The 72,089-nt window shown below is 36.8% G+C and overlaps 4 protein-coding genes across 4 annotated transcripts; 2 read left to right on the forward strand and 2 right to left on the reverse strand.

Annotated features, from left to right (window-relative positions):
* Nucleotides 1–5,669: 5,669 nt before the first annotated feature.
* Nucleotides 5,670–33,587, reverse strand: cdh16 (cadherin 16, KSP-cadherin; the record flags this gene model as incomplete). Its single annotated transcript, XM_079264359.1, has 17 exons — nt 5,670–5,770; nt 5,957–6,073; nt 6,798–6,914; nt 9,251–9,490; nt 9,647–9,777; nt 9,856–10,097; nt 14,750–14,941; nt 16,973–17,049; nt 17,877–18,089; nt 18,970–19,120; nt 20,648–20,773; nt 27,493–27,689; nt 28,932–29,090; nt 29,272–29,428; nt 29,683–29,817; nt 33,312–33,410; nt 33,543–33,587. 17 exons carry the CDS (start codon nt 33,585–33,587, stop codon nt 5,670–5,672), a joined length of 2,499 nt encoding a protein of 832 aa, XP_079120485.1.
* A 1,282-nt stretch (nt 33,588–34,869) lies between these two features.
* Nucleotides 34,870–37,226, reverse strand: rrad (Ras-related associated with diabetes). The gene is made up of 5 exons (XM_079240268.1): nt 37,150–37,226; nt 36,544–36,934; nt 35,912–35,985; nt 35,585–35,789; nt 34,870–35,325 (listed from the first exon to the last, which is right to left on the reverse strand). The coding sequence occupies exons 2-5, from the start codon at nt 36,914–36,916 to the stop codon at nt 35,048–35,050; spliced, it is 930 nt and encodes a 309-aa protein (XP_079096394.1). The 5' UTR covers nt 36,917–36,934; nt 37,150–37,226; the 3' UTR covers nt 34,870–35,047.
* Nucleotides 37,227–39,511: 2,285 nt separating this feature from the next.
* On the forward strand, nt 39,512–42,328 carry LOC306758383 (ATP synthase F(0) complex subunit C2, mitochondrial-like). The gene is made up of 5 exons (XM_079243705.1): nt 39,512–39,612; nt 39,879–39,971; nt 40,684–40,752; nt 41,393–41,592; nt 41,952–42,328. Exons 2-5 carry the CDS (start codon nt 39,933–39,935, stop codon nt 42,064–42,066), a joined length of 423 nt encoding a protein of 140 aa, XP_079099831.1. The 5' UTR covers nt 39,512–39,612; nt 39,879–39,932; the 3' UTR covers nt 42,067–42,328.
* Nucleotides 42,329–43,895: 1,567 nt separating this feature from the next.
* On the forward strand, nt 43,896–51,324 carry nsun3 (NOP2/Sun RNA methyltransferase 3). Its single transcript, XM_079265142.1, has 6 exons — nt 43,896–44,114; nt 44,777–44,880; nt 44,963–45,483; nt 47,586–47,740; nt 48,409–48,530; nt 50,942–51,324. The coding sequence occupies exons 1-6, from the start codon at nt 44,004–44,006 to the stop codon at nt 51,270–51,272; spliced, it is 1,344 nt and encodes a 447-aa protein (XP_079121268.1). The 5' UTR covers nt 43,896–44,003; the 3' UTR covers nt 51,273–51,324.
* Nucleotides 51,325–72,089: the final 20,765 nt, after the last annotated feature.

Here is a 72,089-nt window from a genome sequence, read left to right on the forward strand (position 1 = left end):
AGGTAAAACTCCTGAGTCCCACAGAGCTCCCACGTACTCAGCTGACACTTTTGGGACAGACTACAGCTGATTTTAATCTTAAACTGTTCAAGCTTTGTTGCCAAACTTTCAGCCAAATGAATGGACACAACTGTCCAATACCAATCTGATTAACCTCCTCAATACAATCTGATTAACCTCCTCAATTTCCTTCTAAACTTAAATTAAATGAAACTGAAATCCCTAAAATTCAACTTTCCATTTGTAAATTGAGGAATGATTGATGGAAAGCTATTAATTAATTAATTTATTTATTAATTTAATTTTTCACTTTAGCTTAACTGTTTAATTTACAGATCCAGTATCCTCTAATCCTGTATGAGGATTCAATGTGAAAAACATTAAAAACAAAGAAGTGGTTTGATATGGCTGCAAAAGATGAAGAAATACAACACTAATGTCAGTACATAAAATAAATATATTAAAACTAAACTAATTGCCAAATTGCTACCTGTCAGGTGGGATAGAATGCAGTACAGTACATAAACCTAATACTTTGCATCAGTAATCTAATGCATATAATATAATATAATATAATATAATATAATATAATATAATATAATATAATATAATATAATATAATATAATATAATATAATATAATATAATATAATATAATATGAAATGACATGACATGACATGACATATTATAATATTATGATATTTTTGTTGGTGTTGAAATTACATTCTCATAAATGACCTTTTTACTTAATTACTTGTAAAGTGACTGACATAATATCATTATTATTATGATTGATAATAATAATAATAATAATAATAATAATAATAAGAAGAAGAAGAAGAAGAAGAAGAAGAAGAAAAAAAAAAGTTTGGCAAAAAAATTGCATACTAAGGATAATCTTGTGAGAAGAGTATGCTAATTAAAAAACAGCCAGTATGACAACTTAATAAAAAACATTACAACGTATCATAAATTGTGTATTTCTTTCAGTCTGAAAATGGTTTTAAAAAAGATGTAAATATACTACACACAAGTCAACTAAATGGCGTTGTTGTCACTTCATATTTGTGTCAGATTTATTAATTATAATTACATTCATTTACAACTGTATCTCATTTGAGATCCTAATATTTAGGATGTCGACTCTCATTTTGAAAATGAACTATAACTACAGCCTCGAATAATGGAAACAAATAGTGTCTGATTTAATTGATTACTTCAAATCTTATTTAATTCATGTGTTTAATCACATTCTGCCACTGGGGGATCACTGCCACAGCATGCTGAATTAAAGGTTTTTACATTTTTACAGTTGAAAGCATGCTGGAAAAAACACCCCCTGAAAACACGAGCCCCTCTTGTTTACCCTCACAGCTAATCTAGGAGTTTGTGTCAAATCAACTGTGAAAGTGCAGTTCTCGTAACTTTGGACAGCTGGAGTATATCAGTCCCAATTATGCAACACAACTCACCAGTACGTTGTGTTACTTTTATACAGCACTATTCCTGTCAGTGAATCTGTTTGTTGTGCAAAGGGAAAACTCTATCAGGCCCCATGACCTTATTAAAATGTCCCTTAACTGCAGGCACTTTATATTAGTCAAACACAGTTTGCTTGGAGAGCATGCTGAAAGAACTAACAAGTTTATTGATGTATCTCTTGAGGTCATTTCAGTGGGAAAATCCTGAAGTCATTGAATTTCCATGGAAACAACATTAATGGGATGTAGAAGTCCTTTGTAATGTCCTAGCTGCCGTTTTATTAAAAAGGTGTTTAAATGAAAGCTAAAACACTTTGGTTCAATCAGTGGTATTGAACTTGATGATACAAAATTAAATACAATCAGACATTATTCAATGAAAATACAAATAAACTCAACATGTCCACAACTAAGTTGTGATGTAGGTATTAAAAATCAGAGGATTCTTCCTCGGCCTCTCATTAGATGTGTGTCACAATGCAAGCAAATTGCATTACATGCCTGAACTCTTTAAAACCCAAACAGATTGGGGACAATGTTCCCAAACAAATTGGATCTGCATGAGTTTAGGACATTTAAATTTTTTTTACATAATGAAATCATAGGGCTGCATGATGGCATAGTGGTTAGCACTGTCGCCTCACAGGTTCGATCCTTGGCTGGGACGGTTTATGTGGAGATTGTGTGGAATTTGCATGTTCTCCCCGTGAATACGTGGGTTCTCCTCGGCTACTCTCTGGCTTCCTCCCAAAGAGATGCTAGTTAGGTAGACTGGTTACTATAAATTGCCCATAGGTGTGAGTGTGACTGGTTATTTGTCTCTGTGTGGCCCCTGTGATTCACTAGTGAGCTGTCCACAGTGTACCCTGCCTTTCGCTGAAAAGCCCCCCCCCCCATCTCCTCTGATTAGGTGGGGTTCATATTATGCTTAAGTCCTTGAAGATCCTGCACAGTAACTTAGGTCCTAGGCACTCTTCTGGACTACATGTCATGTATAAATACAGATTTATTTGTGTTGGTTGATGTGTCTGTTGCTTAGCAACATGACTCAAAAAGTTGTGGACACATTGTAATTTAATATTCAGGAGATCTCAGAAATTGGATAAGGGACAAGTGACTACATTTTAGAAGTGACCCAGATCACTGGCTGTTTCCAGAAAATTTAAAAAAAAAAGTTTTCTATAGGGAGATAGTGTTACTTTTGCGATGAGATCTTCCAACTCAAAAATAATGTCCACAATTATGAACAAAATGAAATTACAATGACTTGATGGAGGTTTGGCCTCTCTCAGTGCTTCTAGTTTCTTGGATTTCTTAACCATGTTTTATGTTTAAAGGGGAAGGAGTTAACAGTTGCATAGATTGGAAAATGTACATTTTTTATTGTCTTTTTTTCCCCCTAATTTTGTTAAAAAATATTAATTTGCGATTTCTAGATTATTTTACATAATTAAGGGAGGAATGCTGCTCCTTTCAGGCAGAGAATAATAATAATAATTTATTTTATATTATAATATTACATTAATATTTATAAATATTATAAATATATATTATAAATATAATATATATTGTAAATTATAATATATAATATAAATATTATAAATATTATAATTAATATTTTATATTTATATTATAATATATAATAATAATTCTCTTCTTTATAAGAGACGAAGTCTCAGTGACTTGTAACAGTGCTGACATCCAGTAACTCCAGTATCTGATAGGGTAACTGTTGCGTTTGAGGCCTGAGTAAACTATGCAATCTTAAAACAAATTTAAAAATAGGCAAAGCTGAGGGGAAACTCAGTCCAGAGGGAGCAGGGATTAGGAAAAACACTGATCTTTGTCTGTAACTGAGCAATGGAAAACCAGCCACTGGGGGAAAACCAGCTAGAGTTCCACTGTTCCTGTCCCCTAGTGTCCATCCATATGTGGTGAGCTGTCTTTCATTTCCCAAGATGTTTGAAGTGATTGCAAATTTCACTCTCAATTGTCTCTATGGCCTTGCACCCCAAATGAGCCAGCTGAACCATAGCTGTCCTCTCAAGGTCTGTTGGAACACATCAAGGCTTATTGGAGGCTTATTACCTCCCAAATGTAACATTTGACCCCATGTCACAAGCTAATCTCTTCCCCACTGCTCTCTCATCTCCCTCAGGGTGCTTTTCAGTATTCTGTTTTTTGTACTCGGAACTTGCTTTGATTGGAACAGTTAGGCAGAGATATAAATAGCCTAATATAAATGGGTAGTGTGTGTGTGTGTGTAGGCCATTGGCTGCATTGTCTGTATAAGTGAGTCATTGAAAATGTCCAGTTGAGTAAGCATCCGTTCTTTTACATACATGTATTTTGAGATTAAAAACAGATGATATGTGTATATGGTTATTTTTGTATTATTATTATTATTTTTTTTATCTTGTACTGATTACAGTACTTTCCATAGAGTCACTTTTTCCTGCTCATGGAAAGCTGAAGATGCGTTTGTTCATTAGTTTTCTGCAAAAATATTCTGCTAAACTCTATCCTGGAAGATAGAAAATGAGAGCTGTTAATATTGACTTCTACATCCCATTATGAGTCTATTTTCAAAATAGAATCAGCACTGTTCTGTTAAGAAAAACAGGAAATAATGTAACTCAAAAAGCTTACAATGAGTTTGACCTCATGTAAATATCAATATGAACAGATTTAATTAATTAGTTTTAATTTTAGTTTTAGCCCTGCTATGGACTGGCGAGCTGTCCAAGGTGAATCCCGCCTTTCGCCCAAAGTTACTGCTGGGATAGGCTCCAGCTTCCCTGTAACCCTTCATCGGACTAAGCGGAATAATAAAAGAATGAATGAATAAATGAATGAATGAATGAATTATTTTAGTTTTAGGATCCTCTTATTGAGCATATGGCTCATCATCTGACTGAATAAGAATGCTGTGTGTCTGAAATAGGTTATTAGGTGATGTTTTTCATGTTAAGATCTTGTTTAAATGGTTAAATTTGCAAAGCAAACAGGCGATGACATCTGCATGGAAACTATCACCATTGCCTTCCTATTAAGTGAACCTTACACTCATTGCATCAGCAGTGATGTGGCCAGCCTCTTTTCTACTTAGACGAGCAGTTTTACTCTTTTTTTATATTTTAATTAAGTACACTTTTGCTTTATAATTTTTTTGTGTTAATTTATTCACTCCCCAAGGTTGTTTTTGCCTTTTATCATCGAGAAGTGATTACTTCATTGGGCGCTGTTGGGTAAGTGTCATTCAGTGGACCTTCAGTTTGCCAGCTATTCATAGCAACACTTTGGTCTGAATATAGCATTGCTAGGCGGTTAGGTCGTTTGGGTCAGTGTTTGAAAAGCCTTAATCTCAAGACTGCAGCAAACTGCTAATGAAATTACATATTTCAGGCTGAGTCATTAGATTAGGAGTCAAGAGTTTTAGTGTGTAATGCAGAAGAAAGCAGGTAGTGGCAGAGAATGAATGGTGATCCACTGATCCAGGTGAGACGCTTACATCTGCAGTCCAACAATACATCTGACAGAATGAATAAAAACTACAAACTTAACAAAACAATAACGAAGAAAAAATTCATCCGCATGGTGCTTCCTGCATATTTTAATTATACTGATGTGTGAAATTACATCAAATCACAAACTTTACAGGGACAATTATACTGATTTGTTGTAAAAAATAATGTTTTACAGCATCTAAACATAAGCAAGATCATGCTTGTTCACCTACCTTTGTGAACCACAAATGATTAAGAGGTACATGCAGTGTCAATTCCAGCAAAGTAGAAAGAAAAAATAAAAACTAATAAGAAAAGAGGTAACTATTGAAAGGTTATGATTTTTTTTCTCACTCTCTTAAAAAGTAAAACTTCACTCGTAACATACATTTTTCCTTTGCATTTTTCTGTACCAGTTGGTTTAGTAAATAAAATATTCTAAAGCAAATTAACAGCTCCAAGGCAATAAAAAAGGCAACCTGAAAACAAGCAAACATCATGTCTGAGCCACAGGCCGGAACACTCAGCAAACACTAGGCTGACCTAAAATAACTTTTTGTGCTTTCATTAAATGACTGAAAGAAACTCACAGTGCACTTTAAGTAACATTGCAGTGGTGCCGAAAGATGTGTTGACTAAAATAAAAATAAAAAATTTTAACTATTTTGATAATATATGGTAATCAAACTGACATCTTGAGAGGCACCCACTCCTGGTCAGTTTTGCTCGGCTCTTTGGGGTTCTTGTATGACAGCCTCACAAATATAACAATGAGGATGGTTCCTGGAATTAGAAATAAGTCTCATTGATGATTGGTTTGTGGCATAGAAACATAAACACCCAAAAGTCCTGCAATACTGAATACATTTGCTCATGTTGCAATGAAGCCCACAATGCACTCTGGATTGCATGTGTTTGCAGAATAGGTCATAATGAATTTAAAGTGCTATTCTTAACCTCACTGCTTACCTATGACTGCAAAGGTGCCCAGCAGGATTCCAACTGCAGACTGTATAGTTGGCATTCCCTGCAGTGGCTTAGCGGGCATTTTGCAGTTCCCTCTGACATTGCAGGGGCAAACTGTCACTAACAGAGGAGAGGAAACACTCAGTGTCTTACAATCTAGACATCTGTAACATCACAGAAAAGAATAGCTTTGACATTCATTGAAGAGGTTAATTTAATCAAATCAAATCAAACTTTATTGATAAACTGCTTATCATACAACCAGCAGCACAAAGTGCTTTGTGTATAAAAACATTTTCTGCAAATTGCTGTTAAATAAATAAACCCTTCACACATACCAATGTATGAAACTGTTTAATTTAATTTAATTTAATTTAATTTAATTTAATTTAATTTAATTTTATTTTATTTTATTTTATTTTATTTTATAAAAAAAAATGTTTTATATCTAAGACAAATTCTTGGTTTTTAAATTAAAAAATGAAGTATAACAATTTTACTTCCATTGAAAACACCACAAACTCATGTGTAATGTTATCTCTTAAGTATTTGTAGGGTCACAAGACTCAAGACACACCGCATCATATTCTCTCCGCCATATACTAATTAGGGCATAAAAAGGTGTCAGCAGGCTGCCTAGGGCAGAACACAACCTTAGGAAAGCTGTAATCACAAGCCTGGTAAAATCATTTGTAAAGCCCCACTGCATCATTAATAGACAAGAACACAGCTTGGACAAGCTGGCATGCAGAGGTTGATCTCAATTGATTATTTCTGTGCTCTTTCCCCATAACCTCCCTGCACTTGCCACAACTACTGAGAAGAGGAGAAGTGTCAGCATTACCTGGCAAGTTTATGAAGGTGCTCCTGGGTGGAGAGCTGCTGTCAGAGATGGTGAAAGGCACAGTGTAGACCTCAGGGGCCAGGTATGGGATGTTTAATGACAGGTTGGTATGAGTATCTGAATGTTGAAATGAAAAATGAAAATAATTCCTCAGAATCATTTATGTCCCTTTAACAGATTAATACAGCAGAAAAACAGATTTTCCTCTCCTGCTTAAGAGCTCAGCAAGTTGACTTGTGATGAATTTTGATTAATTACCATAAAAGCTTTATAAAATAATTAATCTTAACAAGCATACACTGCCTGATACTTGGATTTAATGGTAAAAGCAAGACATATGTGATAACAGTTTTGTTTTCCTCCTTGGATTTTTCCACTTCTGCTTAAAACACAGCCATATAACTTCATAGCTACACAGCAAGCAGAATAAGAAACTCTAATGGAGAAGTGGATGGTGTGGTCTGGAGCCTGTGGCTTTTTATCTTATCTCTTTAAATCAGTTTAAAATACAAGCCTGGTTGTATGACGTACAAAACCCTACCCTATGAGGAGAAGCATTTTATCAGGCTGTTTGAACCCTTATCTAAGGGTCTTTAACTCTGTACTCGCACCTTACCATCACTCCCCTTCATGTTCCATTTGCCAGTAAGGGAAATATAAATACTGCCTTTCTATAGAGGCTGTCAATGGTAATTCACTTTTCATTTTACAAGATAGATGTTTGACCGCCCACCTGTCAAAAGCTATCTTGTCTGGCTGTGATTTTTAAAAAAAATTTAAAAAAAAAAAAAAACCATTGAACTCTTCATGCAAACTAGGTACATTTTCCCTTTAATGCTATAAAGTGTCAGTAAGAGAGGAATAAAAGAATTTCACCTCATTATAATTTTGCATTAAAAAAGCACCCTAATAGTCATGTTCCTGAAAGATGGCTATTGATAATTCAGAAATACACACACAGACACACCACATTCTGTTCATAAGAGGTTGTGGTTGTGACACAAAAACTGTTCAACTCTACAGCAAATTATACTGACACAAGTACATCCATTACTGCCTGTGACCAGGTGCAAAGCATTCTGGGAGAGTCCTCTTTTAGCTCCCATTAGCTGTCAGGAAACCAGTGGTGACGCCAAAGAAATTACACAGAAGATATAATTACAGCTTGGCTCAATCAATACCAACAGGAACAGGGGAGTGAAAGAGAAACAGAAAAAAGAAAACCTGAGAGGGAAGCAGTTTTATCGTTTGACTGACTCAATGACAGACGTCATATCTGGAAATAGTTGTCATGAAATGAACCCAACACCAGCAGCCTACAACTCCAGAAAAAGCATGATTAGATTATACCTCCTGTTCAAGACTGGAGAAAAGATGCAGAAAGAAGCCAGATCACTCCCTTTCTTTGATTATGGGTGTTCATGAATGACTGTTTGCTTCAGTCAAGGTAATTCAAAACATTCAGTACAGCGTAGCAGACCTAGAACTACACGTCCACTGGCTCAGTTTGAAAGTCAATTCATCAGTAACATCACATTGCGTGACCCTGTGGCTGGATAGCAACAATCTGTTGTCATTACATCCTTCTTTAGATGAGCCTCCTCTTAGTTTACTCGGTCAAAAAAAAAAAAAATAATAAAAAGCAAAGAATTGACATATTAAACATCATCAAAGTATTGGATACTGTAGAAACTTAGTTCATCTTAAAGGGGGGGAAATAGAATCTATTACATAACATATCTTATACAGTATATTTGTCCGATGTACATATATTATTAACCTGACTCAGACAGATCTGAGGAGTATTAATACATAATATTGTTCAGGTCAGTAGATTTCATTTAGGACTCTTTAGAAACATTTAAACCTTGCCATTTTTGTTGCCCAGTGTGTTTAGCTGGCATGACATTTGAAAGGTAAGGTGATATTCAGTTTCACTCTTACAGGACCTTGATGCACATTGTGCAGGATGGATATCAGATTTTGGAAGAGTATTTAGGATGCTTGGGGTGATCGTAACCTCTTTACCTGGCTTAGAGACACGTTTTTACTTCCAACTTTCTTTCTACTCCATTTCCCCTGATACTGTCATACTGTTATATATGTAAAAATACTTGGTTGATGATATATAGAAGTTATAAATCACATTGGACAATATTTACTTGGTTCAAAGGAATGTGTTAAGGCTCAGAAAATATTGTTACCAGTATATCAAACGCTGCACATCCAAACAATCCCACGCAATAACTCTATTTGTTCAAAAATGACAAAGCATGCTCCTTTCCAAGGGTCAATATGTGACAAGGTGGGAGTGAGAACAAGTCATGATGTGTGACATTTGACCTCTGTCTTTATACTAATTAAACTCATGTAGAAAAGTAGCTTGTCCCCACATTGTCTGATCATCATGAATAAAAAGGCACATGTTTGCATGTTAACTGCATTCTCCTCACCATTAATAGGTGTTAGTTTCCAGTTACGCCGAACTGTGGTGTCACTGCGGAGGGAGAAATTGAGTCTGCCTCCATGCTGTGGTCCATCACTGTCTCGTGAAGCCAGAACCAGAGCTTGGTCCTCCCAACGAGGTGTGCACAAGTACTTCCAGGAATAATCTCCAACCAGCACGGGGCTGTTGTCATTCACATCCAGGATTTGGACAGTGACCAGGGTAGATGCAGATAGGGAGGAGTTTCCTAAGGTGAACATAAAAATTTAACAAAGATTGTAACAGTTGTTTGATTTAATTCACATCTCCTAATCACAAAATGCTCAACTATAAATGCAATCAGTACACAAAGATTTACACTTTTTTTAAATTTTGTATTAAAAATAGATTGTAATGATCTTACGTCCATCCACTGCAATGACCTCCATGGTGTATGTGCTGTTTTCCTCTCTGTCCAAAGCCTGAACAGTTTTTAGCTCACCCGAATATTTCCCAATTGAAAAATATTTCTTGGTGTCTCCTTGAAGAGAATATCTACGCAGAACATTATATGTAACACTGTAAAAATTTTTAAAAAAAAGCTTCATATCACAGTCAATATGACATTGTTACCTTATTGGATGAGAATCAGGGTCATAACCTCTGATAGTAGCAATGACTCGGCCTGGTTCTTCCCCTTCTCTGACGGTCACTTCATAATGGCTTTGAGACAGAATTGGACCTTCATTCACATCGTCAACATAAATGGAAACAGTTGCTGTGGATGCAGGGCCATACCGGCCATGGACTAGAGCAACTGGATTCTGGGCACTGAGAACCAGGATGTACTCACTCTCCCGCTCAAAGTCCAGGACCTGCAACAGCAAAACCCAAACAAAAGCAGCATCTGAAATACGTAAAGAGGACATGGTGGAATTTCTCGGGATTTAACAAACAGCATGTGGCCAGCAGCAGAAGGAGGACAAAGTACAGCCCCCTGTGCCCACTCTGCTTATCTCACGTCCAAGAAATATGGATTTACTGGCAGAGTATTGATGTATTTCTAATAAGCACCAGACACTGTAGTCATGGAGAAAGCTAAAGATTCACTGTGTCACTGATGAAACATTTTCCATGATGCTGCATGTGTGCAGCTGCTACATGACAATGCCTCTATACAAGCTGCAATGTTTTCTTTTCGGTACTTTACTGTAAAAAGACCAGAATGAAATCTATTCATTCAAATTACCACCTTTTCTACCACTCTAAAAATTTACAGAACATATGCAGTCCAGATGTAGCAAATTTGGGAGCAGAATAGACAGGATTACTATAATTTGAATTTTGATGGGCTTGGAGACTTTGTTTAAAGGATTGATACTATAGTTAAATTGTGAAGCTGCAAAAGTAAAGATGAACTCTGGTTTTAAAGTATTAAGTGTGTGATTTCCAATTCTTGTCACACACATAAGAAGAATGCAGAGGAAAGCACCTTAAATCAATTAAATTAGGCAAATATAATCTTCTGATTCATTCTCTGACATTTGCATTTGCTGTCAGTCGCAACAGTGTTCCTGTATTCTCATTAAAAAAAAAAAAACTTTAAAAAATGGCTTTGTCTGGCATCCTGCTGCTCAGGCTGGATGTGTTTTTGTTGCCAAGGAGACGTAACACAAACCTTGGAGGATAGATGAGAGCTGTTGCTGAATGGAAGTGACACATTCAACGTTTATCAGAACATGACTGATCACTATGGTCAGTCATTTGAAAGGTAAGACGTCACAGGATGGTAAATTTGATGTTTTGCTTTGAGTTAATTTAGATTCCAAAGTCTGATTTATTTTCCAGTAAACAATTACTGCCCTCCAGGCTCTGTTGAAATACCCAAGTGCAGCACTCATTCATATCCAAAATGCATAATTCTATGCATACTCACGAGTCACTTTACTTGGACTGCTAGTGCCATGTTTAAACCTGATTTTTTTTTTTTTTTTTTTATAAACTGCTTCAGTTCTTCATGGCAGAGATTCAACATGTGATGGAGACATTGCTCAGAGATTTTTGTTCATACTGACATGGCATCACACAGTTGCTAGATTTGTCAGCAGCACACATATATTGAGAATCTCTTGTTCCACCACATCAGAAAACGCTCTATTCTATTGAGATCTCCTGGTTCGGAGATCATTGGAGAACAGCTCACTTATTCTTGTGTTCAAGAAGCCAGTTTGAGATTATTCAACCTTTGTGACAGAAAGTACACCTCAGAAGATACACTGGCCACGAAAGGATGGATTTGGTTAGCAACAATAATCAGGTAGAGTGTGGCATTTAAATGATGCTCACTTGCACTTAAGGAGCCCGAAGTGTACCAAGAAAACATCCCCCACACTATTACACTACCAGCAGCCTGAATGGTAGATACAAAGCAGGATGGACCCATGTTTTCATGTTGTTGTTCATGACTAATTCTGAATCGTAAACAATGTGAAACGGAGACTCATCAAACCAGGCAACGTTTTCCGTTGTTTGGTTTTTGTGAGTTTGTGGGTATAGCCTCAGTTTTCTGTTCTTATCTGACAAGCGCAGACCCCAGTTAGGCCTTCTGCTGCTGCAGCCCATTTGCTTCAATGTTGGATGCGTTGTGCACCATGGTTATAACAATCAGGGATTTGAGTTGCTTTTCTGTAATTTCAACCAGAATGCCCATTCTACTCTGACATGAACAAACCATTTTCATCCAGACACTTGCTGCTCACAGGAAATTGTATTTCTTTAGAAACATCCTCTGTTAACCTTCAAAATGGTGTATCAGCAATTTCTAAAATATTGAAGTCACTCCATCTGGTACCAACAACCACATCATGTTCAATGTCACTTTCTTCCTCATTCTGATAGTCAGTTTGACCTTCAGCAAGTCTTCTTTACCATGTCTATACGTCTGACTGCATGTGAGTTGCCTCCATGTTATTGGCTGAATAACTATTAGTTAACAAACAACTGAACAGGGATACCATTGACTGCTACATGTAAATATCTCTTATATATATTTATTTGTAATACTCATAGTTCCATGTGGTATACACAATCTTTTTCAAAGTCATAATAATACATCTCAAAATGTCACTCTTTAAGTTTATCATCCAGTAGATTCAGATTCAGGCAAATTTTTTATTTTCTATTTGGTGTGAGTAAAAAGCAAAAGCAGATTTTTGACCCAATATTGAGGACAAAATGAGCGTATTAATTAGAGACATTAAAATAAAGCCACGTTTGTGCTTTTGAAGCTGACATAGTTCATGCACGCTGATATTACCACATCACTACATAGCAATGTGCTGCACCTGAGCCATGCTCTGGGACTGCACATTGCAAAATCAAAATGTTTTAATTTACCTCTGACATTAATAATTTTTATGATTAAATGAAATGAAATTAAGCCCTGTGATAGACTGGTGAGCTGTCCATGGTGTACCCTGCCTTTTGCCCAAAAGACAGCTGGGATAGGCTCCATCTTGCCACGATGCTTCATCGGATCAAGCGGTCAGGATAATGAATGAATGATTAAATTAAATTAAATTAAATTAAATTAAATTAAATTAAATTAAATTAAATTAAATTAAATTAAATTAAATTAAATTGAATTGAATTGAATTGAATTGAATTGAATTGAATTGAATTGAATTGAATTGAAGTGAATTACTGTTCTTGTCACTGAGGAAGTACTCCACTACACAACTGGAATGGTAGTAGAATGATTTTGTAGAAGTACAGGAGTGCAGCTGTTTCCCTTCACATTGTCCATCCCAGCTTGGAATCTAGTGTTTCTTCATCAACTGGTTGTAAAGTTGCTTGTAAATATGCTCCTGTCTACAGATTTACATCTCCTGCCTGGCCACTTTGCAGAGGCATTAAGCTCTAGCTGTGGTTGCCAGGTCACAACAAATGGAAAATACTGGATGGTTCAAAACAACACCAAACTGTGTGTGTGTGTGGATGTAAAGGAAGCTTTGTCAGGTTTTGGTTGTTTGGACTGATGCAGCTGCTGCACCTCAGTATGTGATGCTTTGAAGATGGGCCATTTCATCCTACATTCCATCTGTGACAGATGTGTTAGGAAAACCTCAAGAGTTCATAACTAAAGTGACTTCAAGATAATATTACATAGCCCATCCAACTTACTGCAGTTGAAACAAGTGGAAATCTGTTAAAAAATTCAAGTTTGCTTCTTTGCTTGATATTTTGTTTAATGAGAATAGCAGAAAATAGATTCATAGTAGGATAGACCCTCTGTATCAGGACCTCCCACAAATATGGTTTTGAGTTATTTTCCACTTTGGATTCCCAAAATTTAGGAGTTTCACAAGTCTAGGACCAGAGAGCTCAAATATGACAAAAAAGCTTCTTTAACTCTCACATGGCATGTCATAGTGGTGCATAAACCTTTAACATGACATCATAAAGACAAGGAAGGTCCAAGTAATTAGTGGTTGGGCATGAAGTTAAATATCCCCAATTTATATTGTTAATTATATATTTACTCTCTAGTCAGTGTGGTCAGATAATCTAATTGTTCTCTTGGTTTGTCTGTGTTGTGAGATTTAGCTGATTAAGTTTGTCTGCCTTCAGGCACTGACCTCACACTGTAATTCAATAAATTATTGGTCTAGTGGTCTAATTAATTTTAATCCATCAGGGCTTGATTTATAAAAGAGTTAAGCTTCATCTATCTTTTTTTTAAATGCAGAAAACAGTTTGTTATAATGATGTCTTACAAGGTCACTATAGGAGATTTAAACATGACAAAAGACAGTAAATCACACAATGACATCATTCCTAAAAAACAAGAAATTGTTTGTGTCTCAATCTCAAATAATACATCAAGTTCCACTTTTTTGGCTCTGGACATCTGCTTTATCATGAAGGTAATTGTGAAATTAAAAGTTTAGTCACTTTTATTCTCTTACAGAGAAGCTGAATATAATATGGTGTCTCTAGCCTGGTCTATCAACACACAAACACAGAAACACACACTAATTTCTACAAGTGTCCATTAAATGGCCCCGACAATGATGGGAGGTGGGCGAAGGCTGATGCGCCGTGGGGACAGCAGAGATTATTGAGTGAAAGCATGCCAGTGTCATCAGGACTCTTTTTTTAACTGAGGCATGTGAGACTGACGGACTGACATATTGGAATATTTTCTTTCCGTCTCTCAAGTGATCACACTGTAACATTAAAGTCAGTCATGCTCATAAAATGACGAGTTTACGTGACTGCTATTTTAGCATAGTCAGCCACTGACTGATATCTTGAGACTGCACACGCATCAAGGACAAATACATCCCAACATGTTGAAATATGTCCTTGACGTTAACACTTGCACTTTTGCAAAGAGATACCACCCTCTACTTCTCATTTCATGCTGACAGGAACAATGTGATTTTAACTGATCTTGGTATATGTGGCAGTTAATCAGAGGTCAAATATGTCGGAAGAGGTTTTGAAGATGATTTGTGGTTTTCACCTTCGAGAGCACGAGTGAGACTTCATTGGTCTGCTTGTCTGTCACCAATCTAAAAACCTCCTCTTCGTTCCCAGACTCTAAACGGTAGTCCACCTGCCAGCTGTCTCCACCTCGAACATCTGCATCCCTTGCCTCCACAGCTGTCACTGTGGTGCCCACTGGAGCATCCTCTGGAATGTGAAAGGGTCCGTACTGATCGGAAAGGAAACAGAAAATAGGTGATCACTGAGCTGAAAGCTCTCATTTGATTAACTCTCTTATGTAAAATTCAGTTTGTGTTGAAAATAACCGGCTGGCAAAGGATATCATGCAAAAAAAAAAAATTCTGGCATTTTTAAAAATAAGTTCACGGAACTGATTCTGCATGTTATCAAGAGATTTATAGTGTATTAGAAGGTGTTTCATCTAATACGTCTTTAACAGCTACATTAAGCATCAAATTATAATATCTAATTCAGTTTCCGGCTACTTCAGGTTTAGCCAGAGAGCTGTGTATGTGGCAATTTTGTGGTTGCCAATAAAAGTCACAGATGACTGAGTGTCCAATTTTCTGCTGAGATGGAATGTAGCTCCACATGTGAGAATATGCTTCCCCCCTATTGCCCTCTCAGTGCTAGCTGACCTTTACTCACCAACCTCTCTGTGTTTAGACAGCCATTTAATCTGCCACTCACAGATGTCCTCCAGTGAAGCAGCCATGCCTGTGATCTGGCTGCCCCATCCACAGCGTTGCTGAACCCAGTGTTGTCACCACTCACCTCCCACATCACCCCCCACAGCTTCACATTGCCATGGAAAATGCTGCTCTCCTCAGGCGTGACCTGCTCAAGAGCATTTTCCACCTCTGTGTTTATGTGGGTATGAACGCGTCTGTGGTAACCATTATCTGAGCAAGTGTTCATTTGTTTTTAACTGCATGAACATGGCCATTCAGGAACGTTTGAGGGACACACATTTAAAGGAGCGCAGGTGTGAAAAACAATGTCATGATTGTAGAGTTTTGATTCATTTTTATTCAGCTGTTTTACCCTAAACTGTATAGAAAAAGCGGCTGTTGCTATAGAGACATGACTTATTATCATCACTTTGAACCAACAAGATTTACGGATTTATAAAAAAAATGAAAAAACAAACAAACACACACACACACACACACACACACACACACACACAAAACTCACCAATAAGAATAATTTAATCAAGCTAACTGCATCTTAATAAGAAACTTTTTGGTCCAAGTCGTCCTAATGGCTTTATATTGACCTCACTTTTCAGACTAGGAGGCTGCATCAGCTTCTAAATAAAGTCTAAAGTCTAGACATCCATGCTTGTGTTCTCCAGCTATTATCCACTGTTAAACTTCAAATAAGTGCATCTTCTCCTTACTTAACATAAAACGTTCCATCACAGTCATAATGCCTATGCTATCTTTTAGTGCCACTTTGGGCTGACAGAAATCAGCAAGAAACTGCTTCCCATTTATCACAGCGTGATGGCTCTCCCACATAATTCTTAGCCGTCATTTTTTTTTTTTTCCCTCTCCTCTGTTATGCAGCACATGTAGGAAGAAGTGAAAGGGTTTTCTGTAACTGCTTCTTTTGTATTTTTTTTTTCACACTTGGAGATATGCTAAAAAGTAGAAACCACTGCCTCAGTTCATGCTGGGCCTGGAGCTGCAACAATAATAACACCTTACTGCATGACATCAGCACAGAAACTGAATGTAAAAAATCACCTACAGATTTTCATTGTTACAAATGAAAGAAAGAGAAAATGAAACCTTTCATACATGTTGTTTTTTAGACAATGCTACATGTCATGTATATATATATATATATATATATATATATATATATATATAGGGATTAAAAAAATGTAGACAGTTCTGAGTTTGCATTGCAAAAATCTCATTGAGTTTTGCATTGGTTATGATGTACATTTAACTGTAACAAAAATGAGTGGAAACTAGTCTTCCTAAGAAGCTTTATCAGATTAAACTCTAAAGTCACTGTTCACTTACAGTACAAAGAACTATAAGCCTGAGATTAGTAGTCATATCTTGTTCCCTGCCAGGAAAATTAGATCAGTGACACTCAGCGTACACTCACAGTCTGCAGTCCAATCGCCACTTATGATGTTTACTCTGCCTGACTTCCAAAGGTACTGTTTATGGAGCCTTAAGAAGATGAATCAGAACTGTGTCGGTTTCATGTGCTGGTGTACCTCATGTTGGGAGAAGACCGGGGGGTTGTTGTTCTCATCCTGCACAGTCACAACAACAGTGCAGGAACTGTTTAAACCTGCCAGGGACATCATCACAGCTTCTGTTAGTGACTCAGAGCAGCTCTTTACACAAATAATATAAGTTGAAGGAACAGCCAGTGCCTTAGCTTGCTTCCATCACACCCTTGAGATCATGAGTCATGCAGACGACATCAACTGTCACCCCAGAGGCAAACATGTATACATCCGTTTGACCCAACACATCATCGAAACTACTGACGCATCAGTTCAGAAAGCTAATAAAACTTGTGATAGTCTGCAATTTTGTGACAATTCTATTACTGAACAAGTAATGGCCTTAAGGGTGTTTTATCACCACTCTCTCGACCCAAAATTGATGCTTAGCTGCTTAACTCCAGAAGTTTTAATAAGATTAAATTACCCATTAACTGAAAACTGCAATGAGGAAAAAATAAAGTTTGTTATAAAATACACATAATGATGAATACTACTTGAAAGAAGTTAAAATTTCAAAATTTGTAAAAAAAAAAAAAGATTAAATAAGAACCTTTAGTAGTTTTTGAAAGAATTTGTTACATTTTTGCGCTCTTGACCAGGGCTTTGTCGACCAACTAAAAAGTCCTCAACAAAACCTTTTCAAGTAGACTTGCCGGACTCCTAAACATGCTCACTCTTATCAAATTTTACCAAGCTTTTGCAGAGCTGACTAAACATGATTAATACTTCTAATAGTGTTGTCATTTTTAGTTTTTTTTTCTAGAATAATGCTTCATTAAATAAGTTAATAAAATTAAAACCAAAGTAGGTTAAATGTTATTTATGTTTTTGTAATAATAAAAGACAGTATAGAGACGGCTACATTTTTTTTTAAACATGTGTTCACCTTTGGCATCTTCAGCAGTGATGGTCAAGGTATACTGTGGTGCTGTTCCCTCCATACTGTCTGCCTGGACAGAGATGACGCCTGAGTCCCGGTCCACTCTGAAAAGGGCACGGGGACTCTCTGGAATCTGCCCGACTAAACGATAGAAGATCCGTACATTGTCTGTTTTGGGATCGTCATTATCAGCTGCCTGCACTGTAAGGATTTCTGTCCCTGGGGAGACATAACACCAGTAAAGTTCAGGAAATGTAAGAAGTGTTGCAGGCAAAAACTGATTTATCAAAACAGATTTTTTTTTTTTTTTTAAGAAATAAGTGTATTCTTTATTTTACTACAGTTTTCAATTATCTCAAGAGATGAATTTGAAATATTACAAAGCTTTTTTATATCTTATATTTCTTCTGTTTCTGTAATAAAACTAAAGAACCTAAAGTGTTTTTTTCTCTCTGTAATAAGTTGCAGTCTCTTGCATATTGAATGAGAACAGGAGAAGGAGGGTATAACAATAGCTCCTCTCATTTAATCCCTACTCAGTGAATCCATTTAGATTAACAGATTGTCCTGTTTAGTTCATTTCCCAGAATCAAATCGTTCTAAAAGCATCAACAAAAAGGCTTTTATGCAGGGACCTCATGTATCGCAACACACCATGTGCTTTTTATGAGCATAGTGAGGAGTGAGGGTGCTTCCCCTGTCTCCTGGCAAAAATCCCACACTGCTTTTCCAAAAGGTATTTTGCACTCAGGGATTTTTTCATCAGCAGTTTTAAACTGTGGCTCCTTCACAATGCTGTACAACAATACTCTTGTATGGAATAAATCTAAAAAGGGTTTAGTCCGATTCAGTGTGTTTTTCAAATAATGCATAACTTCACCAATGATTCATATGTTAAAAAAAAAGATACTTCATTGTTAAATCATTTTCTGAAAGAATTAGGTAATTCCAATGATTTGTTAATCGCTTAAACTATTTATTTAATCAAACACAAACCAGCATTTCTGAAACTGAGATATTTAATTTGTTAAATTTGCAACAATGTAGCATTTGGAAATATCTTTTGAAACTTTGGAAATATTGGAAAGCTGTCAGTTACCCCGAGGCGCCAGTTCCTTGACTACGGTGTGGTACTGTGCCTGTGGAAAGGTGGGTCTGTTATCATTGGCATCGCCCACCATTACCCTCAACTCCACAGGCTTGGCAATCTCTCTGCCATCTGGACGTTCAACCACAATACTGATTTGGAACTGGAGAGAACAAGGGAAACAAATTGTAAACAGGTTAGATAGTAATAAACTCCCTCTGTGACTTTAGATCAGATCAGACATGTTTAGGCCAGTGAATGTTATCATACTTAAATATTTCATTGAAGACAATCACACAATCAGTCAATCAATCAATGCAAGTTTTTGACCGGACCAGTGCATGATTGAAAAGGTTTTGGGAACGAAAGTAATTGAGGAAAAAGAAATGTATGTATGCATAGTTTCATGCATATAAGAACAGTGTATGCATGGAAGGAGATGAACATTTCCATGTTTGTCTTTCTGCACCTCTGGCAGATGGAGGCACAACACTTCGCCATGAAAAGGCTCCACGAGCACCATCACCAACTCATGGAGTTGAACTCAGACAAAAGGTTTTGGGCATTAAGTGGGTCCTCTGCACTTCCAGAGATTAATCTTCAGTTTTGGAGTAATGGTAGCAATCTATCTACAACCTTTCAGTCACAAAGTGGCAAAAAGGTTTTTATTGCTTCACCTTTCCCTTTACGTCTTGTCTTGTTGTGTCATTAAGTGCACCTTTCAAAACATCTAATTCATGACACAGTCTCTGCGTGTTACGATAAAGCACCACTTTCGGCAGAGCTCATTTCATCTGGTTTTGTTTTCCTGTGAAGAATAGATTAAGCTAACCCCACAAGGCATCCAGCTGATAGAGCATTTGTCATCGTCCATTAAAAGTCCACTGAAAAAGACAGAAGATTCAAAGTGTTTTAACTCTCCTCAGAATTACCAGTGAAGCTCTGTCAATTTCTGCTTTTCTTTGGCCACTTGAGCATTTGTGCCATTATGTACTGTTCACTGAGCCATTCATAGCTCTCATGAGCTGAAGTTATGTGCAATTTCAGAGTTAAAATGCAAAAAAAACCCAAACTTTAATTTGTTAACTCTCTCTCTCTCTCTCTTTGTCTCTCTCACCATCTCTCTCTCTCTCTCTCTCTCTCTCTCTCTCACACTCACACACACACACAATGATTGTAGTTCAAGTGAGCAAAATTTATCTGTTGAGTCCTCGCCATACACAATAATCCTTTGCCACAGGCAAGATCTGTTCAAGAAACAAAGCTGTGCTTCTCAGGTGTTTTGCTGATGCCTTCATTACCTTTATTCATTTTAAAAATAGAATTGTGCTCAGTGCCCAACCTTTTAGCAGCAAAATGTACCAGGATCATCCCAAATGAAAGGTGTGAAGAGAGTCACATTAAAAAACACAAACAAACAAAAAAACATATTTACTGCTGTTAGTTTTCATCTAGTCAATGATAAAAAAAAAACAAAACACACTAATGAGTTTTTAATCAGCTAAATTTATCTAAAGATAAGATATAAAATCACATGCTGAACCAACAGCAAAATGGAGGATAAAAATAGAAAAAAGATTAATTCCGTTTTTCTTAAAGGAACAGTGCAGCATTTAGTGGTTCAGAGGGGATTGAATTGGAATTTATTTTAAGGTGCTGGAGATGTTTAGCTTACAGTGATAATACAGACCTGGTCTTGTGTTTCTCTGTCCAGTGGAGCGTTGAGATAAATGATTCCCTCCCTGCTGATGGTGAAGAGCATCTCTGGAAATTCTCCATCCAGACTGTACTGGGCCTGGCTTCCACTCCATTTGACCTGATTCAGCACAGACGTGCATTACAGCATGGTAATGTAAACAAAGTTTTCCCACTTCCGTTTAAAAAAAAAGAAACATTTTAAATGTAAATAAAAACTGAATATTGTTACTTATATTATTCACACTATAAACACTCACGAGGCAACAAAAGGTTGGCAAAATTTACAGAAAGCATTGTCTCCTCACGGCCAAAAGTCGTTTACTATGGACAGAGGACAACTAAAAATCTGTTTTGCGGACAGAAAAATCTAACTTTGTAATTCTTTTTGGAAAGACTATTCCCAGACACAGAAACAAGAACAATGTATTCCACAGTGTGGGAGCCTTAACTCCAAAAGCTTGATCTCCTCTGGTTTTCATGAAGGATTGAGGAACATCCAGTACCATCTGATGAGATGATCCAAGGGCTCTGGAGGGTTGATGCACCTTAACAAGCTCAGATAAATATTCTGGGACCAAATAAAGGAAACCAAATAAAGGAATCTTGAAACCAATCCTGTACCACTGGAAGCCAGTGAAGTGAGGAAAGCATCAGTATTATGCGCTGGATTTCCTTGTCCTTGTTAGGAAATGCTGCATTTTGAACAAGCTGCAGACAGTTGAGCTCTGACTGGCAAATGCCAACGCACATTGAGTGACAGAGCTGACCTGCTTGTCTAATTGAAATGCTCCATCAATACTTACACCAGTAGAAAGGCACCATCTACATTGTTGTCAGCACTCACTTTAAAAGCTTTCAACTTTGATAGAGTGGAGGTGCACAATCACCCATGCATCTGGCAACTTACACATGTGAAAAATGACAAGTGAACAAAGGTAGACTTTATAAAACCTTTACAGCTTATGTGCTCCCATTCAAGGTACATATTTCTGAGGAAAGGGCATTATATATAATATTACAACAGGAAAATCTTGCAGTAGAAAAGCTTTTGGACTGTCTGTAAATAATTCTATTTTGTTGTTGTGCTCTTTTGCCATTTTTCTTTTTACGTTTTGTCCTCCCTCTGGGTGTTGCATGGAAATGTATTAGTGTAGAATAATAAACCAAGAAGGCTTTGCAAAAAATGCACTTTAGTAGTCTGAGTGCAAAGGTACCATTTGTTTACATGACAAAAGGCTAACCAAATGCTGTCTTGCTGACAGGGAACAGAGAGCACGGCCAGAACTAACGATGCAGGCTGAAAGGGATTTTCCATTCAGCTTTACAACCCTTGACAGAGAGCTGTGCAGTTCAGCAGTAGAACCCAAGTGGCCAGCAAACAGCACCCAACAAGGATAGGAGCTTAGACGTAGGACAGCTGATGTATACTTCAGGCATATGTATTTTCTCATGTCTGTGTCACACACACACACACACACACACACACACACACACACACACACACACACACACACACACACCCTCTCTTGTTTTGGATATAACTGCCCAAATGCAAGACTGTTATATATACAAAGGCACTCCACACATCTGGCTGTCTCTCACTGTTATGGTGTTTTTTAGACCTTAGAACTTTAAAGAAATGAGATTAATGCTCTCTGACTGCTCTAGTTTGACTAAAAAAAACCTCTATGAAATCATCCCTTCAGCCTTTGTCAGTGTTTTAGTTTGCAGAGCATGTTCCGTCTCCCCCTGATAGCCTGTGCTTGAGCTTAAGTAAATAGTATCTTGTCTGCGTGCGTGAGCTTCTTTTGAACACTGGGTTGGAGGGGAATGAGCTGCTGGATAACAGAAATCACCACAATGCCCTGTAACAAACCAGAACATTCGAGACTTTTGAAGTGGGAATTAAACCTGTTTGTTTTGTGAAGAGTGTTTTTTTTATTTATTTATTTGAATTTAAAATCATGACAATAACCTGTGGAAATGATTATTGATAAAAAGGGGAAACAGCAAAAATAATCACTGACGATTATAAGTATTTAATATTTTGGTCTTTTATAATGCAGACAAGCTATGAAATGACACTGAAATGAAGTAGAGGCTTCTTTTACTGAATTCAGGGAAACATTAAAGATATCTTCAAGTAACATCTGTTGCTGAGTGAAACTGGCGAAAGTCTCTCAGTGTGTTTTGTTAGACCAGCAGGACATTAAAGTATTTCAGTAGAAATGAAAAAAATTTAGGGTTCAAAATTAACCTTAAAGCTGTAAATGCAACAAACTGTCTCAAAAAAATAGAGATGATTGTGTGTTTGAAACTCTGGGCTCTGACAAACGCTGAAGGAAACATGCTTACAAGCAGGTTGGGTGTGGCGAAGTTGCAGACCACGTACATAGAGTTACCTTATCTAAAATTTTTAACAAAGTTAAAAGTGGGAAAAAGTGTTAAAACTAACTGAGGCAAATATTTTGGCAACCTGCATAAACATTTTGTATCCACATCTATAATGTTTAGTTAGTTTCGCCTATTTACACAATTTGTTTTTTAAATTTAACATCCACCCATTATTTAGTTTTTTAGGTCCATCCACTTATTTATTTTCCTTGATGTTGAAGTCAGAAGATGGTGGCCACTCTTTGGGGTTTACTCTTCATTACTGTTTTCCCTTTTTTAATTGCATAAATGTCTGAAGAAGCACATACCTGACACTACTTTTCCTCTCTTTCTTTCTTGCTTTGTGGGAATGAATTTTTTCATGTTTCACTAACCGAGCTGTTGCTTAGAAAAAAGGTATTGGTTTGAGGAGCTGAAGTTTGCGTCTCTTGGTCTAATTAGGTTAATTAAATAAAAGTTATCAAAGTTCAAATCTCTTGGGGTATCTGATTTCACGTGTCAGGCTTCTTTTTAGTCTTCCAATCGTAAAATGGTGTTGCACAAAAATGATAGTCTAAGAAACATCACTGCAACTAGCCTAAACTGACAAAAGCTGGGAGATCTGCAGAGCAGATAATTTTCTACTGATTTCTCACTACGAAAGATTCCTTTGATATAATATCAGCATTTGGTGAATTGTTTGGTAATTATTTAATTTAATACTTTAAATTATGCTGCTATTAACAAAATGACATCACCCGTGATGACTAATGTTTAGTGAAGTACCATGTTGACACAAGTAACAACAAACATTGTTCATGAGACTTGGACGAAGGTCTAGTGGAGCTAAAGCTAATTCCAAATAATCACATTTCATAAAAATGCATTAGCAGTGGTGTAGTCCAGGGTATAGACAGGTATGAGGAGTATACCCACTTCTTTTTCAGTCAGCACTGAGTATACCCACTTCTAAACTTCTAAACCAAATGTGATGCTGTTTTTACAATTACAAACATCTCTACACATGCACCTACGTTACCCAGCAGCTCAGCTGATTACCGATGCTACACTGGCTCAGTTAGCCATCAGCTGCGTTAACTTTAGCCTGAACACAGACATAACAAAGATATATGTATAGAAGTCTATGACCCTGTCTCTCACCAGTATGTGTGCCAGTATTAGATTAGTCATTTCATAATTCTTCCTCCCTGAAACCAAAAAGCAGAAATTATGTGATAATGAGCAAATATCATGATGGATTTTAGGGGTGAACTAAATGTCTTACATGTCACTTTTTTATTAAACAGCGTTTTTCTGGGCAATTTTTTTTGGTTTTTTTTTGGTTTTTAAAAAAATTTAGAGTATACCCACTTTTTGAGGGACCACTACACCACTGTGCATAAGTGCCAATTCATTGCAGTTACCAGCCTCGACTCATTCATTCACTGGAGCTTCTCACCCACTAAGCCTCAATGGACTGTATTACTCAAGTTCTGCCAATTGCATTACATCATCAAAGTTTTAGACAATCAGAAACATACAAACAATAACAAGAGTAAAAAAATATGCCTTGATTTAATTTTTAAAATCTACAGACAGGGGTTTAGTGTTGTTTATATAATTAAAAAATAAATTAACAAAAAATTTGTCAGTGCAGCCAACAGTGATTTCTGCCTCGCAAAACCATGCATGATGTGAAAGGGAAAATACAACACTTGTCTCAGCTGAGTGAATATGTGGAGATAACTGCTCCATTTACAGTTAAGGAGGTGTGATGCACAGAGTGGTTCTGTGAACATGACTATCTCTGCATGTGCTATAACAGCAGTTAGTCCCACCACCCACTCAGCACAGCAGTGCGATCACTGTGTGGGCAAAACGAGGCTTTCCCCAAGTATACACAATATCAACCTAATCTGGTTCACTGTGATTCAGAATTTGGATGAATCCTGCTGGGAAACTGCAAGCAAATGGTTTTTGAGAGGATCAGTACTGGACAAAGGGGCTTATTCCAAATTTATTTCAGAGAGTAAAGTCAAAAATCTGAGAAAATCCGCTAAGTAAAAGTTAATTTTCATTTTGGTACAAAAGCAATTTGCTAAAATTGAAATAATAAAAATAAACACGTGTACCAAATTTGTTATGAAAGATAAAAACTACAACGAGGAGCTCAATGTTGTGTTTATTGTACAAATTTGATTTGAACTTGCCTTTAAAAAATATGACAAAAATGAATGTACCAATACTTGTGAAAATCCACACATTTTCAGTGGGTGGAAAAGGATGTTAGAACAGGAGAGAAGAGAGGCTGAGGGCGAGTGTGGGGGAGGTGGGAGAAACAGGAGGAGGGGGAGGTTTTGTGCTGTACCTTGTGGCCACAGTGACTATCACAATTGGCACAATACATTTGATTCAGTCTGAATCAGCTGCAGCCCTCTTTGTTTCCACTCCTTTTTTGTATAGAATGAAAATCAATCTATCTATCTATCTATCTATCTATCTATCTATCTATCTATCTATCTATCTATCTATCTATCTATCTATCTATCTATCTATCTATCTATCTATCTATCTATCTATCTATCTATCTATCTATCTATCTATCTATATTCTGGAGAAATTTCCTTTGACAAAAACAACTCCCACTTCTAGAGGAATTTTTTATCCATATCTTATAAAACCTCTCGGGGCTTTTGAGTTATTTATAGACATGTGGTTCATATGACTAATATTAGTGAGACTAGCGACAGACACAAGCTCGGTTAACATGAAAGCCTTCCGCACAACATATTACATTACTACAGTTGTAGAGGGCAGTTAACCTATAAAAAGAAAAAGAAAATATTTATTTTGACCGTAGCTCAAGAAACAGATAGCATCCAATTTAATTTTTTTAAACTGAATTTACAATTTCAAGTCTAAAATTGTTCCCATATGTCACAATAGATACTGTTACAGCATCTGTAGGGCTAATTCATTTTCCATTTCTGATTAAAACAGGCATTATTCAATATGATTAATTTGCCTTCTTAATATTGAGATGTGGGTGATTTAGTTTATAAAGGTCATATGACTTTGCCTATCATATCATATAAATGGTCATATCTCTTCAGTCCAAGTGATCTTGAAAAGAAAAGTCTACTGCTAAAGCTTTAAATGAACTCTGAAGCTGCAAACAAGTGGGACAAAGTGCCAGTTGAAATTTAACTTTCACCGAATGTAGACACTTTTAAATCAAGGTTAACATTGCATGCAATTATGCATGAAATCTGTGACTTCTAATATGTCTTGCTTTTAATTATATTTTTTAATTTATGATTATATTTTATTTTTTTCTTGCTTCCTTTAACTACTTCTTTTAATGTTTTCTTTGCACCATTATTTAATGTTTTTAATGTTTTCTGTAAAGAACTTTGAATTATTTTGTACCTGTGCTATACAAATAAACGTGCCTTGCATTGATCGGCCTATTCTCACAAGAAAACAATGCTTGCTTTACCTCAAAGGTTTAGTCACCATGAAATGTGACCAAGTATTTATGAATGTTCATGACTTGACATCTGTTATTATTAATATTATCATTATTATCATTCACCCTCTCTTATATATTTGCAAGGAGTTATAGTTGTGTAAAATAAGTTTTAAAGCCATCTCACATAATGCAGATAGTAAGCACGCTAATTCTGAATGGTAAAAATATAAATGCAATACATTTGGAGCCATGGGAGTTTGATATTACCTTTTGCTATGCTTTGTACTTTAAATCAATGCAACTACTAAAACTCCAAAAGTAAGACTCAATTTGTCTAATATATTAATTTTTGCTGATGTTGTGTTATTGATGGATTGTTGAATAAAACTGCCAAAGCATCAATACAAAATAAATTCAAACCTGCAAATAAAAGAAAGAAAAAATGAGAAGTCCCTGTTAATTTATGGGACCAAAAAAAGGGTCTTCGTCTTATTTGAATAAATAACATCAAACCATCTACTTTGGATTTTACAAGAGGATTTAAATAACACCATGTGCTAGATTAGATTGTTGTGAATTAGAATTTGTAGCATAAGCTTCACAGTGAGTCACAGTGAGTGAGTGAGATTGTAGGAGGTAATGAGACTCAGTCAGAAGTCAGTCTGATTCATAGCATTCAAAGAGCATCAATAATTTAGAGTTGGTCACTTAAGAGTTCCTGACAGGCACTAAATGTGACCCCCCCCAAAAAAAACCCTATTTTATTTTATTGTTATTTTGTAAAATTAATTTGTGAAATTTAAAATAATGGAAAAAAAAGTAGTCTATAAAAGAAAAATAATATTGTGTACATGTAGGTGAAAGAAAATAAATGCAAAGCTGTTTCAAGGGAAAAACTATTGAAACAACAATAAGTTGTGAAAATAAAGCCACAAAAAAATAAAAAGAAGAATAAATAGATGTTTATTGGTGTTCAGGTTTCCCACCCTCACCTGTGATATGCGTATAGGGTAAGGGCCCGGGAGATTCTCCTGAAGTCGCACAGGATCAGGCGATGCCCAGGTGTTTCCAGTCACCTCAACAGTAACGATGCCTGTGGTGAAGAAAGCATTCACCTTCCCAGCCATGTCCTTCACCATCACCAAGAGCTTGTAACGGCCACACATCTCCGGGTCCAGAGTAGAGGCTCCTGATGGTCGCAGCGTAATAAATTAATGAAGAATACTTAAGTTCAGAAATAATATTGGACTGAAATTTCGGACTTAATCACTCTATTTAAAAGGATGTTCCATGTTTCATGACATAATTCTTAATATGTCCCAGAGTATGAAAGAAACATGGCTAGTAAAGAAAAGAATAAACACAAAAGAAACTTAATACACAAAAACACATAAACTGTTTATTGAAACTTAAAAGACTTGTAGCTTATAATCAATTATAGATTAATGTGACACCACAAACCAATTATTAAAATAAACTTTTTCATACTAGTGTTAAAGTCGGTGCTGATTTTGTCACATGAACGCAACATGGAAAGTTAATTATAAAAGTTATCATAGTTGATAGCTTGAAGATAAGGTGGAAAATAAAGAAGTCAAAATTTCATTACTCCAAGCCATGTGGAAATCACCAGTAGTGTGGGCTGGATTGAGCCAGCCAAGTGTGAAAGTCATCCAGCTCCTGTCAAACCGTGACAAAGGAAATACCACAGCTACAGAAATAGCACCAGTACACAAGAATTTACTGTATTTGGTTGTCTGTATTTGTGTCTGTTAGCCTAAAAGAACTAACATTCATTTTAACATTGCATCTTTAAAAATGACTCGTGTCTGATTCATTCATGTGATAGTGTATGCATATGTATGTATGTATATATATATATATATATATATATATATATATATATGTATATATATATATATATATATATGTATATATATATATATATATATATATGTATATATATATATGTATGTATGTATATATATATATATATATATATATGTATATATGTATATATATATATATATATATATATATATATATATATATATATATGTATGTATGTATATATATATATATATATATATATATATATATATATATATATATATATATATATATATATATATATATATATATATATATAAGATTAAATAAAAAAGAAGCTTAAACACACCTTAAAACAACTTAATTATAGGATAGTGGTGGAGTGAGGCCTCACCCTATCTTTTAGTCCTGACTATACAATTAAGAGGCTGATACTCATGAAGGTCTCATAACCTAATAAGAAGGCACAAAACCATTAACATGTTCAAAAATGAATCCTAAAATTTTGCATCCCTGTTCATGTAGCATTGTTGCGAAAACTTTGGGGACATTACACAAAACTAAAATAATAACAATAATTCTACTTTAGCTGTGCACCAACCTTCCTCAGTGAGGGAAACTTCTCCAGTGATGGAGTCAATAAAGAACATTTGACTGGAGGGAATCCTGGGTGTTTGCTCCATCAGGCTGAACCGCAGCTCAGCGTGGGCAGTGTCACGGTCATCACGATCCAGTGCCTCTACTTGCATAAATGGGATGCCTGAAAGAAACGAATAATGCAAAGAAGAAACTACAGAATAAATTTAGAAATATGCATTCGGCACATTTTAGTGTTGGGTATATTTTCCTGTTCTATTCTCACATTAGACATATCAGCATAGAAAAATGGGATGTAGACGGAATAAAAGTGAAACATCTCAAAGAGCTCAAGGTTCTTGCACCTTTAAGAAGCCCGAGTTGCACGCTGCCTCTCATGCTCTCCTCTATGAATGTGGGCACATTGTCATTCTTGTCGATGACACACACTTCAACAGTGAAGCTCTGACGCTGTGCCGAAGTTCTGATGTTTGGAAGGACACCTGAAGGTCTAAAGGACACCTGCAGCAAACACGAGCACACACTCTGAGCTCCTAAGAATAACTTGCAGGAATCATTTAACAGTCCAAATCACAATCTAAAGGGGTTAATCACTTATTGAATATTACGCATATACATGACTTTAACAAGAACAAATATAAACACAATATATTTATCATTTAAACATAAATTTGATTCATTCTAAATGAATATGCAAATTAATGCCAATGTATAAAAAACAGCCATCACTAACACGATATGATATTTGATGCTACCTGCAGAGAGTAAGATGGCTGTTTTTCCCTGTCCAGTGGCTTTATAGCATATAGAAACTGAGCATCAACTCCAAATATCCCCTCATCATCTCCCGTTAACAGCAGGTCAGTGTAATTACTTGGCAGGTTGTGGAGCTGTACAGATAAAAAGCAGAAACAGTTATTGTAACTTTCAAGTAGAGAGCAATAAAGCAGAGGATTAGTAAGCAGAAAATGAAGCAAAAGGGTTGGCAGCAAAACCATCAGCAGATTGATTTTCAACTCATATTTAACATTTAACAGTAGTTAGACTTTTTCTTTTACATCTTCAATCTTTCAGTTTACCTTACAGATACTCTGTCCTTCCTATTATGTAGTAAAAAGTCAAATATTTAGTTAAACTAAAACTTGATTATGTAATGAAATGTTGATAAAAGAAATAATGCAGAAACCCGCCAAAGATTATCTCTCCTTTCTGACATGAAAGAGAAGTTTGGAGACCACATTTTGAAGGGTTTTGCGTATCAACTATCATCTCTAATGCTACAATTAAAAACTCATTCAGAAAGCTCGACTGGCTTTGAGTTTACATGCTGAGGTTTGGAACAAACTTCATCTGGTATTAATAATGCTCGGAGGACAATCAATCAGGACATCTGCGACATGTTCTTGTTTAGCAAAAGAGCTGCTCTCATGTATTGTTTTCTGCTCTTGAAAGGGAAATGTTCTCTCTGCAAATAAAACTCAACCTGTATAAAAGACAAAAGGATGATTGTGACGTTTTTATTTTGTTCATCTTTATTCAGCTAAATCTCACTGTGACACGTGGACTCATTTTGAAAAGCCACATGTTTACTTTTATTGCTATTCTAAATTTGAACATTGCTCACTCTCACTGTGAACACATAGTGTTGGAAAAAAATAATTGACAACGTAAATCAGGAATAAAAGACTGACAGAATATTGGTAAAAAAAAATGTGTCTTGTAAGGAGTTTGCGTTCAGCACTAAAACAGAAGACAATAAGATGTGACTCAAATGCGAGCCAAAAGCGAACTGAAGAGCAGTTCTTCGTCACAAGTGTTAAAACTGCATCATCTTCTTAGCAAGGTCATGTTCATCTCTCTCATGAAAAAAATGAGTAATGTATCTACTGACAATATGCTCTCAGGCAGATGCAGGTACAATGTAATATTCACAACACAGAATATGATTCACAAAAACTGTTAACTTCTGAAACTATGATCATTATTAGTACAGCTTTGATTTTTATTTTTCTCCAACACATGGTACTGAAGTCCTGTGAAAATCTTGTGAATAGTTTTTAACTGAAATTTCAAAAAAACAAAAAAAAAATCTAAAAGCAGTTTGCATGTAATTACATTCTGGTCAGTACTAAAATATTGGTGTAGTTATGACAGAAAAAAACCCCAGGTGGGCTGTTTGGAGGTAAAACAAAAGGTATAACTTAAACTTTGGCTTTCCAAAGTCACAGTATGCTGTGACGTTTATGTGATGTGTGGTATAGCTGCGTCATGTTCATCCCAAAGAAAAAACAAGCATGATGTGAATAGCTCAGGAACAGTGCATCACAACGGACAACTTAGAAGTTATCCACCAGCAATTCAGGATCTTGTTTCCATGTTTGTAAGATCTATGTTGCAAATAAAATAAACTTGAAATAAACTTTGAAGATTACTAATGACTCTCTCAGTATGTAGGAGACGCTTAAAAATCATTCAGAAATTAATTATGGATTTAAGTGTTTTTGTAAAATTGACTGACAGTAAGAAAACATTAAGTATGCTTTTAAATGTTAATATAATGTAAAACTGAACTTGTTTTTGGTTCATATTATCAATTAGGGGTGGGAAAATCCAATTTAAAAAAAAAAAATCAAATATTGGGATTTTTTGCTTCACAATTTTAAAATGGATTTTTTTTTCACAAAAAATCTTTTCTTTTTTTTTTAAATAATACATTTTTTAAAATTGTTTTTATTTATCTTTTTACTTGTCTTCCTGGGCATTAAAGCAGCAGAATGCTACTGTGTTGAATTTTCCTAATTGAAATCAAGAAAAATGACAAGCAATTTTTTTGTTTGTTTTTATCTACAAAAATCAATATTATCATAATACTACAGAACTGCAATGTCTTGGAGCCTCATTTCTGAATTGTAAAATTCCTTTACTTTGGCACTTCGATGAATAATTCTGCATCTTGTTTTTTTTTTATCTGGCTTCTCTAGCCATTGACAGACAGGCCTGTGTTGATTCTTGTCTCATTTCATGTTTTACCACTTTCTCTCTTTCTTTTCCCTGCTTTCTCCTGTATAGTGCTCTCGTGTTCCTTTGCTGAATCAGTCACGGTGCACGCTGAAAATTGACCGTGTGTACATATCCAGTTGCTGCCATGCGATGTGGTTCCAGAGCAAAACGCAGCAGTAATGTGATGCACCAGGATGGACAAAAAATGTTGTGAGGAGCAGTTTCTGAGCTCAAGGACACTGCAGGGCAATTACAGCTCCAGCAGTGTACATAAATAATATTAGGGTGCCATCAAAACAAGTAAAAAGCACAGTGTTTAAGGTCAAATTGTTGTGTAGTGCTGTGTTGAAGGTCTTAGGACTGTCTCCTTCAAGCACAAAGGGTGATTCCAAATACTGCAGTAATGAGTGCTGGTATACGTTGCTGTCTTTCCCTGTGTTAACAGTTGGGTGGATTAGTGACCTATCCAAGACCTAGCCTGCCTGTTCCACACTGTTAGTTAGGAAAAGTTCCAGGATGAGAGTGAGGAAAAATAATGGATGGAAGGTCCTTTCAAAGCAAAAATACATTGGCCAGTGTGGTGTCTCATCCCTTTTAGTACACATAATGAATAAAAACATCTACAGTTCTTTTTCCATTTTATTTTAAACTAGAGTACAAGGTTTAAAAAATGAATCACTGAAGAAATCTAAATAGGAGAGCTCACAAGTGGATCCTTCTTTGACGAACAGAGCTGCATAAATAGGTTTTACCTTGAACGCCTCTGAACCAGTTATTGTGTCCATTTATAACATAAAGTGGGGTTATTATCCTCTGTACTCGCTATTATCATGATGTGTTAATGACGCTGTACCAGATGAGGTAAACAGACTGGATATATGACTAGGTAACAAAAATCACATCACAATCAAGTCAATTAAAGAGCCATATTCTCAAGCTGTTGCACAACCCAGAGGTGTCTGACTGACATATATGAATAAAACATCCCACCTGCGTCTGAGCTGTACCAAAAGCAGAGTCTGGGTCTGATGCCAGAAAAGCTCTGTAACAGTGCCAAGTATAGAGTCATGGTGACGGAAGCATGTTCGTAGATCTTTAACCTTGGTAAAAATAAGAGATGAATACTATTTTGGTTTTCTGCCTGTCTTTATTTTCTGTCAATACAGAAACATTTAAGGTTTTTTTTTTTTTTTTTTTTATTGTATTTCTTATTACAAAAAAGGTCTGTTGTGAGTAAAGGTTTTTTGTATCTTAATGGTACCTTTAATAGTGTTTAGGAAAATGAAATGTCATTACATTAAACATATAATTTCTTTAAAAAATGCTATAAGTGCAAAACTAACATTCATTTGTTCATTTTGAAACCAAAACCAAAGTGCCTTACCTTGGCTAGATACCATGGGAAAATACCATCATAATTTTCAGGAACACCAATTTTAACATTTGCCCCAGAACATGGCACAAATGTGTGAAGAATTCCCATCTGTGACAAAGAATATAATAGTATGTTTTAGTTGCAATGCCTTCTGTAGACCACGGAGTAAGTTGCTTCTGTAATTATTTGTTGTATAATAGCTTGTTTTGATGTATATGAATATATATAAAAACATCTTACAGTGAAGACTGCGATGAGCATTGGTGTAGCTCCTCTGTCAGCCATGCGTCCCTATAAATGTGATACAGTAACATTTTTTAGGGCCTTCACAAAAGAAACCAACAATCAACTAATTCTCTCTTGTCACTCATTCATCACCTTGCTATTTCATACCTATAGATTTCACAGATTCTATGAATAACTTGGAACAAAACAGTTTAAAAGTAGCATATCATCCACCACAGTAGCACGAACCAATAAATGGGATTTAAAAATCCATATTATATTAGTAAAAATGAAAATCAATCAATCAATCAATCTTTTCAGGTTTTGATGTATGCGGAGTATCATTCAGACAGAACAGTTTAAAACTGAATAGCACTTTTTGGTGGTCACAATAACATCTCATATGCTCCATTAGGTACAGTCCAAGAATCCAACAAGCAACAAAAAACTTTAAAACCATCTCGCTAAAAGCAGATAGTGATAATCAAAAAGAACCAGTTACTGCCATTTACAGAGCAAAAACTATCCAGTTCCATCCCAATTTTAAAGAAAGATGTTCCATCTTACCTCCTCCAAATGTGTGTGCTACTTCTTGGAGGTTGGAGAAAAGTTTAAATTGGGTGGAAAATGGTGTACTTGTGTGCTTAAGGTGGATTAATGGTTAACATCTTAAGAGGAACATGCTTAACTGCCTTGTTTCCTTCCTGGGAAACCAATGGCTAGTGAGGTCCCACTTCACTGATAGGCTCATATGAATATTCATGAGACAACACCTATACTTCTTAAGATACATTCTTCTGAATGTGTTGCTGTGGCAATAAAAACATGGAGAAGTACCATTTCATTTGATATTTTATTGAAAAAAGAAACCAATGTAAACAAAGATTTTTTTCATAGAAGGTCAAGGTTCACAAAACTTGTATAACTTATTGCTTTACTCATACATTCACAACCTGAATTGAATGAGCAACACATAATGACAGACGTTTTATCTAGGCTTTGACTAGTCCTCAGTAACATGGCCAAGGCACGAACCTGCGCACCAAATTTCAAGTAAATATGACTCTAGATGACCTAGTAATGTGATCTTATAGCATAATGAGATGAATTGCATTCAGCATATGTAAAGTATATACATCAATATCCTCCAGAAAAGTAGCACAACAACCCAACAGCAAGGCAATCTTTGCAACTCAGAAATAAGATTTTGAATCTTTCTTTGCAAACCCCCCCCCCCCCCCCGAAAATATCATGATGGCAAAATGTTTAAGGCAAACAATATAACATAATAAATGTTTGAAAAGCTTCATGCAAGTTATCATGATATGACGTCACAACACCTGTCATTTAACTACATCCTCTTTTTGCTTTTGGTTGGTGTCTATAGACCAAAAAATATATTCTGTACATCTCTATTAGTCCTTTAGAATTGGTGTTAAAACACACACAGCATCTGGTCGTCAGAGGCCAAAGGGTAACGAAAAAAAAAAAAAAAAAGTCTTTCTGTGTCATTTGTTTGCTCAGAGAACTGTTAGGTCATGACAGGACTTTGATTTCTGCCTGAAAGCCATCTTCTTGTTCTTGCGTGCAACTATGCGGCCCAGGAAGCGTTTAGCCTTTTTGCCGATGCTCTCTCTTCGCCTGCAGTTGGCCATGCGTCGCGCGTTTTCCTCCTTGCTGTCTTTTCTCAAGCGAATCTGTCTGACTATGCCCTCGAACAGGTCCCGCACGTTGTGATGGAGAGACGCGGATGTCTCAATGAACTTGCAGTCAAATACCACTGCACAAGCACTTCCCTCTGCAAACCAGAAAACACGGAGGAAAGACCATTAGAGCAGGTGTGTAAATGAGAAAGTAGAGATAGAGTCCATAACAGCCCTGAGTGATAGCTATCACTGAAAAAAATGGTGGATTCTTTACATTGTGGTGACATTTTAGTCCAAGATCAACATGAATCGGAGAAATAAATTATACCCAGAGGCTATTTAAATATTTGTTAGAGTTCTCTGATTGTTTCACATCCTCAGTGCATTGCTAGGTCACTAATACTAACTTACCATCTACAGAAACTTCCCTGGACCGCACCAGGTCACTCTTGTTGCCCACAAGGATTATGGGAATGTTTTCTGACTGTCTGGCCCGGCGCAGCTGAATCCGGAGCTCTGATGCCTTCTCGAAGCTTGATTTGTCCGTCACTGAATACACAATGATATAGGCGTCCCCCATCCTCATGCACTGCTCCTTCAGCCATTGGCTGTTATCCTTCAGGGTAAGAAAAAAATGTCCTCAGTTTTTGCACGACCAATCTGATATTTTGAAATTGCAGTGTATCACTATGAACACATTGCTAAAAAATAAAAAAATAAGAATAAATAAAAACGTACCTGCTCCCAGATGTCATACAGCACAATAGAAGCCTCCTCTTCATCCACCACAATAGATCTATCGTAAGTGTTTCCTGGGGGGGGGGGGGGGGGGGGGGGGGGGGGGGGATAAATGCTGCGTTACAGACTGACGGAGAAAGGCAAAGAATAATTTATTCTAGGAGTGTTTCTTTTCAGCCTATGTTGCTGCTTTAAATAAATCAATATGTTTATAATCGTCCGTGACTGTCTATTGCCTTTTAAACTTCCCATCAACTAATGATAATGGACTTGCTTCTGGCAACTATAGTAAGTTACTGATGACAAGCCAGCTCCCTCTGTGGTGGAAACAATAAGCATATACTTGTGTAGCCTATTTAAAAAAATAAAAAATAAAAAAAATAGCCACACTTAATAGATGCATATTGTGAGATGCTCAGATAATAAAGTTCAATTGTGGGGTTTTGTGGGCGAATTTAGTGTTAAAATGGTAAGTGACTCATTTGCTGCCCTTCAATGTAATTTAAAATTTTGAAATTAATAAAATGTGATTTTAATGTATATTACTAAATAACCTTAGAGTGACGATTACTTAAAGCAGTTTTCAGTGAATGGAGTGTAGTGACTGATGACTCATTCATCACCATTTGTACCTGCTTCATCGTAATCGTGACCGGCATCCTCAACTCCTCCGAAGACACGAGCCAAGCTGGATTTGCCCACGCCGTGCTCCCCAAGAAGAACCACCTTATACACCTGGGACTCAGTTTCGCTGCCGGTGGAGATCACAGAGTCAGACGAGTCCGACGCACAGCTGCCCCTGTGCTGCTCGCTCGGGGAGTAGGAAGTGCAGCGCAGTAGGTTGGATAGTTCGTCGGTTTGTCCCGTCTGTGGGATCGTTGTGCGCAGGTCCCGATCATCTACTGGCATGCTTCTTCTGTGTAGGTTGGGTAGATTCATGGGGAAGGGCATGCTTCCCCTCCTCTTGTCCATATTCCGCAGTTTGTCACCCTTGTTCAACGTCATTGTGCTTATAATGGTGATCTGTGGATAGATGCACCGTGCGTAAAAATGCGATCCCAACATAAATCACGTTTATAGAGAAGATATTATTGTTGGCAGGTTAAATGCGAAGGATATTAAAACGGTTTTTACACGTTTTATCATTGAAAGTCATCACATTTAATCATAAATTACACGTCCAATACAAGCGCAAAGCCAAAGTTTTAAATCTCCTTATTAGAATTAAAGGCACTTACTGAGTGCTGGTAATTGAATCCAACGAAAGCAATCCAATAATCCTTGGTTTGAAAAGAGGCTGCAATTCAAAAAGAGGTTTTGCTTGAGTCTGATCAGAGGCTCTGCTCAGCCTATTTATAAAGGACAGGAGTGACGTCGGCAGGGATTCGCCTCGGAGAGTCACGTCTCCATTTATTATAGTGGTGCGTAACGGTAACATCATGCAGAGGAGGTAGGGGGTGTATGACTGGAAGGGCTGAGGAATCTCCCTTCCGCCTCGCCAAATGGAGCTCACTTCTGAGGGGGCATCCAGAGATGAATTAATAAACAAGGAAATCCCACTTTCAGATAGAATCTGAAATATCTCATAAATATCTGATAAGAATATATAAGTTACATTAAGAATGTGTTGTCTGATCGATTCATCTGACGAAGAAAGCAAGAATTAAGCATATGCTTTTCTTTTCAATATGATCAATTATATTGATCGCTTTCAATTTTCACGACCAAATGATAGGTGAAGTTCGCTGCACAATATAAATGGAAATTAGATTAACTGCTTTTCTTATCATGGATATAACCTATGGGACATTTTAAGGAAGGCAAGGTCAATTCTGTAACAATACTGTAACATGCAAAGTATTATTTAACACATATTCTGGGACATTTTAAATGTCGATATACATATTCTATTAGAAAAGACAACTCCCCTACCTGCCAGTGACAGCTAATATTTTATAACCACATTAATTCGACACGCGTAGCATCGTATTATAATTCATCCTGGTGCACAATCTTTCAAAAACGAGGAAGATGCTGCAGCCAAACTGTCATCCTTGAATCTGTTATATTTCTCAGTTGACACACCTATGTTGGTCAGGTTAGTTTTACTGATACAAGCCTGGCATCAAGTTTAAAATATCTCGGCTATGGGACAGGTTAATGGGGAAATCAGATTAAGTCAGTTTTCTCTGCTTTACACCTGACTGTTGTTTTCACTTGGGACCTATGATATTAGACACATATTTCCTTGCACAGAATCTGGCCTGCAGCACAGGGGAATGAACCAAGGGGATTAGAATAAACTAGACTGTAACTTTGCTGCCATCTTGTGGCTATTGACCCACATTTTAGAAAAGTGCAAGTTAAACTGCATGAACTTGAAGTCGCTGTTATGTCACCAATCACCGAAGATATGGAAATATTCTCCAAATCTAAAAGTTTTGTTTAAGAGTGCGTCAGACTTAGGGAAAACTTTGGATAATTTGCTCAGGTTTTAATCAAACTTTTCTTGCAAAACATAACAAAATTAAGATGATTTAGTTATACTGTATGATGTAATAAAATAATATGTAACTATAAATAAGGTACCTAAATAAATAAATAAATGATGATGATGATGATGATGATTATTATTATTATTATTATTATTATTATTATTATTATTATTAATAATAATAATAATAATAATAATAATAATAATAATAATAATAATAATAATAATAATAATAATAATATATTATGTACATATAATATTTTAAACATAAATGCATAATGCATAATTCTATAAATGCTGGCAGTCAGCCAAAAATTTCTAAAATGTATTCTGGAAACAAATGAGGTTGACTTTTAGAGTTGATTGGCTGGATTTACAAAAATCCCTTTTTGTGTAAGTTATACAACAATCTTTAATCAAGAAGGTTTTTTTTTAAAAAATGTAAAAGTCCCTTTTTGTGTGTATATTTGCTCTGCTTCACTTCAAGGCTTGTTTTGTTTTCATGTCAAATCAAAACAAGTCATCAATTTTTTTTTACAAGGCAGTTTTTATACAAAACTTTTCATATCAACAATTGCTTGCATAGCGAAACATCCTATAAATATTTACAACAATATCTGAAAGTTTAGAACCTGCAGTTGCAGGTTTATATATATATATATATATATATATATATATATATATATATATATATATATATATATATATATATATATATATATATATATATATATATATATATATATATATATATACATATATCTGAAAGTTTAGAACCTGCAGTTGCAGGTTTATATATATAAACTGCAGGTTCTAAACTTTCAGATATTGTTGTAAATATATATATATATATATATATATATATATATATATATATATATATATATATATATATATATATATATATATATATATATATATATATATATAGTCGTTCATATGTATGAGCCTATATATATTTAATCTGATTCTTTTGATTCTCAATTAAACTTGCTCGTTAAATACTTCCATCATTTGATGCAGATGAAGTCATATTTAGAGGTGTATTTATTGAAAACACGTTTAACCTTCATGTTGTGACACAAACGCCTGAACAGCCCAAGCGCATGCGTGAGGAAACCGGAAATGTCCGCCGGACAAGTAAAACTGCGCATGCGTCTGCCTCTCGTGCGTTCGACCTTTACAGCAGACCGGTAGGAGCTAAGAGGTAAGAGCTAACCTCCTCTGTTACAAATCGCCTTTTCCTGAAATACACAGCTTTTATGATTCTGCTCTATTCTGTATCTGCTTGTAAATACAGCGCTGAAATGTTCTAGTTTTCAGTTTGCCCGATTTATTTTTTGTACTACCGTGCGTTTCTTGCAGCTGATCTTCCCCTTATTTTCTTACACTTTGCAAGCCTTTTCCGGTTTTATTTGAGCAAACAGGGTCAACTGAATTAACATAAATATTTATATGTGTGTATTTATTTAGACATCTGATATCCACCTGCCTCTCCAGTTGACCTGACCTGAACGTCTAGTCGTAATGTATGCCTGTGCTAAGTTCGTCTCCACGCCCTCTCTGGTGAGTTTACATGAATGAATGGTGACTTTTCACTGACAAAAGCTCTCAAACGCACCTGGTGACAACACGACAGGGTGCAGAAATGTTAGTTGCTGCCAGTTTTTCCTTAATGCTGACATTTAGAAGCTACCAAGTGGCTTGCTTGTCACCGAGTTAGCCAAGCCATGTAGCCGTCTTTGACCCTCTGCTAAAGTCAGCTGGTGTGCATACCTACAAGGACGCCGTAGTTTCTGTCGGGACTAATAAAAACCTGCCCACAGCATTAGCACAACCATTATCTTTTTACAAGTTTGTTAATCTTTTAAAACTAATATCCTATAAATGTAAAGCATATCAAGAAGCTGTCATATTCAAGCTGTAATTTTAGCCGCTCAAGCGGAAATAACACCGTTGTCTCTATGGCTGGTTTGTGTTTTATATTCAATTCCAGCTTTATTAAGGACACAGAATCCAGGTCCATAGAAATAGAAAAAAATCAATTGGAAAAAAATAAAATGGAAGATACAATAAAAGAAGAAGTGCAATGCAAGAAGAATTACAAGTATAAAATGAATTTTACCAAAAATGATAAAATAACTTCTTTTCAGTGCTTTTTTAAGCAGAATAGATTGATTGAGGCCAGATGGCTGTAACAAATATAAGGGGTTAAATGACTGGTAATCACCTTATCAGACCATGCGTGCCATATGTTTGTTTGTTTCCCTCATTTCAGGTCCGTGCTGGATCACGGGCACTCTGCAGACCACTCTCAGCAGCAGTCGTGTCAGACAGGAAAGCAGAGGTGAACATCCAACACAGCAAATTTGTAAACATATTCAGAGATTATGGGCTGACTGAAGCTCTTACAGCTCCAGTATTAGTCTTTTATTTGTTACTTGCTTTGTCTTATTCACATGCATATAGCAAGTAGACAATAACTGTTGCAATATGATGCTATCAATAATGAGTCTGAGGTTCTGCATTAGAAGCTTGCCAACAAAATAATCTAATTTCTGCCTGTCAGACATTCATGCCTTGTGTCTGCATGGAAACAGGATCAGAGTTAAAAGGGATTGCAAGATAAATGCAGCATGGCTGACATTAAGTTTCATATTTAGGGATTTTCTGCAGAAGCAGTTGTGGTATGCACAGCAACATGTAGCTAAGTAACATAGATAAATAGCACACTGCTATGTATGAAAGAAAGGCCAACTGCATCAGTAAGTGAGGTTTTCCTACACTCTCAGGAAAACTGCTCAAATGCTCAATAGCCTGACTTCACAAATTTAACAGATTTCTTTCGACACTAAGATGCAAACTATTCTCAATTTCTCGTTGACCTATTTGCTGGGCTAAATGCTTCCTTGTTTGTCAAGAACTTTAAATAAATGTAAAGTGGAAAAATCCTCAATTCATTTATTTATTTATTTATTTTTGTTTAGACTGCTTCACTCCTGACACCACTGAGTACTGCAGCCTCCCAGCAGCAGGTGGCAGTGCGAGGATTCCAAACCAGTGCTGTGAGCCGTGATATTGACACAGCTGCAAAGTTTATTGGAGCAGGAGCTGCCACTGTTGGAGTGGCTGGATCTGGAGCTGGAATTGGAACTGTGTTTGGCAGCCTAATCATTGGATATGCCAGGTAGGTTTAGTAATTTTTTGCCATATAATTAAAGCCTTTTCCATTCATTCTTGTCTGGCTAAGCAAAATGTTTTAAAAATTTGCAGCGACCAAAACTTTATTACATTTTCTTCAATTTTTTTTTAATTGACACATAATCAGGGAAGGATATTTTACTCCAAGTGCCCATGGGATGTTAACATACTCAGCTAATAACTTCAGTTATGAAAATGTTAATATCTTGTTGATCATTTAGCTGCCATAAGAAGACTATTAAAGCAAATTGAGACATCATTTGTTCATAAAAGCAACAAAATCTTTCTTCACTTTTACTGCTGTGGCCTCTACTATCTATCATGTGGCCTCTCTTGTCTCAACAGGAATCCCTCTCTAAAGCAGCAGCTGTTCTCTTACGCCATCTTAGGCTTTGCTCTGTCTGAAGCTATGGGTCTCTTCTGTCTGATGGTGGCATTCCTTATTCTGTTTGCCATGTAATGTTTGGCATTTACTGTACAAGAAAACCTCACAATGTAAACAAGAATCAGCAATTTGAATAGCGGGATATAAACTGAGTGTTGCTTATTTTTGTCAGTGTTTCCTGAGAGATTGTGAAATTGATATAAGGACCTCTGCTAAACTCAAATCACTTTAATGATGGGTTTGACTAACATGTATTTTTGATCAAAAGTTTTTGTTTAAAAAGAAAAAAGACAAACATGCAACCCAAACAGAAATAAAACAGTTCTTCACGTGTCTGTACATTTGTGGTTTGATTTTTTTTTTTTTTTTTTTTTTTAAATGGATCTCTGTTTCCTTTATTGCCTTTAAATCTTAGTGTGCCCCATGTAATAAGGCACAGGATCAAGTAAATCTAGCTTTACTTAAGAAGCACTAAGCACACAGTTATAATACAACTTGTTTACATTTCGTCAGGAGTAAAATAGTATTTTTTAAAATTCTTATTTATGTTGTTTTTTGTTTTTTTTCAGTGCCGGTAGACGACTACTTTTAAAATATTTTTGTTAGTTTAAACTTCTAAAACCCAGGCAAACATCCTTGTTACTTTCGAGCAACATATTTGAGATTACGACAGCCGTAATTTTGTGTGAACAATAACATCCATTCAGTTTAATTCAGACTAATGAATCTTCATGTGGAAACCATTAGTACGTCATATAAACATTCAACTGTGGTCTTTGTTTTGATTTAGTGTTTTGAATGGTCTTTCATTCTTTAATCGAACTAGTACGGTTTAGTTGATTGAATATAGCCCACTGAATTTTATAATTTTTGCTCAGTTAACTCCTTATGTACATCCGAGATCATCATAAAATAGTTCCGCGGTCATGTTCAAAGGCCACGCTTTCATTTATTTGAATGAGTGTTTTCACCAACAGGAGTTTAAATATCTCAGGGTCTTGTTCACAAGTGAGGGAAGGATGGAGCGTGAGATTGACAGACGGATCGGTGCGGCATCTGCAGTAATGCGGACTCTGCGCCGGTCTGTCGTGGTGAAGAAGGAGCTGAGCCAGAAGGTGAAGCTCTTGATTTACCAGTCGATTTGCGTTCCTACCTTCACCTATGGTCATGAGCTGTGGGTCATGACCGAAAGAACGAGATCTCGTATACAGGCGGCTGAAATGAGTTTCCTCTGCAGGGTGGCTGGGCTGTCCCTTTGAAATAGGGTGAGGATCTCTTGTCATCCGGGAGGGGCTCAGAGTAGAGCCACTGCTCCTCTGCATCGAGAGGGACCAGTTGAGGTGGCTCCCTGGTGAGGTGTTCCAAGCACGTCCCTCTGGGAGGAGACCCCGGGGAAGACCCAGGACACGCTGGAGGGATTATATCTCTTGATTGGCCTGGGAACGCCTCGGGATCCCCCCGCAGAGCTGGCAAATGTGGCTGGGGAGAGGGAAGTCTGGGCTTCTCTGCTTAGGTTGCTGGCCCCGCGACCTGACCCCAGATAAGCAGCAGAAGATGGATCGGTGGATGGTGTTTTCACCAAGCATTCATATATGTACACACACACACACACATATATATATATATATATATATTATATATATATAATGCTTGGTGAAAACACCATCCATCCATCTATCCATAAACACATGTATATTTATAGATATATATCTATATTTATAGATAGATATACACACACACACACACACACACACACACACACACACACACACAGTCAATGTGATTTTTTCCTCTTCGGACTTCAGGCGGAACCATAGCACAGTGTGCGTTGTGGAGGCGGATGAATTTCAAGAACGTACTTAGTAATGTCACGTACATGTACGATCTATGGTCATACATCTCGAGTCTATTTTTATTAGAGAACTGTAAAGATATTCAGATTGGGATACTCTGCACGCAGACATGCTGTAAGGCATCAGTTTTATAGTACGTGGTGGTTATTTTGGTTTGTCATGAAGAAGTTAACGCCAACACTAGTGTGGTGTTTATGGTCTTCTAACTGTCACACTGGATTTAATGTAGTCTTACCGCCGTTTCAAGGAAAAAGACCTCTGAATAACAAGGTAATCAAACTTCAGGATTTCAAATAACATTTATTTATTTATTTGTTTATTATTTAACTAATAACGCAGCGGCTTTAATTTGCATTCATTTCATTGACACTAAACAATATTCGTTTCACTTTTATTGTTATATTATATCAGGGTTGTTTTCTTTCGTTTTCTCATGATTTAATTATGTCATCTAAGGCCGATAGCCAGTAATTGAAAGTTTTGTCAAAAGTGTGCCTTGAGTCAAGAGATTGTTTGAATTCTTTGTTTATGTTATGTTCAAACAGCTTCTTACTGAGTGGAAAAGCGTTTCTTACATGAGGTAGTAGGTTCTCTGACCTGATCTGTGTTTGTAAACAAACAGTATAAATGTCTTTAACTGTTTCAGCTTTACATCCCATCCAAACCTGTTGTAATTCCAATGAGGAGTGTTTTTACACTTCATATCCAGTAGGGGTAGCTGGTGTATCTAACAGTTGAACTCAAGACAGTCTCAGGACATAATCAGAAGACAGGCTGAAAAAAAGTTGGTCCAGAAATGTAAGGATTTGCTGTTTTTCACTGTTTGGTTTTCTGAATGCAATGGTTTTTTTTTTTTTTTTTTTTTTTTTTGTACTTTTTGGTTTTGTTGAGTTTAGTCTAAAGTTAAGTCGTGTATGTATATTTTGTAATAGGTGAGAAAAACGCAGAAAAAAGAGAGATCCTTGTGTCCAGCAGTCCTCAGTCACTTTGACCAGCAGTACAGTGAAGAACTTGGAGACTTATGGACATTTGCGAGGTAAACTTTGAAATTATTAATGCAGCTTACACACAGTCATCAGTTCTGTATCTTATTCATTTGGATTGCTTCTGTCCCGCAGAGCAGTTCTCCTGGACCCTGGTTCTTGGCAGTATGGAATCATGCTCAATCGCTTCAGCGCCCTGCCAGACATCACACAGATTCTTCAGTCCCAGGGCTTTTTAGCTTTGCTGCCACAAACACATATATCACAGTTGCTGTGTAATGGTTCCTCCACTGTGTCTTATTCTAAAAACAAACCAGGAAAAGATAATTTGTTGTCTTGTCACTGCACCTCCAAGGGCCCTCCTGAGGTCTCAGATTTCCTGCCAGACATTACCTGTCATGCTCTCAGTCAGAACTCTCAGTCAAAGCCTTCTCTCACTCTATCCAATACTTCACTGCAATGTTACATCCATTCAAGTCCACTGAGGTTTCCCTCTCAAGCTCACAGACCTGGGCAGCTGAAGCAATACTACCTCCTGAATGCTGCCTCCCTGCTTCCAGTGCTTGCTCTACAAGTCAGAGATGGAGACAAGATTTTGGATCTTTGCTCTGCTCCCGGGGGCAAAGCCATAGCTATAATGCAGAGTGCAACTCCAGGTGAAACTGTCTTTTATTTGATGAATTGATACTATATAAAATCAAATGTGTTCATGGAACTGGCGCCAGTTTTACCACAAGTTGGTAATAGTGATAATATTAAAAACAAAAACTAATATAATTCTCACTGTAATCCTTTATAAGTAGTCACAAAAGTTATACCTTTATAGTGAAATGCCATATTTAGTACAAACCCATGTCCAATGAAGTTGGGACATTGTGGAAAATGTAAAAAAAAAAAAACATAATACAGTGATTTGCAAATCCTTTTTTACCTAAATTTAATTGAATGCACTACAAAGACACAATATTTAATCTTCAGACTCATGAATGTTATTGTGTTTTTCTTATTTGAAAATTGACTCATTTTGAATTTGATGCCTGCAACACATTTCAAAGAAGTTCGGACGGGGGCAACAAAAGACTGGGAAAATTGATGAATGCTCAGAAAGTAGCTGTTTGGAAAATCCATAGGTGAACAGCTTAATTGGTGTCGTGATTGGGTATAAAAGGAGCATCCCTGAAAGGCTCACTTGCTCACAAGCCATGATAGGTTGAAATCCAACTCTTTGTAAAGAACTGTGTGAGTTCAACAGTTTAAGAATGTTTCTCAGCGTACAACTTCAAGGAAGTTAGGGATTTCATTGTCTACAGTCCATAATAGGAGGAGGCTGTAGCTCAGCAGGAAGAGCAGTCATCTTCCAACTGGGAGATCGATTCCAGGCTTCCCCTGACTGTGTGCCGAAGGGTCCCTGGGCAAGACACTAAAACCCCAAGTTGCCCCCCGATGTGCCTATTGGGATATGAATGTGTATGTAAGTTGCTTTGGATAAGCGTCTGCCAAATGACTGTACAGTAGAATAGAATAGAATATCATCAAAGATTCGGAGAATCTGGAGAAATTTCTCCAAGTATGAGGCGAGGTCAAAAACCAAAATTAAATGGCAGCAACTTTTAATCCCTCAGGTGAGACTGCATAAAAACAACATCGTTGTGTAAAAGATACTCCCACATGGGCACAGGAACACTTCTGAAAACCTTTTTGATTAACACAGTTTGTCACTACATCTACAAGTTCAAGCTGAAACTTCCATGCAAACATCCAGAAACTGCTGACTTCTCTCAGCCCAAGTTAATTTGAGATGGAATGATGCAAAGTGGAAAAATGTGTTGTGGTCTCACGACTCCAGATTTCATATTGTTTTTTAGGAAATATTGGACATCGTGTTATCTGGGCTAAAGAGGAAAAGGACTATCTGGACTGTTATCAGTGCAAAGTTCAATAGCCAGTCTCTGTGATGGTATGGGGGAGTGTGTTGGTGCCCATAGCATGAGTAACTTGCACCATTAATGCTGAAAGATGCACAGAGGTTTTGGAACAACATATTTTGCAATATCTTTTCAGGGACATTATTGCTTATTTCAGCAAGACAATACCAAGCTAAATTCTGCAAAATACAATTACTAAACTTGCCTGGCTGCAGTCCAGACCTGCCTCCCACTGAATGTGTATGATGCACAATGAAGTGCTAATACAACAACAGAGACCCTGGGCTGTTGAGCATCTGAAGTTGTACATGAAGCAAGAATGGGAAAGAACTACACCTGCAAAGCTTTAACAATCAGTGTCCTCATTTTACAAATGCTGATTGAGTGTTAAAAAGGAAAGCTGATGTGACACAGGTAAACATGACCCTGTCCCAGCTTTTCTGGAATGTGTTGCAGACATCAAATCAAAATTCATTGGAATTAAGGTTGTTTATGTTTACAGTACCCAAAGTTTTTTATTGCCAATATTGTGCAATGAATATGAACAGTTATGCCTCAGTTAATCCAAGTGACCCCAAATGATAATACTATCACACAATGCATGCACATAACCAGACAATATATGAAATTGCCAAACAACCTTTGAAAAAATATGGCAAAAAAAAAAGAGTTTGGTAATGCTTTTAAAATTATGCAACTTCAATGCAAAGTATTATTCTCAGCTCTTGTTAGTGCTTCACATGATTGGAAGTAATATTTTCACTCATGGACAACCTTTTTGCGATGCCATTAAACACTAGTAATCAGTATTTCTGCTCTGTCTGATGTTCCAGAGCTTCTCTGCTGTAATGAACCAGATCCTCACAGACGGGACTGGCTGAGCAAAACCCTCGATTCTTTTCTGCCCAGCTCACTAAACAGCAGAGTTGTTGTGTCTGCACAGGACGGACAGAGTTTTGGGCAGAGGGAAGCTGGCTTTTATGACAAGGTGGGCAAAGAACCTCTGTCATGTTTATGGCAGCTTCTAATTCAATTTCTTTTCAGTATCCAGCAAATTACAGTGATGCACTTTTTGTTTTCTAAGGCCATGGTTATGAATGAATGAGAACAGTAAGCCTTTGAACAGAAGCTAATACACCCTGCAGAAAGAAAAAGTGTTTATTCAAAATTGGAGCAGAGAAGAGGCAGACAAATGACTGGAAGGAATCAAAGAACTCAGAGTGACTGATAATGGAGCAGGACATTAAATAAAAAAAAACATTCAGAATGAGAGGGTCTACTATGAACTGTATGATTAAAGAAATGAAGAGAAAGGCAATAGGCAGATCACACAGAAGCTTTCGTCTGGCACTGATTTGAATTTCAATGACATATTTGTTAGGGGTAATGTCATCAAAGGTGTAAAAGTTTCAGAAGCTGTTGTCTTATATTTAATTAACTGTGAGATGCATGAATGATTCTGAGGGTGTGAAATCCTTTTTCCACCGTGACTGAACATAATTTGGGAAAGTCACCAATCATCTTTCTTTTAATCTGCTGTGATTATTCATTATCTCTTTATATATTCACTTTTACAGTTGTGTTGTTTGTTTGCATTCTTTAACATTTGACCTCAGACGTGAAACTACTTGAATGGCTTTTCTCTCTATGTTGCAGGTTTTAGTTGATGCTCCGTGTTCCAATGACAGGAGCTGGTTGTATTCTAGCCACAGCCAGCAGGTGGAGCAGAGACTGATAGACAGAGCCCTACTGCCTGAGCTACAGGCTCAGCTGCTTCGGTAAGCCCAGTCCAACACACACAAAATACCTATGATACACTACATGGGTGATTTACAAAAAGGAAAAAAACAGTAAAGTAAAACTTTATTTTGTTTTTACATTACGTCCAGTTGCTCTCCCAGTAATATAATCACAGCATGGGCATTAAGACTATATGACATATATTTGGATGGGGTTGAATTCTGTTCACTTTACTTATATGACATCAATTCAAGTTCTCTTACTTAGTTTAAAACAGAAATGAAGCAAGTTTGCAGAAGAACAGTTAGAAATGGACCTATATAAGCCCATTATAATCCAGTTACAGTCAACTGGTTGTTTCTGGTTGATTACAAACAGGGTAATTTGTTCTAATTGTTATAATCATATTATGCTAATGCATAAAAGCAGCTTTAGCAAAGGAAACCATTGAATTGTAATGAATATTACCAAATCGTCGTTTTGTTTCAGTTCCAGTTCCTGTTCATGAAGGGGGTCAACAGTAAACCCTAGACCCTTAAAAAAACCCTTTTTAGCAGGAAAAGAATAACTACTGATACAGAATCAGGAAGGAAGCCATATTCCTCTCTTGGTTGACAGTGAAAGGACAGGACAGACATTAGCCAGCACTGCAACACTAGGAAATGGACATCTGAGAGGTGTAAGATGATGGAAATTGAACTCAGGATGCTTAATGGGTTTAGGCAAATCCTACAAACTTCAACTTTCGCAACCTAAACAACGAGATGCTGGTAGTGACAATTTCTCTTTTGAGGCTCTGTGTGGGGAAAAAAAAACAACATTATTTGATGCTTCTTCTGCACAAAAATACATCAATACCTGGGCCCCCATTCATGAGAAGAACAGATTATATAATTGGAGAAGCACAAAAACTTTAAATATCACAAAAGAAAGAACACAGTTGCCGCAAGTAAGACTGACAAAGAATTTTGCTTGGAAGCTGTTTGTGTGACAAGTAATGTGCATTTACATGCTTGTTGTTTATCATTTGGCAGCTTCACATAAAGCTCTTGAAGTTTTAACTTGAAAAACTATAACATAAGACAGTGAATGTGGAAGTCGTCCTTTGATCCTTTGAATTAAATTTTAATAGTTGAGTTTTCTCTAATATATTTTATGGTATCACAACACGACGTTGTAGGCGTCTCAGCCTGGATGACCACCTATTGGTGGTTTTGCTTCCTGTATCCTCAGTGCCCTGCAATGTCAATTATGTGTTGTATATGTATGTGTGTGTGGGAGGGACAGTGTTTCATTATTTTCCTGGTTTTTAGGATTTCCATTTGATTTGATATGCTTCTATGTAAATGTCCTACATTAATGATGTATTATTAGTGTAGCATCAACTTTTTGCAGTCTTTAGTTGAAAGTGTGAAGTCTTTTAGTGTCTAGACTTTATATTCCACCCAAAACTTGATATTAAACTTATTCAACTGATACTTATCCTGTCTCATAAACTGAAAGCATGGTTCCCATGGCAACTTGGCATTCTACATTTTTCTATGCTGCAGCCATCAAAGCTTCGTTGGTGGCTCAATGTCAGGTTCATCAGGTTTGGACATAATTTAATTCCTCACATTTAGAATCTGCATCTTAAATTGTTAATACAACACCGAGATCCTGTCAAACGGGATGAGTAGTTGGTATTTAAATCCTTGTTAAGTCAAAAACAATGCAGTAAAGATGTCATTGAATCAAGACTGTATTGTGGTTAAATCAATGTTTAAATGTGTGACACTGATCAATTGTCAACATAACAGCTGAATGATTCATTTCCAATCAATTATTTGACCATCCAACATTTATTGAAACCCAGTCTAAGTTTTGCTAGTGTCAGACATAAAGAAATATTTCTGCCAATCAGAATTTAAGTTTTCTCAGGCTGATAAATTTTCAGATAACACTGAGACAAGCGTTGGTAAAAGTAGGGTACTTTTTTATTCAGACTACTGAATACGCAACTATGAACATAAACTATTGTAATGCAGGTTTTGAGTTCAGCCTAGCTATCATGGTTATTCGGCCAGATTACAAGAAAGCCACCTTTGAGAGACAGAATTAAACAAACTAACTCAACATAGCTCAGAAAGTCTATTTATGTGTGGTGCAGCCCTCTCTTTTATATAAAAAAGAAGAAGAAAGATGGAAACACAGTGACAATGCCAGTACATGAAGAGGGAGAAGTCTCAGCAGGGTAAAGGCAGCTGCACAGTGACTCATAGGTGGTCCCCCAGCGACTTGGGCCTATGGCACTATAAAGGAGGCTGATAAAGTAAACCATTTCAACAACATTTCAGCTTTTCATTGACTTCAGAACAGCCAACAACAGCTTAGAGAGTAAAACAGAAGATATATCAAGTGCAATTTTAAGCCCTTTTGTCATGAAGCAGTGTTTGTCTTTTCCTTGCAGGTCTGCGTTATATGCAGTGCGCCCAGGGGGTGTCGTGGTGTATTCAACCTGCACACTTTCAAGCTTTGAGAACTATGCTGTTGTTGAGACCGTGCTGAAAGACTTTCCTGAGGCGGAACCGGAAGATCTCTGGGAGGAGATTGCCATTTCCTTAGAAAAATACTTTAAGTTTAGTTCTCACCCTGGTTACAGCCAGTTATATCCTGACCCATCCCTGCTGACAGAGAACAACGTGTCCACTTATCACCACAGACTTGGCATTTTAGTGGTTCCCCATCCCGGCAAGACCTGGGGACCAATGTTTTTGTCCCGGATTAGAAGAAGGGAATAGGTGGAACTTTATATCTGGAAATTTGGGAAATGAAAGTTAAAAAAAAAAGAAAGTTACAGATAACATCAATACAAAGTAATATACTGGCAGTAGTTGTTGAAACATGCAGATATAAACCGGTGAGTGTTAATATATATCTTATAAAAGTCATGAGTGATGCACTTCTGTGCACTTTTATCACTTCAACACAAATCAGTCTGGAGGACTTGTGTGTTGTAGTTTTTGTTAACTCGTTTTGTGTGTATGTGAGATTTCGCAATTAAAAGCAAATATAAACAGAAAATTACTATCCTCATTCGTACTTGCTTCCAAACTTATATCTGCAGAATGCTTAAAAGCAATATTTTTAACAATGTTGGGGAAAAAAAGCAAGTCACAGTGTAAAGGGAATTCTTTGAGGGAAAAATCTACAGGGAGCCTTAAGGATGCTAAAAACATCTGATATTAAAAGTTTTGAAGTTTTATTTGCATTCCTCAACTTGGTTCTTTTTTTTATTGGAAATAATTTTGCAGTGATTTAAAATAGAAAATTCAAAACACTTGGAAAACATTCACAAACCACAGATATTAAAAACATACATTATCCCGCAAGAGGGAAAATTGTTGGCTTATTTGTACAAGTCAAAGCTGCTGCTGATACTTTCTCAGTAATGTACCTGCAAGACAAAGGTGTTGTCTTTTTTTCAGAAGCGGAGGATTAATGCTATCTCAACATTTCTCAGCCACTGAAAACTATAATGTGTAACAGAACCATGTGATATGTCAAAATGTGACATGGACAGAAAAATGGCAGATGCAGATATGGAGAGACGAGGATCAACTGGGATTCCTACGTCAGTCCTCGGGGAAATGTTCGACTTTCAAACAGCTTAAATACTGTTATAACATAAGTATATCAGAATTTGCTATTTATTCAACCATTTTGAAAAAAAAAAGATGGATTCATGTAAAAAGGAATGGTGAAGCCACCTCCACTGGTAGATAAATTGCATTTTCATTGTATTTAATACTTAATATAAAATATTTTTCAAAATAAATTGTGTACTGGCAACTATTGGCTTCCAAGACAAATGGGAGTAATTGTTTACATTATTGATGATACAGAAATTCCTGTTAGTCTTGTAATGGTCCTGCACAAGTCTTTGGCAGCAATGAAGGTGCAGTGAGATTTTGGTACTCACTCTACTAGTCTAGTTCCTGACCAAATATTCTAACCAAGAAATAAATCAGGGAAAATATGCCATTTACTGGTGCTTTTAAGATATTGGAGTAATTTTTCCTGTTTTGCACTTGTAGGCTAAAAATGTGTGTTGAGGAACACACTTTCAACACCATGTTTTATCTAAATTTGTTAAATTTAGCCCAACACAAGGTTTGTGTGTCGAAAATAAAATCCGTATTGGAACGTGTGGTGTAGAAAAAAGCAAAATCAGATATTGTTTTTATGCTTTCGTTCGAATTGTTTGAAACTATGCTGAAGGAAAATTCAACTCTTGCAAGCTCCATAATTAACATTTGAAGTTTAATCTGTAGCTTTCAACCCAGAAACTGATTGAAAATGCAGTGGTCACGTAAAAAAACTCTTTTTTTTTTCCAACTGGGTAATCTTTGTATGTGGGTAAAAGGGACGGAAAAAGCCTCTGTTCCTATACACTATTTTAATGTAAAGCTAAACTCCATCAAATGAGGTATGCCACTAAAGTGCTCATGGAGGCACACATTTTTGCTGTGACAAGTCGTGCCGTGTTAAGCGCACTTTGGTGAGGTAACATAATATTGTTGCCATGGATGGAAAGGGCTGAAAGGTATAACTTGTTCTTCATGTTTAAGCTTGTTGAGCCGTCATTTTTACACATCAGGGTTTAACTGCACTGCAGTACCTACGATCATCTGGAGAAAAGAAACTGTTCTTTTAGTATTGGCTGAATATCATAGATGAAACCACAGAAATGTTGGACATCTTTATTTATTCATTCATTTATTTTTCAAAACATATGTCAAAAATAACTAATGGCTAATGTCTACACTTGTATGAGTGTGAACACAGACAGCAGCCTGTTGCAGCCTGTTGCAGTTAACACTTGCGCCATGTTGAAAGGGATACAGATCTATTATTGGATCTGACCTGATCAGGGTGCTGCAATTGTTTCTAAAGAGCACCATTCATACATAAACCTGCACATTCACGTCCTGTCAGACAAATGAATAGTAGCGCATGTCTCTGATGTAAACCATGCTATGTGCTGACAGAAAAGACAGAAGCCTTTTTAGATCGTTTGAGATGAGTGAAATACCAGCATGAGAGTTTGAAAAGATTCTCCCAAATTAGAATTTCTTTACATGTTAATTGAGCAGCTCACATGTTTATATTTCTTCCTCAGACCTTCCCATCCCTTGCAGTGCATGTCCTCTCGTTGCAGTTGAACTGAAACTGATATAGGATTTCGTTATTTTGGTCTTCAATAAGAGTGAAGTCTTTCTGATATTTGCTTATTGTATCCATTCTTTTCTAAATACTGTGATGAACTCCCTTATCACCAAATTGTTTTCATTTTAATATTTTTTTTAAAACTGTCACAGCATTATTGAATTTTTTTTCTTCAACTTCTTTTTTAAGATATGAGTTTAATAACTAGATAAAGCTGTCATGGCGAAATCAGCAGACAGATTTTCCCTTCGCTCCTGAACGTCCTTTTGTGCTTTGTCAAGTCTGTCTGGAAGTAATCTTACCTCTGTCATGTTGATTGTACCTCCATTGTTGTGATTGAGATGGCCATATCACCACTTGTGATATGGCCATCATTACTTGGGGGACTGTTGGTGTGAAATGCTTGAGGAAAAGCAAATGCTGTTTCATCATTGCAGCTTTCACTGACTGCTCCAATCAGAAACGATTGTGTATCGACAGTAACCATATACAGAAATGCACAAGAATCCCTTTACTTTATTTATTTATTTACCTTTTGAGGATTTCAGGCTGAAAATATTTGTTGTGGCAAAGGCATTTATGTTTAGAACTCCTTGTATTCCCCCCCAAATATAGTGGGTTGGTGTTACTGAGTCCCATGAGACACCGTCGTAGACATGATTGCTGAGATAGGAATGCTGCAAAAGCTTTTCGCCCATCCCATCTAACTTCTCCGTTTGGCCATATAGAAACCAGCATTATTTGGTGCACTTATAGAGCTATTTTTATTGACTGCCCTACTTTTGCTCCACTTTTGCATGTCTTTGAAATATAGTTCCACTCTGATATAAGTGCATCATTACACCACCACAACAGCAACACAACTTGAATGCGGTGAGATGTGGAGATGAAGTGAAGCTTCATTGGGGTTAACTATATTGCTGACCTTTGTGTGAACTCTGGTTTGTTGATGTTCCCCATACTGCAGTGTTTCCTCAAGGGGAGAATCTCTAAGAAGCTTTTCCTCCACTTCAAAGGGAGCGAATGTAGGCCTGCTTTGCATAATCAGGTGGAGAACAGCTTTTTGCCATAGAGGCAGGAATTAATTTGTGGGACCGCCAGATGTAATCATTAAAACCCCAGTCATTGACAATAAGGGGAGAGGAGGAGGGGAAATTAGAAAAATTGTAGAACAGTAGTCGGGATGAGAAAGAAATATGGAGCACAGATAGTCTTAAATGCTAGAGGACACTACAGCAAAGCAGATTAATCTGTTCTCAGCTCAAATGGCAATTTTTCCTTTCTGGTAACCCTCAGCTCTGTCACTTTGTGTTCTGACATGCCAGTATAAAGTTAATCCATGCTTCTCTGAGCCTTTTATTGAGTATATTTCATCATATGTAAAAACAGACAAACAGATTAAAACAAAAGAAAAAAAAAATCTGGATTTAGTTTTTAAGGGACTACATGCCTATCATACCAAAAGCCACGTTGCTGTATGTGTAGGTGTTTAAGCTACGCCCGCAGCCTGTAAATATACTTATGGTTCTGTTCCACTGCTGTCATTAACCATGTTCAAGCAGCAGGAAGCTGCTGGTCAGCAAATATCTGAAATCCAGTCTTCTCAGGCAAAACAGTTTGCAACTAAGCTGTGGAAAATATCTGTTTTTGTTGTTTCAGTTTTCTCTTTTTAAAAAAAAAAATTGATTTAATTTAATAAGAATGATATACAGCTATATCATAAAGGAAAGAATACTGTCAATGCTAAAGTTTTACATGTCAGGACGAGGTTTCAACAGCAACTTTAGATGAGTAAAAACATCACACTGTGTTATTCAGTGAAACTAAAATGAAGCCACAACATTGATATAGTGTTTGAACATGTCAAAGGCATTTTATTAAATAATTGTTAGGGAGTCTGAGCAGCTATAAAAAAGCCGAAGTTCAGGCAGTTTGCTGGCCTGGAGCATTGAAGTGTGTATTAACATAACATCAAGGGCCGATATCTATAATGTTCTTAGAGTACCAGCTATTGCCATACAGTACCATATTTAAGGCAGCTGCCAGTCTTTAGAGAAACAGATGACCCAGCAAATCCACCGCAAATATCAGACTGTGCAAAAATCCCTCAACTACTTCTCAGATTGTTCAGGCATCAGTTAGCATCATAAAGGTTAAAGTTCATGACAGCACAATGTGAAAAAAGACTGAACAAGAATGGGTTGTCTTGATGGAAAACACCTTATTTCTCTAAAAACATGGCAGTGCAGCTTAGGTTTGCCAGAGTGCATCCAAACAAAGAACAAAACTTTGGAAGCAATGCATTTTGGACAAACTCAACACATCAATACAAAGATCTCAATACCAACTGTTGATATTGGTGGTGAACACTCAATTGGCCATGAACCCACCTATGTATCAAATGTGAAGCCATGACTGAAATGAAATGAAAGTCTGACTGATTTGAGTTATAATACAACAATGATTCCCTGTACACCTATAAATTTACAATTACATAGATGAAAAAGATGCTGACATGGCCAAAAGTCAAGACATCCATGTTACTGACTGTAGCACGATCTAAAAACACATTCAATACACTTCAGTGCACTAAAGGAATATTAAATAAAGAAGAATGAGTTTGTGCAAGATGGTGAATTGTACTTAATTTAACACACTTCTGCATTTTTTTTTTAATATTAATGTCAAGCTCCAATAAGCTGTGTTGTTTTTCATCATCTAGGTTTAAACCCGTGTCATTCAAAGATCTATATCTGAACAGGATCAGATTGTCTTACATCTTGATGCATACAACCTAGAACTTGTCGTACTTTCTGTTCACATAAGTATATGTTGCATACTGGATATCATCAAACTATCTTAGAAAAGCTTATTTATGATTTGTGGAGCAAAAATCCAGTTACATCACAAACCCAGTGATAGTACTTTCCAACTAATGTTTTGCTCCGTGTAATAAAACATTTAACATGAAGCTTTTCACACTGAATGACGTGAACAGCTAACAAGTGGGTCTATAGATTCAATGCCTTTTGGCATATCCATCACTCATTTCTAGAACCATTTGTCAATATTTCATCAGTAGAAGGGAACGCAGGCTTGCAGGTCTTTATTGATTGTTGACACTTTTCTTGAAGGATAATATCAGAGAAAAGTCCAAACTGACTAAGACCAGCTGGAGTGTGGTTTTTCTTTATCTGTATGCAAAAACATCTAAAAAACTTTAATATGACTAAGAGTGAGCCATAGCATAAAACAGAAAGACACATGCTGCAGCAAAGAATGAAAAACCCAGCGATGAAAAGGATAGGTTCTGCATACATGAGATGTATTATAACAGACAGGGACAAAAACAAAAGAAACCATTCTGGTCATCAAGTATCTCAGTTTTAGTCCAATTCAAATGCACTTCATAACAGACAAAACTTCAGAAGTTTTATTTGAGGACGACTGGAAACAGAAAAAATCTGCTTTTGTTTCATGGACTGAAGATACAACACATCAGGTACCATCAATGCCAGCACTGACAGGCTACACCAGAGAAAAATGAATGGAACAGAATGGAAAGGATAACCAAAAACACCTTCAAGATAAAAAGAAGGGAACAGAAATTTCTCTACTTTTATCTACTGTTTGTCTGTCATCTACTCTGACACTAAAGAACCTTGAATGGCAAAAGAATGTAGAGTGTTATGTTGTTGTTTCTGCTTACACATTCAGCTGTGAAGGTGATTTCCAACAAAATATTGAGAGCTAAAACTCAAGTGATGAGTGCTTTAGCATATAAGGTGGTCGAAGATCATCTCAAATAACTTTCCTTTATTTACTGATTCTTGGAAACTTGTCCACAGTTTTAATTCTCAGGGGAAAAGGAAAAAAAAAAAAGTACATCAAGATTGACTGCAGTGTGGTCCCTGATAATCTACAGCAACAAGAGATTTTTAAAAAAAAATTATTTTTATTCATTTTTTTATTTATTTATTTTTGTACTGGTGACTCCATCCAAAGACCTCTGTGAGCCTCTGCAGCTGCAAGGAAGGAGACATCTATATCAGCTGCAGGAGAAGACAAAGCACAGGCTTAACAGAGTGAAGGCAGGACAGATTACCTTGGCCCAGACATTCATTCATCCTTTGAAGAAAAGACAGAATTGATCTGAAGATATAAAACTAAAGCCCCAGACAGAACTGCAGCAAAATGGGATTTGAAAGGAAACTACCTGCTCTTCTCAGCCTTAGTGTACGCAGTGGCTTATCCCTCCACAAATTAAATGCAAATGGGATAGGAAGATCAGTAAAACTGGACATGAATTTATTCCATTTCAGGATGTGATTTTGTACCTACTGAGTGCTCAGATTGGGGTTTACAACCTAGTACATTACCCTTCTGTCTGGTGGCAGCAACAGAATCAAGAACAGCATCAAGATAAAAAAAAAAAGCGAAAAACATGAAAAAGTTGTCTTGTTTTAAAAATGTATGCAGAAAATCTGGTACCTATGTCATAAAATGTCACTAACAATCCAAAGTCTTTCATTTAATTATTTATTTACTGTCCAGTTGTTTATTTAAATTTTATCTTATGAGAAAAGAAATCATTCAGGTCACTTTGCAAAAATTATTTGAAGAACTTCAATAAAAAAAAGCATTCCATCTTTGCCAGGGTAAAATTCCTCCAACATGATGGCAGATCATAAAATCAAATGGTCAAATATCTCTTTGGTTGATGGGAAAACAAAATGGTTTTACAGATAATTCTAAAAGTTGTACAATAGATATATTTTTCTTATTTACTTCTATGTTAAAATACAACTCTGGTCATTTTACTGATCACATTTCAATTCCCGTTCTGATGTCACCCTAGTAACAGAATGACGTCAACAACTGTCAATCCGGGCAAGCACAAAGATCTGCACAAGGGAAACAAACGAGTGAGGATAGATCATTGTCAACAGGCCTGCGGAACAGCATACACTACCAGTCAAAAGTTTCCCTTAAATCTAATGGGATAGTCTGTTCTAACTTTTTTGACTGGTAGTGTATGTGGGCTCGCAGTTTGCAGGGACTGAAGCCTATTCCAGCTGCTTTCAGATGAGAGGTGGGTACACCCTGGACAGCTCGCTAGTCCACTGCAACACCAACACAGAGAGAACAACCACTCATGCTCAAATTCACTCCTAGGTAGAACTTAACCAGTATAATGTGGGCTAAAGCAGGACTCCCTGGAGAGAACCCATGCATGTACAGGTAAAACATGCAAACTAGACCACTGCGTAAAAAAGTACAATAAATAAAAAAGAATACAAAAACCGGTTTGGAAAAAAAAGTTTTAATGTTCTGTCATTATAAGAGTAAAACACAAAAACCTGGGAGACTTGCAGTGTGACATACATTTCTTAGAGATTTTCCCTGAAAATATTGCTGCTTCAGTTGCAAACAATAACAGCTGTTGTTGCAGCAACTGCAATATTTTTTTTTAAGTATGTAATATCCTTTAAATATGGATTTAGTCTAAATTAATTTTGCATGCTGTAGGCTGTTTGAGTTTTAAGCAAAGTGAAAAATTTCTGCCTCTGTTTTTTCTCCGTTAGCAGTATATAAACACTTGAAGTGATCACTATCCATCAAACAACAAATGTCCAGCGAGACTTGTCCTTTTTTTTTTTTTTTACATGCATTGCCTCTTATTTGTAACATGATTTGTGCCTAGAGTGCTGTTAGTTCAACTTCAGGAAACTACATCCTTCACAGACACTTTAAATTCATTTTAGAAACTGGTTTCATCATCCCGTCTCATAATAATCTGGCCTGACACAGCTGTTCAGGTGATATTACCACCACCTGCAGTGAAGCTCTGTGCTAACTCTCATCTGGCCCCTGCATGGATTCCTGTAATATTTATACATGAAAAAAAATCTAGTAAAGATGCACAAAGATTGGATTACATCTCAGCTTAACTTCACTTCTCTTCAACTTTCCAACTTCAAACTTTGCTGAAGTGGACACACCCTAAGGGAAAGGAAATGCATGAATAAAAGATTTTTCACCCAAAGGACAAAAAGGGTTATGGAAGTCAGTGGGGGGGAAGAATGAAGGGGCTCATTAAAGGCAAATAGATTTCATACCATATCTTTCATTTACGTCTTTAAGCATTAGTAAGGGATCTTAATCAAAAGATCAAATGGGTTACACTTCCTGAAATTAACAGCATATTCACAGAGTGATTTGAGGTATAATGGAGCCTCCTGAAGCTTACTTTTAAAATGCTCAGACTGGATATTCAATAGCCAATTCATCACATTTTATGTCAGCACTTAAGCACTTAAATATAATATATCTCTTATTCATTTTGAGCCAGCCCCCCCCCACACACGTTTATTTCTATTTTGAGAGAAGATCCAACGCTGATAAAATTACTGCACAGCTTTAATCAACTGATTTTGTTAGTAAAAACTGTCACTGTGATCTTGCTTGTGTTCATTTTCCGTACTACGTTTCCCAAATCAGAGTTGCAGGAAAGCTGAGTGACTGGCTATGCTGTGGTGCTAACCCCCACATCACTGTGCAGCCAAGTGAACCTGATGTCTATTGCACCATCAAACCTTTTGTCATTTTTATTGAATATTATCCTTATTTTCATAATTTTCTAATGTGCCACAAACTCAGATACATTCGTGTTTTTCTTTACTAGTTGCAGAAGCTGAAGGTTGCAGCAGGATGCACATTCAGCCGGTTTTGTACTGAATAGAGGATTGCTGTGTACCAGAATTGTTTTGCTTTTTTTCAATAAATGTTAATATGACCATTTATCAAAACACAGGACACAAAACCTTTGGATTCTTCCATTGAAAAAAAATTCTATTGCAGTCTTTATCTTAGAGATGGACCAATCTCAGTCATGAAACTATGACAAACCATCACGGTGACACTGACAACTGTAAAGTTGTGCAAAAATGACTCACTACATGCCATTGCTTTTTTAAGGAAAACTTCACTGCAGGGTTGTCTCCAATTAGCATGACTTAGTAGTTGTTGTGCCGACCAGGCAAGCGTTGCTTTGTTTTAGTATTTTCTAAATTGCACAAGACATACAGTACAGTAGGTGATGCGGGCTAATGGACGACACAAACTAGCCAACAATAGATGGCAGGAGGAAAATGTTTCCTCTCTATTCACCCCTGTCGAATTTAATTTTTTTTTTTTTTACTTGCCTCCCTGTCCCTTCTGTACTTTCAGAACTTGCTATTCTCTCGGTCTCCTTGTCATTGGATGACTTCTTTTTCTCTCTGTGTCTGTGTATCTGGCTGCTCCACCACCCCCACTCTTCTCTCAGAGTCAGCCTTTGATCTTGCCAGCCCTAGCACACAGGTAGACAGTGATGCTGTATGACTTTTCTCTGCCTATTAATGTCTTAACTCTTGCTCTGCCTTTTGCTAGAGCTCTACTGAGACATCATTGCCCCACACCATACTGTGTAATGACAGGCCTGGACTCTCTTAATCAAACATGTACCATGTGTCTTTGCATGTAAGTATGTGTATATGTGAGACAGAGACGAAAAAGTTAAACTGAAATACAGAGCAGGCCTGAAATTTACAGAAACTGAAATAAGTAAGGCACTAGCCGTGACACTCAATGTTCTTATTAATGTCAAATCTAGCCAGCCAACACACACTGGCTAGCTTGTATCTAATACAAATAATGCAGGTAGATAAGAAACAAATCAATAAAGATATAATGACACTGATGAATAACCTTGATGGACAGACAGAATGAAGATTAAATTAACTCTCATGTATGTGCCCATATATTTCATTCTAACTGTGCATCTGTGATAGATTTTGAGTTATTGCTCAAAGAAAATAAGGGGAAAAATTCTCTGTGGCAATAAAGTAAACAGGTAAATTAAGATGAATATCCATCACGGTGTGCGCCGAGATTGTTTTCACACTATCTCTCTCTTTCTCTCTCTCTCACACACATACACAAAGTCACACACGCACACAGGAAATTGTTTGAAAGCTGAAGATTTACTGGAACAGCTACAAAAATGGTTACTCATAACGACATACCATATTGTAGCTAAAGTATAAAGTTAAAGTCAAACTTAACCACAGTAATACTTAAATATGTCACTGTTTCTACATATCTGTTGTCAGGGACCAAACGGTAAAGCCATGAGGACACAGATGCAATTTAAAAAAACCTGGGCTTTTATTGTTACAAAACAAATGCAAAATTCCAAAGAGATGAATAAACTAACCAATCTTTAAAAAGGGGTTAACTAAACATAACAACAGTTAAACAGTTCAGTTCAACTCAACTAAAGAAAAACTGACCCCCCCCACAAAAACACATAAGGGTAACTTATATAGCACTTCGGCCAAACCAAATTACACAGAGAGGAAAAAACAACATGACTAACAATAACCAAACAAAGCTCCAAGACCTAGCCATGATATAAAATAGGGCATTGTTTGTTTTTCACACGACTGGATATAACAACAGAACTCCATAAAACACCAGTTAAATGAAGCTCCGCATAATTTCATCACACAATTTCTAGCTCTCAAATCATTATTTAACCATCACAAGAGGTTTGCCTATTTTTAACCGTTATTAATCAACATAACCTCAATGCACCACTGCAGCCTTTATGATTCTGGCATCCCCAAAGACCTGACTAATTATTATTGCTTAACCTGCACCACGCTTGAGCTTCCAAGATATTAAACCAATCACTTATTTCTGGAGAAAAAAAAAAAACTGCTGTTGGCTTTAAAAATTTAGAAGATTAATCAAAAATGTAGGTTTAATCAGAATTCAAAGAAGTCAAGCTTGCCTTCATCTGATCTCACTCCAAGTCCATCTTATGTCAGAACCGCCCCCCCTTCCACTCTCTCTCTCTCGTGCTGTCTCTTCATCTTTCTCTCTTTCCTGGAGTGATGGCTCAATTACCATTCCTCACACTCAGGCTTCAAAAGAGAACAAAATGGAGCAGGATTTCTTGACCATAAAAAAAGAGAAGAAAGACACAGAGAAGAAGAGATTTTTAATTTTTTACTCCTCTTCCCTGGCTGCCAGAGTTCTCTCAGCTCAGTCGTGAATTGAGACACCAGTAATTTCAAAAGGTTTCTGGGTTGGAGCTGAGTTATTGATCGAAAGAGGGAACCTAGTGCGTAATGATGGAGGAGGGTAAAAATTGTGCAATAATTGTAAAATATAATCAATTAGTCATGATCTCGGCTTTTTGACAACTATATTTAATACTGAATAATCTTATCCGGGATTGTGTTTAAATTTAGTCAAAATGTTATCTATTTCCAAATGTCAGAAAGTCGTTTACATTAAGGTTTCCTTTCATCTGCTTTCTAACTGCAGATCCTTCTGCTTCGCCTCATATCTTCATCTCCCCGTTCCCGAAACTCCTCTGTCTCTCCCCTCTTAATCCTCTCTTTCCCTAAGTGCTACAGCTCCCAGCCTCAAGCCTAAGGGATCCACACGACTTGATTGTGTTTTGATGTTCTTGTGAAACCAACAAGTGCACTCAGCACTCAAGACCTATAACATACATTTTCCTGGCCATTCACCCAGAGGAGAAGAGATGGAAGAGAGAGGAAGAGTATTTACTATTACTGTTGTAAGCACATAACATAAACATATGCAGCTGGGTAAATACACACAAATCTCGACACATGAGGGGGAGCAAACACATCTTTTGTAAATCTGTGAAGCAGTCCATCTGCATGTCCTAAACTATGGCCACAGTGCCCGAGCCTGAAAAATGGTCAACGTGGTTTTGTAACATTGCTTCAAACATTTTAAACTATTAACTTTTAACTTTTCTGTATCATGCACTGTGATTAATTGTTTTCTTCCTCATTACATATCACATTGCAACCAGGACGTTATTACCCCGTATACTTTAACAGACTCATTAAGTCTCGTAAAATTCTGTCCCTTCGCTGCAAATACTACAACATCATTCAGGATTTTGAAGGTTATGTTCAAGAACTCAGAGCTTTTGTTAGGATTAAAGAGAGACTGGGATGTTTTAAGTTTTGAACAGTTGACTTTGACAACGGACAAAACCACTTTTACTTAGATTTAAAAACACAGCCTTGCTATATAAATATCTACCTGTACATGATCTGGAACAGCTCACATACCGAGGCACGTAACACCTTTATTATCAGATGAAACCGGAGTTTGATGTAATTAAAACTTGCATCAACATTTAGTTCTTAACAGATGTCTAGATTATCTAGACAGCACACAATGGTTTCTTTCCATTTATATCCTTTTAGTTTCTTTTGCTAATAATGCATATTGTTTAAGAAACATGCTATGGGAATGTTTACTTTTTGTGCTTTCCTGATGACATACAGCCTACAAATATGGTGAAGTCCAAATAACAGATAGAAGTCATGAAGACAGGATATGGCTGTGGCCATTCACACACATGACTATAATCAGTGTGATATTTTTTAGTCAGAGCTGCTATAAATTTGTTTTTATTCTCTACAGTAAATCTGGAAATAATAATTAGCTCACATGTATGTGTTTGGACCATGGGAAGGAACCACAGTGATCCACACTAGCTCAGAGACAATATGCAAGCTTCACAAGGAAAAAATCCCAGCTGAGATTTAAACCAGGAAACCCTATGCTGTGAGGCCAATCACCACACCTGTGTGCCACTTTTGCGAAGCTTTTTCCGTATAAACGGGGGCCTTTCTATGCAAAGTTTAGATGTTCACCTCATGTGTGCATGGGCTCGGTCCATGTACTCCTGTTTTGCACAAATCATGGGACTTGTGCTACTTATTTTTTTTTAACAATTTTGTGAAGACAAGAATGAGTAGGTGCATTTAAAGAGAGGTCCTCTTGAGGAGGATGTTATGTCTTCATTAAATGCTCCTGTGTTGTAGTTGGATGCAGGGATCATTATGCAGGGGTTTATTGTGTAGGCCTGCTGAAAGTAAACAGCATCCAACTTTAATTCAGGAAATGAACTAAATTATAGCTCACTTTTAAACGACATGATTTAAACTTTGGGATACCATGTTGAATATCTTCCATGTCAAAATGCTAAAGTCTATAGTGGAGTCAAAGAGTCATAAAAGTCATTCATGTTGTCTTCTGATCTTATTCGTCACTTGAGTCAACAATAAAGTCCAAGTCATCTAGAGAGAGACATCTTTGCTCTCCAGTTATGTGTAAAAGCAAGAACAAAGTCACATCTTGAATGTAACACAATTCAGGATTTGTGCTCCGTTGTCTGATCACACAAGCGCTCACAAGGTGAAAATATAAGAATCTTCTACGCAAACTATCCTCATCCCCACATGGCATAGACACAGCAGAAAGAGTAGAGCCCTGTAAGGGAATGTTTCCTTAATCCCACTCCAGCATGGTCCCTCTAGATTTCTGACCATTACCGCTAACGACTATTCCCATAATGGTCTTGCCCACCATTTAATGTAATAAACATGTTTACACCTCAAAAACTCTCAAGATACAAGGCTCATCTAACTTTGCATTTATACTGTTAAATCCTACTTTAATCTTCCTCTTAATTTGTTGACTCCATCACTGTGTTTGAAACTAGCTAAGTACCAGAGTCAGGGTCACACTGGGACCTACAGTTTATTTTTTGCCTGCCTACTCCTGCCCACAATAACGTTAAAAGTGCTCATTCCCATGAGGCTTGCATCGTGAATGCAGTCAGACTGATTTTAAGTGAAGATATGCGGGTAATTATACTTAATGCAACCAAACTATGTTGACAGAAAATAAATAAAAACATGAATATATGTTCTATTATCTGCAATCAGTCCCCAAACCCATCCATCCAGCCATCAATCCATTTTCTTAATCGCTTAGTCCAATTAAGCGTTGCAGGGAGTCCCCAAACCCATGGAGCCAAATTGATTATTCTTTTATATTACATCCATTCAAGTGTACTCTAAATTTGTGTCATATAAAGGCAGCAGAGATATGTCAAGTCTGTGACCCTTTCAACAGTATGATAAAGTTTCACTCGTATAACTTTGCCACACTCTGAAAAATGAAGGAGAAAACATCACTATCAACTGTGTAAGAAGATCTCATTTGATTTCTCCTTACAGAACTGACCAGTAGCCAAAAACAGCTGGTAGCCTACTTCTTAGCCATAAAAACTTTGACTACTTTGAATGGTGAACTCAATTTCTTAGGAGACTATCCTTTTGTTACATCCTTTTTACCCCTCAGGGGTCACAGAGACCATCCTGACTTCCATCAGGCAAGGGGTAAGGTACACCGTGGACAAGTCCCTTATGCGTCACAGGAAAACGCAGAGAAAAGAATTACTTCATGAGTTTTCTTTAATTGATATTTTATTATTATGACTCAATATATTTATTGGTCCAAAGAGCCCCCCCCCCATCCCTTTTTTTTTTTCTTCTGACCTATATAAACCAACCTTTGTATCCCGGTGTGGATAAAGTCTTTAGTGTAAATGTTGAAAGGACAGGGTGGCTTTCCTGGAGGAGGACAAAATCAATGTGACAGCCAGACCAGACGCAACTGGACTGGATAAAGCTTTTTATCTCCCTAAAATCAATAAGTGCTATATTTAGGGAATAAAACTTTGGGAATTCAGTTTACCAAACTGATATATTTTAATACATCTTGTAATAGAACTGCCTTCAAATGTTTCTGTGGGAATGCAATAAAACTATTTCTGCTGCTATTTTTTTCTATGCAAGTCAAGCCAGTGATAACAAGTGACTGAAGAGGCAAATTTCCTTATTAAAGCTCTGCATGTGGACTGTTTCCTTGTTAACGGGCACCACAAGACTCTGACTGGTGCCAATAAGGGCAATTGGAACTGAATTATCTGAACTACCAACCATGAACCAGAACTGAGTATTTAACTTTTCCATCTCCCACAAGGTCTTTTTTTCATTGACAGTGCTGTAATTTAATGTAAAACACGCATACACAAACACAACACACATATTATTATGTCTAAAGAAGCCCTGTGAGAGTCACTCATCTGATCTTGCATCCAAGCATCCTTCTTTATCTTTCTAAATTGATACACTAAAAAACTTAACACTGTCAGACTATCTACTGAATTTATGCCAACAGAAATAGATTACAAGGAACAAAATTATAAAATATGATACAAGCCAAAGCCTTGTGGGGAAAGAACATCAGCTCAAATATGTGACAACATAAAAATGTCTTTTTCATTTGTCCCCTGCTTTGCCAAATTCATTATGCACAGTTAGTATAAATGAATAATGCAGTTGACTAGCTGCTGCAACAGAAGAAGTTCAATTACAATCATGAATAATAAATCTAATATGAAAAGGTGCTAAGAGATTTTAGTCACACAGTGAGGCAATGTGTTGTCACTTTGCTAGACTTGTGTGTCAGCCCAACCCCGTTCTAATTGACCTACCAATTATAAAACACCAAAAAAGAAATCCTATAAGATCCTATATTCACACTTTTGTCACATTCAGCTGCATTGGTTATGTTTGTTCTATCATTCCAGTTTCCCTTTTCGTTTGTGTTTTTCCATTTCTTTTTTGTTTTGTGCATTCATGTCTAGTCTTATTTGAGTTATTGTTTCCCATGTTACAGGTTTATTTTCTTGTTTCTGTCCCTTGTGTTAAAGGTGTTAAAGGAATAATGTGTAAGAATTACTCCAACTATAAGCGGCTAATTATGCTAGTACTTCCCAATATTGCATGTTTTAGAGGTAACCCTACTTTTAATACACAGGAATTATAATAATGGCTCGTTGATAGGCTTGATGTTTTGGTACGTTGGAGTAGGAACACATCTAAGACATGCAGACTGGACTGTGGTACTTGAGGACCAAAACTGAGAAACACTTGCCTATGCAAAGGGTCTTCATCTCAGCCACTTGGAATCCAATTGTAGCCTAAAATAACCTTCATCTCATCTGGATGGGATCTGCAAAGTCTTAACAAAGCAAATGTTATGATTACTTCCTGTCTATTTGGCACATATACATTTTACTTGACTTTCAGATAAAGTTTATCCTTAGTATTAATACATAACTGCATTAATAGGAATATAGATTTACATGAAAACGATCAGAATATGAATTTCCTCAACAGTTGTCAGTTTTAAGAATTGAGGATCACAAGCAACAGATGAATCTGTAAGACACAGGTGACTTGGGAATTTATGGAGTGACAATCTCTGGGTTGAAGGAAGAGATCTGGTGATGGTGCTTTATGTGTCTGCATTTGGCACCGGCAAGAAATGATCTTATTTAATTTTCAGCTGTTAGTCTTGTTAATGAATGGCCAAAAACACTCATATATCTTTCACTCACTCCCCCCTTCTTTTCCTTGATATGTCTGTTCCACTTAACTGGCCACCAATCATCTGCCATTACAAGAGGATTACAGGGATTTCAGTTTTTAATGAGCTTTAAAGTCTTGCTGAAGTTGTAATGGGTATACAGTTCTTCCACATTCTGCACCATCCATCAATTTCAACACCATTCCTCCTTGGTGACATTACTTTTTACTCAGAGTCATAGTAGAGCATAGTTTCCCGCATGCCTTTGCCTTTTCTTAAAAGACAACATAGTTTCTTTTCCTTTTGTATTTTTCTTTTGAGGGTTGGTGGTGGTGCTGATGGGGGTGTATTGATAGTGTTTTACTATGAAAGCCTGATCAAAATGGGGTTAAACTGGTCTTTATAGACCACATCCATAATTATTTAAGCAAGCTGGATTGAATATTAAAATACTATACCCTATTGTCCTCTGTAAACACTTTACATTGCATGTTCATACTTTTTGTCTGAATTCTCACTGGCTGTTGAAATGACAGCACATGCATGATAATACTGTATGTGACCTAACCTGACTCTGACCCATAACAAGTTTGCTAACCCTAAATCCAGCATTTCGTGCCTTTTTTGAATGTATTGAGGTCTCTGTCAATGAAATGAGAAAAAAAAAATGGCTTTCAGTAAACAACAGTAATTTGAAAGGCATTCATCTGGAGAATAACATAAGTATGAACAATAGACATGACTCCTATGAAAAACTGTCTTTTAAACCTTGACCTCAATATATTGTTGAAGGCTTATAATTTAACAACAAAAGGGGCTAAAGACATGGGATCAACTGTTATAGATAACTTTAATGTAATAACTCATGTGTTATACCCACCAGCTGGGGGCACTGTCAAAGACCAATACAAAACATTTCATCCATTTAACAATTAGATTATTAACATTCGAATCCACACTTTTGTCTTTCCTTTAACCCACCTAAAGCCAAGCATTCCATGAATGACAGGCTTTCTGAGGATGACAGGAAGAGCAGCCAATAGGAAAAGGAGAAAAAAAAAAAAAAAACCTTCCAGACCAGCGTGGAACAAGGAGACTTTCATGTAAAACCCAATGTGATGTCATAGTCTCTTGGCATGGTCAATTTTTGGGTTATTTTTCCTTTCCTATCGAATGTCGTTGTGTCAGTCTCGTCCAGTTTCCTATTTTATTTTGTAGTCTTTCTCCCTTGTGTATTCTGTTTTGGTTTCTGCTTCTTGCTCATTAGAACACCTGGTTGCTCATTTGTTTCAAGTGTTCCTATAGGTACACCTTGGTTTCCTTTCCACCTTGACAGTTCATTTTCATGTTCACCATTTTGTCTCTGTTATGTATCCATCCGTCATGTTTTCCAGTCTTTGGCTTTATAAGTTTACTTCTTCTTCTATTAAAATCTTCACCTTTGCACTGATCTGGCTCCTATCTCATTCTACATTCGGGTCCTCATATCCTCCACATAAGTGACAAGCCATAAATAGTCTTGGTGATTATGACTGTAAAACTTTTATAATGTACTTTATTAGAGAGGGGTTGCTAAGGTCTAGTTAGGATGTCCCCTTTACATCTTCATGATGAGGTCTTCTGGGCATTTTCCACTAGGAGGGTCTGGAGAGGAAACAGGGCAATGTTGTAATGGGAGTGCCTCAGGATCCCCCCAGATTTAACTGGAAGAAAAGGATGAGGAAAGGAAAAATTTTGGCATCTCTGCTTTAGCTGCTGCTCCCTCAACCCATCCTGTGATATGCGGAAGAAAATGGGTAGACGGATATTTGTAATGATTTGACACAAACCCACACACAAAATGATGTAATTAGAGAGAAAAACTTTCATAATGTACCACAGCTAATTTAGTCAAAATAGAATAAAGATATAAAAACATTTTTCTGAGCTAACTGTAGAAATTTACGTCCTGCAAATATGTAAATGAGGATTGAGACCTTGTGGTTATTTCACAGATTTTGAGTTCAGATTGTCAAGAGACGCAGGACAAAATATGTTAAAGCTGAAGTAAATGAAATAGCAAATGTGCAGTGTGAAAAGATCATAGCACATTTTATATGCAATCCCAAACTAAACCCAAAGTTTAAATCTAACCTGGAAATGTGTTGCTGAAATCCAGCAACGAATGACAAATAATGGAAAGCAACGAAATGAGAAACAAATCAGTTCCAAACTCTAGTCTAAGGATCTTACATTCTGTCATGTAGTTTTATTTATTTATTTTACCACATGCCCTCTGACCTTCTTATGAGGACCTTTCAGTATGTTCGTAAGTTAACATGGCACAGACACCAAAGGGCAAAATTTGCACAAGCTGCAGCAGAAATGACCAGCAGAACTAGCCTGTGATGACTATCATCAGGCCAAGTCTGGACTTAACCATATATTACATACTTACTAAACACGTAAACAACAAACTGTTTTTGCTTTGAAAGGATGTAAATTTTACCTGCATGAGATCAGCCTCAAGAGGAAGACAAGGTGCAGGACTTTTTTAAATGTTCTGGTGTTTTGAATTATTGGGAGTTGTTGTTTGAGGTGGAAGCCCTTGAATATGACCTATAGGACACATTTGAGGAAGAACGACAGAAATGAAGTCTCCTGGCCATCCAATGTGGTGTCATTAGATAACTCAGCCTGGATTCGGCTGGTGGGAAAACTTGCAGCAGAAGGAAGACTCTGTCATCCACTGATGTCAGAAGCATTACCTGCTGAGAATCAATACAAAAAAAAAAGTAAAGTTAGAGAGTACAAGGATTAAGGAAAAGTAATCTCCCACAAGATGGAAATCCTTCTCAGGACATTTTACTGAGAAAGAGAAAAAAATCAGGCACTGGTGTGTTTTTCTCTGGAGTCAAGTTCTCATCGATTTACATCCTGTCATTCGGGTTTTCATACACTGATCTAAATGTTTATATGCATTGTTTAGAAAGCCATCTTAGAAAGTTTCTATTAATCAAAGAATTCTCATACAGATGCCTTCTCTGTGGTTTTTACGATATCTACAATAAAAAAAAAACCCAAAAACTGTGTTTGCAGACCTGCAGTTATCAAATACTTTTGAAGGGCATGAATCCCTTCACATCCTTTAATCACTCAGAGGATCTTGCATCCCACTGGGCCTCTTAGACACAGCTTCAATCCAATTCTAAGACCACAAATCTGGGCTTCCCCTCCTGCCACCGAGATCGATCTTGTAATAACAGGTGTTCACAGGTGTTCAAATGTGTCCACACATCGACCAAAAGCTTTTCTTAGCTTTAGAACAAAGGGAATCGGCTCAGCAGGCAGCAGGAGAGGGAGAATCGCAGTTTATGAGATGTCCTCTGTAGATGTTTGATGTGTCACCTTCTCTTTGACCCTGACTTGGTGGGTTGAATATCTAACATGTCCTCTGATGTGATTGAATTTACTGTTAGACACAGTAAAATCTCACCGACTCAGACTCTGTGCTTTCTCTCAGACTGTTACTCCGTTCTCAACCTAGAAGCCTTTTTTTTTTCTTTTTACAACTTTGATTATTAGAAGAACTCAAGTTTACATGTGCAACAATGAATAACGCCCAAACACCAGGGCTGGATTTTTAATGACAATTGATTTTATTTCAGTTTTATTTAACATTTTCAAAACAAGAGCATAACAAACCTCAGAAAGGTACTCTCTTCAAACTTTCGATGTAAATATGATTTGATGACAATATCATCATGGTTTGAGATGTAGTGTGTTGTATTCTGCATATCTTTGAAGGGGGTGGAATTCTTCTTATCTGTATTGTTTAGTGTGAATCTGATTATTTTCATCGTTCTAACTAATTTTCCTGGGATCACAAAAGCATCAACAAAATGTTAATTGTGACCTTTCTGCTTTTGACTTAAATGGAACTTTCCCTAAGGGAAATAAGGTTTATCAATCAAATATTACAAGCTTGCAAAAGGGCAGAGTAGGCCTTGTATGGATAATAAACTTTGCATGCATATAGCTTCCTTTTCAAATGGCCCATTTTCTTTCAGCTCATTCATTGTTCT

This window comes from Telmatherina bonti, assembly GCF_933228915.1.
Source record: "Telmatherina bonti genome assembly, chromosome: 1".
Lineage (NCBI taxonomy): Eukaryota > Metazoa > Chordata > Actinopteri > Atheriniformes > Telmatherinidae > Telmatherina > Telmatherina bonti.

Coding starts and splice junctions, on each gene's coding strand:
- rrad (XM_079240268.1), bottom strand. CDS start 36,916: ATGACGTTGAACAAGGGTGACAAACTGCGGAATATGGACAAGAGGAGG. Junction 35,986..36,543: donor TCACGATTACGATGAAGCAG/GTACAAATGGTG, acceptor CCCCCCCCCCAG/GAAACACTTACGATAGATCT. Junction 35,790..35,911: donor TGTATGACATCTGGGAGCAG/GTACGTTTTTAT, acceptor CTTACCCTGAAG/GATAACAGCCAATGGCTGAA.
- LOC306758383 (XM_079243705.1), top strand. CDS start 39,933: ATGTATGCCTGTGCTAAGTTCGTCTCCACGCCCTCTCTG. Junction 40,753..41,392: donor TGTCAGACAGGAAAGCAGAG/GTGAACATCCAA, acceptor ATTTTTGTTTAG/ACTGCTTCACTCCTGACACC. Junction 41,593..41,951: donor CTAATCATTGGATATGCCAG/GTAGGTTTAGTA, acceptor TTGTCTCAACAG/GAATCCCTCTCTAAAGCAGC.
- nsun3 (XM_079265142.1), top strand. CDS start 44,004: ATGAAGAAGTTAACGCCAACACTAGTGTGGTGTTTATGGTCTTCTAAC. Junction 44,115..44,776: donor AAAGACCTCTGAATAACAAG/GTAATCAAACTT, acceptor ATTTTGTAATAG/GTGAGAAAAACGCAGAAAAA. Junction 45,484..47,585: donor AATGCAGAGTGCAACTCCAG/GTGAAACTGTCT, acceptor CTGATGTTCCAG/AGCTTCTCTGCTGTAATGAA.